General features: G+C 34.7%; 3 protein-coding genes and 1 long non-coding RNA gene across 4 annotated transcripts; 2 read left to right on the top strand and 2 right to left on the bottom strand.

The window, feature by feature from the left end:
- The first annotated feature begins 14,622 nt into the window (after window positions 1-14,622).
- Window positions 14,623-15,604, top strand: LOC110730674 (protein CHLORORESPIRATORY REDUCTION 7, chloroplastic-like). Its single transcript, XM_021910494.1, has 3 exons — window positions 14,623-14,828; window positions 14,936-15,057; window positions 15,169-15,604. The coding sequence occupies exons 1-3, from the start codon at window positions 14,756-14,758 to the stop codon at window positions 15,442-15,444; spliced, it is 471 nt and encodes a 156-aa protein (XP_021766186.1). The 5' UTR covers window positions 14,623-14,755; the 3' UTR covers window positions 15,445-15,604.
- Window positions 15,605-15,718: 114 nt separating this feature from the next.
- LOC110730675 lies at window positions 15,719-17,313 on the bottom strand. The gene is made up of 3 exons (XM_021910496.1): window positions 16,932-17,313; window positions 16,608-16,716; window positions 15,719-15,936 (listed from the first exon to the last, which is right to left on the bottom strand). The coding sequence occupies exons 1-3, from the start codon at window positions 17,201-17,203 to the stop codon at window positions 15,880-15,882; spliced, it is 438 nt and encodes a 145-aa protein (XP_021766188.1). The 5' UTR covers window positions 17,204-17,313; the 3' UTR covers window positions 15,719-15,879.
- Window positions 17,314-38,522: 21,209 nt separating this feature from the next.
- Window positions 38,523-57,401, top strand: LOC110730672 (serine carboxypeptidase-like 25). The gene is made up of 8 exons (XM_021910493.1): window positions 38,523-39,027; window positions 44,670-44,873; window positions 55,536-55,711; window positions 55,802-56,089; window positions 56,178-56,308; window positions 56,401-56,496; window positions 56,622-56,727; window positions 56,852-57,401. The coding sequence occupies exons 1-8, from the start codon at window positions 38,754-38,756 to the stop codon at window positions 56,993-56,995; spliced, it is 1,419 nt and encodes a 472-aa protein (XP_021766185.1). The 5' UTR covers window positions 38,523-38,753; the 3' UTR covers window positions 56,996-57,401.
- On the bottom strand, window positions 48,872-50,119 carry LOC110730673. The gene is made up of 2 exons (XR_002513122.1): window positions 49,475-50,119; window positions 48,872-49,160 (listed from the first exon to the last, which is right to left on the bottom strand). It is a non-coding gene; the product is annotated as an uncharacterized LOC110730673 (long non-coding RNA).
- Window positions 57,402-72,089: the final 14,688 nt, after the last annotated feature.

Genomic DNA, 72,089 nt, shown 5'->3' with positions numbered 1-72,089 from the left:
TCTTTTAAATCCTAATGGAGTTAGGATTGAAAATTATGTTTCAAAGAGTTTGAAATTGAATAAAACTACTCCTTTTTAGGATCCTTGTTTTGTACGAAGTGGAAAATATTCAGATTTTATTTTCTGCCTCATAATATTTATCCAAATTTTATATGGTTGGATAGATCTTGAAATTATCTTTCCAATGATATATTATATATAATATATCTGAGTTATAACAAAAAACATATGAATGGAATATGAAACTCTATCCAAAACTGACACTCTTCAACTATTTCGGCCATATATTTTTATTTACAAAATATTTTAATCTAATTTTAATTGGGTTGGAAATAAGACTTCAAGAGCTTTCCAACGACATATTTTATGACTTATTTGGACTTCTAGATCAAAAGATATGATAAAAACAAAATCCGTAAAAACTGTTTCTAGCGCCTGACGAAAGGATTAGGGCCTGTCACTAAGGCTTGGCGTCTGGCGCCACTCCTGGTGTCTGCGCGCTAATGCTTAGCGCCTGGCGCTAATGTCTGGCTTTTGAGGCCACGCGCGTGTTTGACGCTGCAATCGTGTTTTATTCTTTTCGAAACTCTGATTCGTTTTTTATCACATCCGGCTGATTTTCTCTATAAATAGCCTCCTAAAACCTCTATTTTCAATCATCAATTCTTCTCATCAACTCTCATCAAGAATTTCTTGATTCTCTCTCTCTTCCTAGCCAACCCTTTTACAAACACAATTCCTCATACATTAGCACTAGACACACTTAGCATTGTTCGAAGTTGCCTTCACCCTAGACGTGAAAGGTTTTAATTTCTAAGGGTTTGGTCTCAAATCTCTATTTCAATTATTATTTAATTTAATTATTTTATATTTTCCTTGAAGTTACTAACGTGTGTATTTTGTTATTAGAATGAGATATGAGGCATCCAAGTAAGTGATTTAATTGTTTGCATTGTTATTATGATATAGAAATCAGGTTTAGGTTCCTATTTTGATTCCTAATATCATGTTAGGATGCTTGATGTTTTGAATGACAACAATGATTCCTATTATCATGTTTAGGGTAACAACTATAATTTCTAATATCAAATATGACAATTATGATTCCCGCGATGCTTCCATTTTTCTTCCTAATATATTCATGTTAGTATCATGTTAGGGATAAAACTTTGATTTTTATTGTTTAGTGACATACTAGGTTTGTTATATATTAGCGAATTATTTCATGTAATTTTTTAATTAGCGAATTGTTTCACATAATTTGTTAATTAGCAAAAAATATCACGTAATTTGGTAATTACCGAATTGTTTCACGTAATTTGTTAATTTACGAATTGTTTTACATAATTTGTTAAAGTACGAATTATTTCTTGTTATTTGTTAATTTACGAATTATTTCATACAATTTGTTAACATCATGCTGCTTGATACTTATTATTATTTATTGTTTGATCACACATTTTATGCATGTTTAAAGGTAATTTGTACTTGTAATCACGCTTAATAAAATATTTAATAATCTTGTTAAGGTTAATATGATTATAATTCAAGTGATCGCCAATAATAGATTTATGTGTGCATTAATATTCAACCTACATAGATAAACAGGTTTAAGGTAAACCTAATGATTGTATGGTAGTCAGAAAGCGCACATGAGTACGATCAAAATAAAGTAGATGTTTATTATTAGGGCAGGTTCAATCTCTTTTAGGTTGGATTTGTACCTTCATCTCCAAACTACCAGTCATGGTTCCAGACCTATTGGAGTTGACGATCTCCTGGATCGTTAAGGGGTGTAACCTTTACCATGTGAGCGGATTACAAGTTCCTAAAACTTGTTGGCAACTCTTTTGCTCTATCTTCCTTCCCTTTGGACGCCACCGTACTTTAGTGTATGATCACAATGGGGTTCAAGCTAGGGATAATGCTTAAAATATTCCCTACACCTGCAAACTAGCGTTAGTTAAATAGATAAAAGAGTTCAGAAACGCGTATCTTGCACCATCGAGCACACGTCTTTGGAGGTAACCGATTTGTTGCTTCGTTGTTGTGACAACCTTCCACAAGCTAGGGGAACGCCATCCTGCTATTTGTTTTGACAATCTTCTGCAAGCTAGAGAATACCGCCTGAAGACTGTTATGCCTGTAACTGCCTCCGATTCCGTTGTGAAAGTCTTCGAAAAGACCACTGCTTGTTGATCCTTTATGCTGCTTGAATTTTGCTGTTGATGAACTAGTATGTCGGTGCTTTTACTGTGATGACAATCCTCTTTACTTTGGGAATAGTTGCCAACACAACTCCTAGTATGATGTATGATAATCCGATTTAGGGAAAGTTGTCAATGCTTCGTAACAATCCATCCTTGGAAATGTTGCCACGATGAAGCGACAATCCGTATCTCGGAAATTTGCCAAAATCAAATTTTGGGAAAAGTTGCCAATGCTTCGTAACAATCTATCATTCTATCATAATAACTTTGCTGCGATTGACAATCCACATCTTGGAATATAACTCTTGAAAGCAATCCATCTTGGAAATTTGCCAATGCCTGCAACAATCCTTTTAGGAAAATATTGCCACTATTGACAATCTGCGTCTTGGAACATTTGCCAAAAAAGAGTCGATCGATAATCCACTTCAGAAAATTTGCCACTTATGGAAATGAATGACAATCCACGTTGAGGAACCTTTGTCGAAATTTATGATGAGTAGAGACCTAGAACAATCTTTTGGGAAATTTTGCCATAGGGAACTGCGTGTATGACAATCCAATCTCGGAAAACTTGCCAAAGATCAATGAATGTATGACAATCCAAACTTGGAAAGACTTGCCAAACAAAGAAGGAGCACGACAATCCACGCTTGGAAACTTTGCTAGATATGACAATCCAAACTCGGAAAAATTGTCGTTGAAGAATATGCGCGACAATCCAGATTTTGGAAATATTGTCAATTGGAGATGACAATCCAATCTTGGAAAAATTTTCATATAAGAAGAATGTGCGACAATCCATATTTTGGAAATATTGTCAGTTGGGGATGACAATCCAATTTTGAAAATATTGTCGTTTAAGAAGGATGCGCGACAATCCATATTTGGAAATATTGAAGGATGCACAACAATCCATATTTGGAAATATTGTCGTTTAAAAAGAATGTGCGACAATCCATATTTGGAAATATTGCCATTTAAGTGCTTGATTTTAAACCGATACGTTGGTGCTTGTAATGAGCCAGTGTTTTAGGCGCTTAAGCTAAGTGAGACGATCGTCGTCAGGTCAATCACTTATTGCGATTGTAATCGAGCCAACTACTAATCTTGTCAATTTGCTTATAGGGGCTAACTGGCGTACCAAGGAACCCGAAATCGTTGTATAAGGTAGAAATAACCGTTCTGAGAGACTTCGGGCTCTGTCGCTGCTGAAATATCGTTGGCGCCAAGAATTGGCTTTGTCGCCAGACGCTAGGATCTAGCGCCAGGCGCTGAACTTTGTCGCCAGACGTCAGATGTTGTTGTCAGGCGATAGCCTTGTCGTTTGGAGCATGAGTCGGGTCTTCCCTATTCTGCTCTTGTTGCCACTGTTGTTTGGTTTTGCTCCTAACTTTGAGCTTAGTCGTTTCCTTTCAACCAAATCCGCTCAATTATTTTGTAAATTAAAGCTCTTCATCTCTAATTTACTGATCTATGTAACTTCTCTTATCTTGGAGGAATCTCCTGTGTCATTTTCACTGTTTTTTTCGAAAAAAATTCGGGAATGTCCTCGATTGCTGGGATGCACCTGTATTTATATCTTTGACTATAGGACTTTGCTTATCTTTCTTTAGGGTTGACCTAAGACTTAGTGTTGACTCAATGTGATAACACGACATGACTCAATGTGTACATGACTCGTGTGTGCATTGTAATGTGATCGTGCGACTCAAAAATGAAAAAAAGCAAAAAATTTCCGTCATTTTTGTGGAGGGTACCGACTTTCTCCCGGATAAGAAAGACGCAAAAAAGAATTGAAGTGAAGTTTCTTGAAGATGCATGTTGAATGAGCTTAGTCAAATGTTGTTTGATACCATTTCTCAAGGTGCAAGTATTAATTCATCCTAGGCTATCTTAGTTGTTGACTCCATGATGAAATTATTTGGGTAACTTAGGCCCAGAGGCTAAGCACTTCATACTTTGTGATGCAATGATGATTATGAGTGATGTTGACAAGGCATGCTTCAGCGTTGTGTTAAGATTTCATGACAAAGAGTTCCTAAGGGAAGTATATTTGGTCATGTATCTGTGCAGTATGTGAAAGTGACACTAAAGTTAGGCCGCAAAGGCTAAGTGTATGGAAAAATATATTGAAAAGAGTCAAATGGTGGTGACTCTTAGGCTGGGTAGGCTAATGATGTAGGGATCAAGCCCCCCAAGTCTAACTTTAAATGAAAAGGGATGAGCATTGGAGATCTCTTGATATGATCATGATGTGTGAATGTGAATACATTTTTATTACGGCCGCACCTCGATGTGAGGTTGCCTACGTATCCGTTAGGAATCACGCCCAACGTAGCTCTAGCCGAACCTCGCACAAGTATGTGTATACCTCAAAAAGGTCTTTTTAAGGGTTGTAACGTGGTTAGGCTAAAGGTTTGAAGAAGGAGGGGATAAAGGCTCAAGACCCTCGATAAGCCCCCAAGGTGTGCAACCTTGCTTTTGAATCTTTGTATTTTTATGCTTGAGGTTTTCTACTCTTTTTTAACTCTTTCTTTTGCTTTAGCATTTATTTTATTTTTATAAGTGTGGGCAATCCCGATCATGCGGTCTATCACTCACTTGACATTCATGTTTCTCAGGCACGGTACCGAGCACTCGATAAGAGACGTAATATGAGACGTGTTCATATCAAAGATATTTTCATATCAAAGACATTGGAACTTGCCCTTTTGTACACTTTTATTTATTTATTTATTTATTTATTTTTGCTTATTTTTTTGCTATTTTAATCTTTTGAATCACTCAAGCTTTTGTTCTTTGAAAAATTGCATAAGTTGCACAGCATCCCATCCCAAGGTTAGGTAGATGTAGGTTGAAAAATGAAAGGTCTATTGTTAGACGAGGCTCAAAGTGGTTTATGAAGAAATGATTGTGAATTAGAAAGGCGAAAGGTGATATGATGTGGCTACAAGGGGTGCCTCAAATCATTGGTATACCTTGTGCTTGGTTTGACATGTTTTTTTTAATGCAATGCAATGCAATGATCATATGCAGGGAAATAAATGCTCATTTTATTTAAAAAATGAAGGGTAAAAATTACTCTAAGAAATAAATTCAAGGAGGATAAAGGGTGCCTATGCTAGACTTATTGGGAAAAGGGTTTGAAGAAAAGAAGAAGAAAGCATGAAATCTTGGTGAGAAGCTTGTCTTGTGTATTTGTTTCATCATTACCCTCATTTTTTTGTTTGTTTGTCAATCACATGACTCAAACTCAATTCAACATGCATGGATGGAAGAAGGTAGGAAGAATGAAGGTCGTGATATGGAGAAATCATGTAGAGAATGGAAAGATGATGTAGATGGAGAGATATGAAAAAAATTAGGAATAGAATGTACCCCCAACTCAAATGACGGAAAAAACCGACTCATGCATGAACCTAAGACATGGTCATGATGACATATACAAATTGTATGCTAAGACTAGTGAGTGTAGGTGACATGTTAAGACTCTTGTCATGACCATGTGTCTAGACTATGTGACTAGACTCAAGCAAAGACTAAGTTAAGACTTCACGTATATGCATTAAACTGGACAGGATGTGGTATTTTAGTCATAACTTTTGATATGTGACTCTGATTGGGATGAAACCAACGCCAAATTAAAGATAAAACTTGGGGCTACAGATCCATTGGTTTTACGACTTGTAGTTCTTCCAAGAACTCCGTCTATGACCAAAACAAGTTGATGTTTGTGCATTATACAGGAATAAAAAAACCGGGTTGACTTAAAGGAACTATGACTCGATTTTAGGTATATATTTATAAGCTCAAATTAATTAATTAATTAATTAAGCAAAGTCCTTTAGTCATTAATTAGTTTATTAAGACTTATTTACAAACACAAGTCAAACCAAACAATTAGTTTAGTCACATAATAAGTATGCACAAGTAAGAGATGCACAAGTAGTCAAGTAGTCACAACATGGTGCAATGAGTTTTCAATTTAACCATGGCTCTAGTTCTCTAAAATTTGGGATATGGGTTAGTCAAAGAGGGTCCATGGTTAATTGTCCGGATGCACCACGCGGAAGCCTAACCTTGAAGGGTTGGCGCGTGTGGATGGGACACCGCGAGTTAAAACTCGCTTCCATGGTTTGGTGAATTCAACATTTTCGGATGTACCCTTTGTTGCACAGAGCGTTCAATCAGGTAGATGGAGCATGAATTCCCAGAGGGTTATGTCCATATGTAGAACTCATATGAGTTTCAGAAAAGTGAGAAAAACTCAATCAGGAAGTAGGATCGAGCAAACAGTGCTAAAAACTGGTCAAAATTAGAACGCAGATTTCTGGCTCGGTATTGGAAGAACTTGGCGCCAGTAACCAGAGGTCGGCGCCGCGATTTGGCTCTGGCGCCTGGCGACAGGAGTGTCACTTGGCGCCAGAGTCAAATCTTCGGCGCTATACTCTGTTTTCTGACGCTAGTTCCTACATGCCTCAGCAGCTTTCTGTGCTCGATAAATTTTTCCAGTTTCGTGTAGCATTTTTTTGATCCTAGTTGTGAAAGATATTCCTCAAATTTCCTACGTGTAAAAATCCTATGTTTTTAACTCATTACGGATGGTCCTTCCAATGAAATCTTTTTTATGCATATGACAATAATGTTAATCAAAATTACACACATGAAATACTTAGAACTTTTCGAGTCTCATCCACTCATTCTAAATCATTGCTGAAATAAATTTCAGGAATTAAAATAGAAATTCTCCCCAGTGAAGTCGCCAAAAACTGTAGGGAATATTTCAAGCATTACCCCAAACTTGAACCCCACTGTGATCATACACTAAAGTACGGTGGCGTCCAAATGGAAGGAAGCTAGAGCAAAAGAGTCGCCAACAAGTTTTAGGATCTTGTAAACCGTTCACGAGATGAAGGTTACACCCCTTAACAATCCAGGAGATCGTCAACTCCAATAGGTTTGGAACCATGACTGGTAGTTCGGGGATGAAGGTACAAATCCAACCTAAAAGAGATTGAACCTGCCCTAATAATAAACCTCTACTTTATTCTGATCGTATTCATGTGCGCTTTCTGAATAACATGCAATCAATAGGATTATCCCTAAACCTGTTTATCTATGTTGGTTGAATATTAATGCACAAACAAAACTGTTATTGACGATCGCTTGAATTATAATCATATTAACCTAAACACATTACTACATTTTTTATCAAATGCCACGGTGAGAAAAGATCTAATGCAACGACAATTTCAATCACGTCGCTTTAGATAAGACTATTGCAACGACTTATACTGATATCCAGCTAATGCAATGGCTATATAATGATATAATCTGGCGCTTAAAGTTTTAGGGTTTTTCCGCCTCACCATTTTCCTGAAAATTTTGAAAGCCCGCCCAATCTAAGAAAAAACAAAACTAACAAAAAAAAAAAGTAAAAAACAAAACCAATTCCTGCTCATTACACTGATAGATGAGAATGATAAATACGAAGGAATGGCAGCTAAAGCTTTTTTATATTATTATTCCCAATTGCTTCATATAATTACTTAATCTTCTCCATTTTCATAATTATTTCCAATTGTTCTTGAATCTCTACTTAATAGCTTCAAAAATTAACCTTAAGTTGTTTGATTTTTTGCAGTTAATTTTTAACAGCGACGATAAGGCGATGAGGTGATGAAGAACGACCCCTTCAATCTTCTGGTGCTCTGAATTCCATGTTGCTGGATAAAAGTCCTTTCTCGTTGTATACATTTCTATGTTGCGGAATTTACATTGTCGTCTCGCCAACCCACAATTTGTAAGTTGAGAAATCGTCTAATTTACAAAATGTGCGTATATAATCTCAATTTCGTATTTTAACTCTTCTCATCGTTTGTTGTTATTGTTCTTTGTTGTTTTTATGTTACTGTTTTGTGGAGGTTTAATTTCTAAGTTCCAGTTTAATTTTCTGGGTTTTTTTTTCAGTTTAGTATGAATTATTAGAGTTGCCATAAACGGAAATTGTTAATTTGTAGCTGGTGATGACGATTTTGAGAATTTTTGGCTATAATTGATTGTATTTATGCAGATATTAGACAATATGGGGGTTTTGGGTAACCCTAGAAAAAGAAAAATAGAATGGGTACATCCTATTTAATTTTATGGATATTAAAATATAATGGGTTTTATATTGTATAATTTTGATTATTTGAGTTTAATTAGTGTTTAGGAAAACATAATCAACATGGGATTTTTCAATTCCCAATTTTTGGGATTGCTAAATTTTAGTTTTGTGCTTTTGTTTGATGATGGAGTTAAAGCCATTTGAGTCAATGCAATTAGCTAAATAACAAAGATTATTCCAGTATTTAATGCTTAATTTAAGTAGTAGCAATGGGCTAAATAACAGTATTGAATTTCTTTTGGAAATTATTGCTTATGTTCTGTATGTGAAAGTTAACTTCCCTGTCGGCAAGGTTGTATCCCCTTCTTTCCTCTATATTCTTTTTGTTAATGTTGTTTTGAGGATCTTTATCTTATTTTCTTAATTTTTTTTTATTAATTAGTTTAATCACTATAGTTCTAAATACAATAGTTTTCATTAGTTCTGACTGTATGTCCAGTCAAGTGTTTGTGCAAAGTATGTAAAAATAGAGGTACATACTTGTGTTCATTGCCATTGTTGTGGCAAATGTACGAGTTTCTCAATCGTAGGTCTAGTATATTTGGAACTTCTGTGTGCTTATGTAAATTTTCTACTGTTTTGAGCTCCTTAGTAAAGTATTAGAGTTTGCCTTGTTGTGCATACATTGAGTAATGGTGGAAACATGCTGTGGATGTTTGCTCTTAATCCATGTCACCGTACTTGGCTGCTGAAACACCCCTATTAGAATTGTATAAACTTATTTGTGCTAAACTAGTAGAATTGTAGTTCCCACTATAGAATGATAGCTTGGTTTATTTTTATTATAAAAATGAATGCTAGAGAATACAAGTTTTATTAAGTTCAACTTTTTGCTCAATTAGCTCGGTTCTCCACAGATATCCATCTACCTTAAATTTAAAGCTGGAGCAAATTTACACGAAATTCACGTTGTACAAGTGTGACTGTATGATGCTTGATAATAAATGAAATTGTCATATATTAACCAAATTATATGCATAGACTATACCTCATTACCACCATTTTTGAATGAGATGCCCTTCGTATTTTATGCTTTGTCACCTCGTTTGGGCCATTGATGTTAGTAGTTTTCTAAATATTCTAGCAGATTTTGTCATGGTTAATTCTAAATTTTAATCTTTGCAAACTCCTCTTTTTCTAAATACATAACTTAATTTTACATGTATATTCTTGTGAGCTACAAATTTTAATCTTAATGTAGGTATATAGTACTAGAACTAGAACTCTAGAACAAGGTCAGTATAACATTTTGTACTACAAAACAACAAGGTTTGTGAATTTTTTCATAATTATCCATAACTTTATTGAAAGTTGACAAGCCAGACATGTATTTATGAAATTTTAAGAACTATTAGTCATATTTTTCCTTTCTTTCTCCCTAATCCTCTATTTATACATACTAAATGGTCAAGACAATTGCTTGGTGTACGTGGAGTTTTTCCTCTCATATCAAAGCTATAAAAATTTCAACTTAAACTTAGTAACTCTTGCCACATATGCTTCGTATATATGTTATTTTTTATCTAGCCCAACGTAGGGGTTGTCATTGCAGAGCCAATGTTAAAGCTCGTTTTTCATCACATCAAAACCATGGGACTGCTGATATTTAAGATAGACCTTAACCATTTCTATTTTGCAGGTTCTCTGTACCCCTATAACCCCAAAATCTTTGTGATTTCTCTCTGAAAAATTATCATTCTAGAATCCAATTGATTTTTTTCCTTTTTTGAATATCTCTAATTAGTTCAATTATTTAATTTAACTTTGCTAAAGTTCATAATATTGAATTGAGTTAAAATTTCAGTTTGTGAATTTTTCAAAGAAGATTGGGCTTCACTCTGATAAGTCATTATCTCCTTATTCATTGCATTTACTTGGATCAATGAATGAATAGGAAATATTATGCCTTTAGTTTATGCTTATGCTTATGGATTTTGTTTTGCTAATTTGGGTTTTGGTTCCTATTAATTTATGCAAAAAAAGAACAATAACATATGTTTTGGTTTATTGTTAGATAAAAAATTGAGGTGAATTTGGAGTACCAGCACCAAGCATGGGTGATTTCAATTGTTGTTGTTGCTGCTCCTCCTGGCCTGCTCGCTCCTGTACAGTGTTGCGGTTGGATATTGCCACTGCTGCCCCTGTATATTATTGTTGTTGTCTCTAATTGTTGATCGATTCAAGATGATGGCAAATTTTCCCGGCATTAAAACCTTGGTTTTTGCGGTATATGGTAGTCTAAACAGATTGAAAATGTTTTTAGGAAACATTGATTAGCTATGATTTTTTTCTAGGTTAATTAGTGTTATTCGATTTTGTAATTTTCCTTAAAGGACAAGAATGTACAAACTTTATTTTAAGTTATATAAATATAAATTCTAATTTTTTTTTAAATTCAGATTTTAATTGTATTATTATTATAATTATTATTATTACATTATTATTGGCATTAGTTATATGCATTGCGTGGCATTAGATATAGAGAACCGTGGTATTAGGTATTGAAAACTGTGGCATTAGGTGTTATAGCTAATGCCACGGCAATAATGTTGTCGTTGCATCATATATTGATCTAACGCAACGGATCATCGATACAGTGGAATTAGGTGTCATACGCCGTTGCATTAGACCTACTGCAACGCCAACAGATGCCACGGTACATGGCCGTTGCATTAGGCCTAATGTCACGGATTTTGACGCCTAATGCAACAGATTTGGGGGTTGCAATAGGTAAAAAATGTAGTAGTGACAAGATTATTAATTATCTTATTAAGTGTGATTACAAGTACCAATTCCCTTTAAACATGCATAAAAGGCGTGATCAAGCAATAACAATAAATATAATCAAGCAACATAATAATAAAAAATAATAACAATAATCATAATCATAAAAATAATCATGACAATCATAATCATGTTAAAGCATAATAATAATAGCAAGATCCTAGGCATGATACTAACAAGATTAACAACAAACCCTAGCATGTCACTAAGCAACAAAGATTAAAGCTTTAACCCTAACATGATGCTAACATGAATATTAGGAAAGACAATAGGAAGCATCACAGAAATCATCATTGTCATATTTGATATAAGAAATTATGGTTGTTACCCTAAACATGATACTAGGAATCATTGTTGTCATTCAAAACATCAAGCATCCTAACATGATACTAGGAATCAAAATAACAACCTCGACATGATTTCTATATCATAATATCAATAAATCAATTAAAGCACTTACTTGGATGCCTCGTATCTCTTTCTAATAATAAAATACACGAGTTAGTAACTTCAAGGAAAATAATAAAATCAAATAATTAAATTAAATAATTGAAAGAGAGATTTGGGATCAAACCCTTAGAAATATCAAACCTTTCACGTCTAGGGCGAAGGCAACTTCGAACTTGGCTAGGTGTTTCTAGTGCTAATGTATGAGGAATTGTGTTTGTAAAAGGCTAGGCTAGAAATAGGGAGAGAATCAAGAAATTCTTGATGAGAATTAGATGGAGAATTGATGAGAATTTGATGGAGAATTGATGATTTTTTATGATGGAAAACGGAGGTTTTAGGAGGCTATTTATAGCGAAAATCAGTCGGATGTAATAAAAAACGAATCACAGTTTCAAAAAGAATAAAACACGATTGCAGCGTCAAACACGTGTGGCGCCAAATTCCAGACATTAGCACCAGGCGCTAAGCATTAGCACCAGGCGCTAAACATTAGCGCCAGACGCTAAGGCTAGCGCCAGACGCCAAGCCTTAGCGCCTGGCGCTAATCATGTCGTCAGAAACAGTTTTTGCGAATTTTGTTTTTGTCATATATTTTGATCCACAAGCCCAAATAAGTCATATAATATGTCGTTGGAAAGATCTTAAAGTCTACTTTCCAAACCAATTAGAATCAGCTTAAAGTATTTTGTAGATAAAAATATATGGCCGAAATAGTAGGTCGGTATCAGTTTTGGATAGAGTTTTGTATTCCATTCATATCTTTTTCGTTTTAGCTCGGAATTAATATTATAATATATCATTGGAAAGATAATTTCAATTTCTATCCAACCATATAAAATTTGGATAAAGATTATGAGACACGAAAATAAAATTTGAATATATTCCACTTCGTACAAAACAAGGATTCTAAAAAGGAGTAGTTTTATTCAATCTCAAACTCTTTAAAACATAATTATCAATCCTAACTCCATTAGGATTTAAAAGAACCTTCTAGAGTATTATAGAAGACTATAATCAATCCTAATAGATTTAGGAATGATAATTAATAATAGGCCCTCTTCTAGATCATTGGGCCACATATAAAAAACAAACCGGGCCGAGTTTAGTATTTTGGCCATAACTTCCTCATTATTCATCGGAATTGGGCTTATAATATATCGTTGGAAAGGTCTTTTCAAACCCTATCCAATTACACTATTATTGGACCCATATCATGGACCAAATTAAAATTGAATGCACGTTTTTCATAAATAGGGTAAGAAAAGAAATATTTTCAAAAACAAAAAGAAGATATTTTTTAATAAAAACATCCTCATCACTAGACTTTTAACACTTTTGCTATGTTCGATAATCAAATGACATGAAAGGTATTCATCATTTGGTTTGGTTTTGGGGAGACACATTTGGGTGTCTACACCATGTTTTCATATTCATGGACTTGAGACATGATAGGCTTCTCATCATCCATCTTGAAGTTGATCCATTTTCCCACCACATACTTCTTTTTCCCGGCATCATTCGCTCCATACTTTTTCTCCAAAGAGTCCCTAATAGCCTTGCTTGACCTGAAATTGACAAACAAATCAAACAAAGTATTATTCATATGGTTGAGGAGATGACCACGAACAAGCTTGTTGTTCTTTTCCTTTTTCTTCAAGGCTTCCATGATGGCTGCCGGAATAGGATCTGTTGCAACTTTGGTCGCTTCCTCCGCCTTTTCCAAAATTTTAATGACATCTTCATTCAAGGCATAATCTATTTCCACTTGTTCAAAAAATATTAGTAACTTTTGTGACCACCTCTTATAGTTTTTACCATCAAGAGGTTTCCAACTTAGAGAGGAAGGGAAGAGATTTCACAATACAATTAGTAATAGACATAATTTCGTTTTCAAATTGTTGTACAAATTGAAGAAATCTAAAGCAATAGTATAAAAGATGACAAGTAAGACTGAAAAATTGATCTTACAAACAAAGGAACAAAATGGTGTGTCGTGAAATCACTGACTTGAAAACGAAATTCCGACGCAACCACGGTGCTCAATTGTATTCGCCGACACGTTCCCTAAGGTTAACACACGACTTCCACACAAAGGCACTTTTGGGTGGAAGGTTGGAGCCAAGTATCTTATGCCCAAAAAGAGATGTGTTTAAGCTATTGTGTTTGATTATTTTCAAGTGTATGGAATTAGAAAATTAAGTCTTCCATTTATAGAGAAGGATGGAAGCACATAGAAGACCATATAAGAATCTCTTGCATCAATGAGGGGTGAATAAATTAGAATAAAGATGAAGATTTAATCACCATAATCATCTTCTTAATTGTGGGGGTTATAAGGAATCAAAATAGTGCAAGAAAGGAATCCAAGAAGAAGGCTAAAAGACGCTCAAGAAATCGATATCCCACGTGCCCGGATCGAGCGCCCAACCGGGCGAGATCGCCAAGCAAAAATGCTTCTCGCGCCCGACCGGGCACAAGAGAAATCTTCGTTTTCTTGAAAATTAGTTTCTACCTTCTTTCGCCCTCCAGGACGGAATTGCCCTGGCAGCCAGGGCAAGCAAGAAATAAAAAAAAAAAAGAAAAAAAAAAACTCCTTTAAACTTGATATTTCCTTCCTTTAACACAACAAAAACCACGCCAAATTTCTTTTTCTCATTCTCAATTTCGATTATACGGATATGATTATTGAGATTTGGAGTGGTTTCAGGGATTGGACAAACGAGATGTATAAGGTGGTGTCGATGCATAATTAATTAGGGATAAGGTGGTGTTGATGGAGTGGTTTCAGGGATGAAAGGAGAGATATAAGGTGGTGTTGATGCATAATTAATCAAATTCAACTCATTTTGTTGTCATCAGGAGTATATGCTGAATTTTTGTAACAACTCAAGGATATATGATGAATTTGACAATTTTTGTGAGTATATGGTGAATAAATAAAAAACTAAAGGGCATGTGGTGAAAAAACGGTAGATTTAATCAAGCATATCAATTGCACGGTGCACCTCACAAATGTTCTACACACTAAAAGACGCACCAACTCAATCTTCTTATCCAAACTAAAGCCATTCATCAAGTATACTTCAACACTACACATCCTTCAGCTTAATATCAATACCCAAGATTTGAAGGCTAAAGAATGACACCAATAACCAGATTATTGAACACTCAGTTACAAAACATCTACATTACTAATCATCCTATTCTCTTTTGTAAGATTTCACCAAAACTCGTGATATACACAACTACCATTAACAATTTTTAGTTCTACATATCAATCTTATTCTAACATCAATAGCACTTTGATGTTTCCTTTCAGATGAATCAAGCCCACGATTCTACCACCGTGTCCCGAAAATCTCAACACAGCAGCCTTGTCTTGGTCAGCTGAATACTTCAGCTTATAGCAAACCACTTTCATGCAGGAGTGATGCAGTTAAGGCAAGTTCTCAAAAAAAAAAAAAAAATAAAATTGTTTCTTAATTATCTTTTTTTAGGCCAATTATCATGCTAAAAATTTCTTATTGCAAGAAATGCTTGGGTGTTTTACAGTGTTATGCAGGTAGACGGCGCAGGGCGAATTACATGGACACAGATACTTATGTGTACTTGGAACCAGGGAGAAGTGAGGAGTTTATTTCTGAGGAAGAATTGAAAGAAAAGCTTAAAGGGTGGCTAGAAAATTGGCCAAACGAGACGTTACCACCCGACCTTGCTCGATTCAAAACACTAGATGATGCAGTCACATTTCTAGTGAAATCTGTATGTGAGCTTGAAGTTGATGGAGATGTTGGTTCAATCCAATGGTATGCAGTCCGTCTTGAGTAAAGTTGTCATGTCGCGTTTCATTAGAAGATTCGATAAAATTGGAATGATACAGAGAAGATTAGCAATTTTTCACATTGGATATAATTTAATGGTATGCAGTTCCTCTTGAGTAAAGTTGTCATGACGCGTTTCACTAGAAGATTCGATAAAATTGAATGATACAGAGAAGATTAACAATTTTTCACATTTGATTGTAACTTTCATTACAATGTTCATGACAGTATTTAGTACATTTTGTATGTGATCCAGACCACTTAAGATTTTTCTTTGCTCATTGGTAATTCCATGTAATTTATTGGTAAAATGTTACTACAATATTAAACAACAAATTCTTATGAATAGATTTAATATAAAATTACAATAATGCTTATACAAGTAATGTTGTCGACAGGCCCCAAACTCGAACAGCAGAGTGCTCCTTTGTTACTCGATAAATTATTGTTTCATGTTCAATTGACACTGCTCTACATCTGGAGATCGCAATTCTTGAATCTGCCAACAAGAAAATTGATTAAATCATACATTCAAGTACGAAATTTCAAAAATTGGGCAAGTGATTATATAAATTTGACATGTAACACGTACAGTGACGGATCCAGGATTTTCAATCAGGGGTAGCGCAATATGGAGTAACTCCATAGTTGTTTAAAACATTTAAAACTAAAATTAAAACCGAACTTTATTTTAGGGATTTTATATTAAAAAAACCTCCAAAAACGATTAGTAAAATAATAAACCAATTGATTTTTTTGATGCCATGCAATGTGTTCTATCCAATAGAATAAAGTATTAGAAAGATGGGTAAAAAACTTAAAACAATTACAACGAAAAAATAGAATTTGGGGTTCTATCCAAAAAAACGCATAGTTATTTAAAACATTTAAAACTAAAATTAAAACCAAACTTTATTTTAGGGATTTTATATTGAAAAAAAAAACTTAAAATAATTACAAAGCAAAAATAGAAGCTGAGGTTCGAACCCCCTTGGTGCACATCCCAAACTTTATCAACTTCTTTTTTTACCGCTGTAGCAAATGTTGGCAAAATGTAAAAACATGCAGTTTAAAAAATTTTATCCCAAATTTCTGGGTTGTTACTTAATAGATCCGCCAGTACAATAGAGTTACCACTATAGAATAAAATTGAGAATTGATGCAACATACCTTAGACTGAATAATGGAGGGTGGCAAGAGTGCGCCGCCTCTTCGGCTTTTTCGAGCAAGAAGTCCTTTAGATATTGGAGATAATATATTGTCTGTAGGACTCGTATACCTGACATTGAAAACAATTCAAATTAGTCTTCATTAATCTAGTTTTTCTAACATTTCTCTCATAAAAGATGAATTTAGCAATTATATAAATAAGAATATTAGTTTTCAAACTTTTACTTAACTACGATTCTGCAAACCGGTAAGTACTCAAGTTGATGGATCACGTGCATTTACACGGGTACATTCTATAATTCTGTAACACATATTGGTACATACCTTTCAGGATACTTGAATGGTTTCGGGAGTTTAAGGCGATCCGGTGTGCCTAAACCCGTTGAAACTTTGCACTTGCAACTATCATCAGTATAATTTCTTAAGTTTTGTACATCTTCAGCTTTTTGCATTGAGTTCTGGGTGTCTTCATTTTTCTTTGCAGAATTTTGTCTATCCTCAATTTTTTGGTGAAGTTTCGGAGAAGGCGGTGATTCGCAACCGAGTGTAGTTGTGTTTAGTTCTTTAAGAGGCATTGCTTCTGATGATTTTGCCATTTTAGAGAGGGGTTTGAAGACTACCTTAATCTGATGTTTAATTTTGGTGTTGCAAATGATAAAAGAATAATAAAGTTTTTCTTTTTATTAGTGAGTTGAAAATGTTTCAACGGTCGAATTATAATGTTGTCCTTATTTTTGATTTAAAACTGTTTTTCTTTTTCTCTGTCTTGCCTTTTGTGCGCTACTTTTTGTCTCTTACCAATAATCTTATCTTGGTTACCGTTTCTTGCTCCAACATAATAATCCCGTTTGTTTCAACGAGCTTAAGTCAAGTCAAGTCAAGTGTTAATTTATTGTTAGGAATTTAGAACTAATAGAGGAAGTACTGAGGGAGGTTAGTTATGCATTTGCAAATGTATAATAAATACTAAAATATTAAAAAGCACATGGGGGTGAAAGAAAGGAGAAGAGAGATGGGTAAGTGGGGCCATTTTTTAAATGTACCGTTGAAAGCTTAGATAGTACCACTGAGTATGTAGTGATACTATTTCTACACGTAGTGAGTACCACTGAATGAATATATAATACTACTACATACATAAATAGTACCACTGAAATGTTCAATGATATCATTTAATCATCCAGTGATACAATTGATCACCCAGTGGTACTACTCTAAATTCAGAAACGCATTTACGTAAAATGACCCCATGCCCCTCGTTATGCATTTACTCATACATAACTAACCTCCCTTTGAAAGGCCTCGAACTAATAACGTATGGGTTATTGAGCTTTGAGCTGTACATTATTACAACTGCGGATTTTACTATGTGCTCAATCCTTTTGCGATTACCATTATCATGTACTACGTATTCCCACTTCTAATATAGTGTTCGTGCAATGCACATCTTATAAATCAAATTATAAATTTCATAGATAAAAAAAAATAAAATAAAATAAAGTGAGAGTGAGGGATAGCTCAAGTGATTAGAGCTTCCCTCCCGAATTCAGGAGATCCTGGGATCGATTCTCACCCCCGCCCTCGTGGCTCTCTTAACACCAAAAATAATATAAAATATTAATGTAATAATCAATCAAATATTATTTAATATCTTTTTCATTTAATGAGAAAAAATATTACGGAGTATTATTAATGAATTGTCATACTGCATCTACGATAATAATAAAGACTTGTAAATCATAAATTTAGAAAAATTAACTTAACAAAGGTCATTCAATTAGTACTCCGTAATAACTATTCCCTCAAAAAAAAAAAAGGAATGTAATAATTTCACCTTTGTTAATTCTGCTAATAAATCTGAAAATAATCTCACCTTTGACCCCCATCTACTCAAAACAAGCTCATTTACCTACAACTTGTTAACCATAGTAAAATGGACTACGAGTATAGCATGGACTACTACTAATTTAAATTATAACCACTTATTACTAGTATAGCAAAGGTAGAATTATTAGTTTTCAATTTTCCAAAAAATAAAATAGTAAAAACTAGGTTAGGATCACACAATGCACGATTTTAACAATAATTTTCTTGAGGAAAATATAGTAAATTGTGAAAACCCCAAATTCATACTCCATACTCAGATTACCACCCATTTCAAAATTCTGGTGGATTTCTCTTATTTGGGCCCCACCTAACGACTCTTAGTGGTAACAAGAAGAAGATGATCAGTAGTAGTGGCAATTCAGATAACAAGCTCTTGGTTTTTTTAGCTGTTTTCTTTTGGTTTTAGGTTGTCTTGTACTTAATAAACTGGTTTAAAGGGGAGGTGGAGTGAAGGCATGGTTGATTGTAATGCTTAGATATAGTCGTTATTAGCCATTGGGTAGGTCCACATACCGAAAATCCACTAGAATTTTGCAATGGGTGGTAATCTGAGTAGTTTTTTTAATTTAAGAGGTGGTAAAATAAAATATAAATTTAAACGGGTGGTTATTTTAAAGGAAAATTTGATTCTAATAATCCAACCTTTGCACTGTCTTATTTTATTAATCCGACCTTTTAATTATTCCACAATAATCCAAGCTTTAGGGGGTGTTCTATTCTATTAGGTCAAGCAGGTCACTTAACCTACAACTATAGGTCACCTGCCATGTGTTGCTGCTTCATTTGTCCAAAAATATTTTTAATTTAAAATTTTTAAAAAAAAAACTTTTTTTTTTTTCCTTTTTTTCATTTGGTCTCCGTGTTCTTCCTCCCTATCCATACCTTAGCTCCATGAATGGCTTCCATTTTCTCCAGACATCCACCCACCATCCCTCCACCTCCGGCAGCAAGGAATCCCACCTAACTAGCCACCACCTCCACCTTCGTTAAAACTCAACCCTCGAACCCAAAATCCCCCACCCACCATCTCTGTTGAATTCGGCCCTCGAACCAGAGAAACCTCAATTCACCATCGCACAAAACCTCATATGATTTTCCTTGTATTGCATATGAGTGTTCACAAGTATATATATACAACATATAAAACAAATATGGCCTTAACACATTGGCCCATTAACTAATATATACTAAATGGCTTAACACCCCCCCCTCAAGTTGGAGCATGCAAATCACAAATGCCCAACTTGGCTAATAAATATGTAAATTGTTGAGTCCCCAAAGCCTTGGTAAAAATATCTGCAAGTTGTTCCGTCGTCCTTACATGAGACGGCCGAATCGTACCATCATGGATCGCGTCGCGCACATAATGACAATCAACCTCAATGTGCTTAGTGCGCTCATGAAAAATCGGGTTTTGAGCAATATACAAAGCGGATTGGCTATCACAGAACAAATGCATCGCACGGGGATGTGTCACTCCCATACTCTTGAGTAGAGCCTTCAACCATTTTAACTCATCGGTTGCCTTAGACATGGAACGATACTCGGCCTCTGCTGACGACTTAGAAACAGTGTCTTGCTTCTTAGTCTTCCAAGAAATAGGGGAACCACCAAGAAACACCAACCAACCAGTAATCGATCTTCTCGTCAATGGACAACTTGCTCAATCCGAGTCACACCAACCAGATAACTGCAAATCACAATCAGAGCGAAGAAGAATACCTTGCCCCGGACAACCTTTCAAGTACCGTACAACACGCAATGCGGCATCCCAATGTTGTTGTCGCGGTTGGTGCATAAACTGAGATAGGATATGAACCGTATATGCCAAATTTGGTCGGGTGAATGACAAGTAAATCAGTCGCCCCACTAAGCGTCGATATACCTCGGGATCATCAATAACGGGTCCATCCGATTTTGCCAAATTGTGATTTTGCTCAATCGGTATACCGGATGGTTTAGCCCCTAATAAACCTGCTTCTGCAATAATGTCAAGAGTATATTTCCGTTGGCACAAAAATATGCCTTCGGGACTCCGAGCAACCTCAATACCAAGAAAATATTTCAAAACACCCAGATCTTTCATATGAAAGCATGAACTTAAATATTTCTTGAACTCAGAAATTGCAGAAGAAGAATTACCAGAAATGATCAAATTGCCAACATAGACAAGGACACTTAGTTGCATATCACCATGTTGCAGAGTAAAGAGTGAATAATCAGAGTACGACTGTGAAAAACCGTACCGCTTGAGGGAGGTTGCCAACTTCGCAAACCAACAACGCGGAGCTTGTCGAAGACCATAAAGAGACTTCTTAAGACGACACACCAAGCCCGGTTTGCCACCATGAAATCTGGGAGGGAGTTTCATGTACACCTCTTCATCAAGATCACCATGAAGAAACGCATTATGAACATCCATTTGATGCAGTTCCCAATTCTTTGCAGCTGCAACGGCTAAGAAAGCACGAACAGTGACCATTTTTGCCATGGGAGCAAATGTCTCAGTATAGTCAATACCTTCAACCTGATGATTACCAAATATAACAAGACGCGCCTTTAACTGTTCAACAGTGCCATCAGAATTATACTTGATTTTATAGACCCATCTGCACCCAAGAGCCTTCTTCCCCTTAGGTAACTCTGCCATTTCCCAAGTGTGATTTTCTTCCAAAGCCGATATTTCTTGTTGCATAGTCGCTCTCCACCCTACATCTGTCATTGCTTCTTTGAAATTACGGGGTTCAGTGCCTGCAACCACAGCTGCAAGAAATATACGGTGTCTAACAGAAAATTTGTCGCAATTCACAAAATGTGCTATAGGGTAAGGGTTACCTGAGGAGCATGTAGGAGGTGAACTAGAAGGACTCGACGCTTGAACAGTATGTGCAACATAATCTCGATGCCAATTAGGTGGACGACGCTCACGGTTGCCTCGATGAGGCTCGACAACCTCCGGGGATGAAGAAGGACCCCCTGGTGCCACGTCCCTAGCCATACCAGGGCTGCCAGCAGCAGCAGAGTCACTGTCTAGCGCGGCAGAGCTGCTGGCAGGGGCTGCCGCAGTCTGGTTGCGGGCAGGGATGTCCACCGCAGGGGAGCTGCGGACTGCACTGTGCCCAGCAGCCGCAGCAGTCCCTTAGGTGTCCGTAGCAGCTGTGGCAGCCTCGGTGACTTCCAAAACAGCTTCTAAGTCTTCCAAAAAATCCAAATCAACCCCAACATTATCCCCATATGCTGCCATATTATGCTTAGAGACTTCATTCACATTCTCAACATTAGCATAAGGAAATTCATTATCATGAAATTGAAAGTCACGTGACACAAATATTTCCCCCGTTTCAAGATCATATAATTTCCACCCCTTTTTGCCATGTGGGTAACCCAAAAACACACATTTCCGACTTCTAGGTGCAAATTTATCCCTCTTTGATTTTTGGTTATGAGCAAAACAAAGGGAACCAAAAACCCGTAATTCATCAAAACAAGGTTCATAACCAAACAACATTTCATATGGTGTCTTGTTTTGCAATAAACGAGTTGGCGTACGATTAATCAAATAAACCGCCCCAAGAACACACTCACCCCAAAATCCAATAGGTAAATTCCCTTGAAACATCAAAGCACGGGCTACATTCAAAATATGTTGATGTTTTCGCTCAACGCGACCATTTTGTTGGGGAGTCCCAACACAAGAGGTTTGGAAAATAATGCCACATTCATTAAAATACGGAAGCATGCAATTAAATTCAGTACCATTGTCACTCCTAACCAATTTAACTGACACCTCAAACCGACGATCAATCATGGAAAAGAAAGAGCGAAACGCAGAATAAACCTCAGTTTTAGAATTTAACAAATAAACCCAAACACCTCGTGAATAATCATCAACCAATGTCAGAAAATAGTGTGCACCACAAGTAGAAGGAGTTTTGTAAGACCCTCACAAGTCACAATGAATTAATTCAAAAATATGTCTAGCTTTACTATCACTATTCGGAAAAACATCTCTTGATTGTTTTGCTTGAGGACACACGGTACAAGCTTTATTTAATGATTTCCTAGTAGTACTATTACGAATATTAGGAACTAACTTGACTACTCTATCTGACGGATTCCCAAGTCTTCGATGCCATAGCTCAAAATCAGAAATCGGAGAAGCTTCCACCGCACATACTGTAGGAATACGTCGGAAGTAGTAGAGTCCTTCTTGTCGTTCACCTGCTCCAATTAGGCTCCCCGAACGTTGGTCCTGTATAGCACATAAAGAGTTAGTGAATCGGACAAAACAATGGGAATCATCAATCAACTTAGACACCGATATTAAATTGCATTTTAATTTAGGAACAAATAAAACATGTTCCAAGATTAGATCGTTGGTCAAGATGACTCGACCCTCCTTCAAAGCCACGGCTTGATCACCATTGGGAAGACCCACGGGGCAAGACGATATCGAACACACATCCACTAAACAAGACTCATTACCGGTCACATGGTGGGATGCCCCCGTATCAATTATCCAAGATGAAGACGAAGGCTCACCTTGCAACCTCTCTTATTGATGGTGATTAGCCATATTAAGCAATACTCGAATGTCTTCAGGCTTAAGGTCAGCAATAGATATATTCTCACCCCCCCTTGCCGAAGGCACTGCCGAAGAAGAAGACCACTCACCATTCACAACATTGGCCCGAACACCAGTAGTAGGCGCCTGTCCCGAGCCCAAAACAGAGGCAGTAGCAGGCTTAGTGGACTTAGAAGAAGTAGCAGCCTCCTTTTTGCGCTTAAGGTCGAACCACCGATCAGGAAATCCATGAAGAGCAAAGCACCCCTCGTTGTCATGACCTGATTTCTTGCAGTGAGAACAAAACAACTTCGATTTATCCCGACGGTCTTGGATACCCTTCAATCGTGCAGCAGAGATAGCAAACGCATGAGCATCCTTCACTACCTCTTTCTCGGCCTTCCCCTTAGCAATGTTACGCGACCCCTCCTCTAGAAGCAAAGCCTGGTAGGCACGATTTAAGTCAGCAGGGGGCTGTTGGGATAGCAGATTAGTACGGACAGCAGCATACAAACCATCATCGACACCAATTAAGAACTGGTGCAGCACCTCCTCGTCTCTATCCGCGACAAATTTCTCCGCGACATTACACTTGCACAGCCCACATTCACAGCCATGAAGAGGTTTAAGCCGCGTGAGTTCATCAAACAATCCCATAAGTGTGGAATAATATTCTTCAATTGACATACCCTAGGCTTGCTTGCAATCGGTAATTTTCGATCGAAGTTGCTGTAGCCGTGGGCCATTAGATACACAAAAACGCTGCTCTAGATAATCCCAGAGACGTTTTGCTTCATCAAAGTAAGGCATTGACGCCGCAAGTTTAGAGTCCATAGACCGCAATATCCATGAGACGAGCATGGAATTCACCGTCTCCTAGTCTAATAATTTCTTTTTCTCAGTCGGTTTTGTGATCGTGCCATCGACGAACACAAATTTTCTACGGGATCGCAAAGACAAAGTAATTGCTCTTGACCACGCCAAGTAATTATCATCTTTCAAGACCACGTGAGTGATCAAATTCTCGGGCTGATCACCAGCACCAAGGTAGAACGGAGACGAAGGATCAAGCTTTCCATCTTCTGCCATGATAGATGATGAAGCTTCGAAATTTTTAGATGATGATACCATGTTAGGAATATGATTTTCCTTGTATTGCATATGAGTGTTCACAAGTATATATATACAGCATATAAAACAATATGGCCTTAACACATTGGCCCATTAACTAATATATACTAAATGGCTTAACACTCCCTCAACACCTTGCTCGAAACCATCAGAAAACCCCACCCCACCGCCAATTTTTGGGTTTCAAGAGTGTTTGGAGTGGTTATGGTAGCGATTTTGCGGGTGTTGGGAATTTGGGTTGGGTTACGGTGGTGACTAGTTAATTAAGGGGTAGGGTGGTTGTGGCTGGCTTGGGGAGAAGGACGGAAAGGAGGTGGTTGGGGGAGGGCAGCAAGAAGGTGGTTGGGGAGTGGGCTGGCCGGAATGGTGGTAAAAGAGGGGAAGGAGGAGAGGTTGGCCGGAATCCATGGGGAAGGTAGTTTAATTTTTTTTAAGTTAAAAAAAAAACTAAAAATGAAAAAAAATTTACCTGAATAACAAGTTGCAGGTTACCTTGGCCTAATAGAATAGAATACCCCCTAAAGCTTGTATTATTGTGCAATAATCAAAAGGTCGGATTAATAAAATAGGACAACGCAAAGGTTGGATTATTGAAATCAAATTTTCCTATTTTAAAAATGGATACATTTTTGGGTGGTAATTTAAAAAATTTCCAATCAATTATTAAATTCCTAGTAACTCCTAATAATGGCCAATAAAAATGAATGTGATCTTGAGTAGTATTTAATGTCATTTGCATTCCTTTTATTTTATTTATTTTTTATAGGAAGATTTTTAAATTGCCACCCTAAAATATATCCATTTTTCTAAATAACCACCCGTTTAATTTTTTTATTTTATTTTATCACCCCTTAAATTAAAAAACTACTCAGATTACAACCCATTTCAAAATTCAAGTGGATTTTTCTTATGTGGGCCCCACCCAACGACTCTTAGTGGTGAAAGGAAGAAGTTGATCAGTAGTAGTGGCAATTCAGACAGCATGTTCTTGGTTTTTTTAGTTGTTTTCTTTTGGTTTTAGGTTGTCTTGTACTCAATAATTTGGTTTAAGGGGGAGGTGAAGTGAAGACATGGCTGATTATAATGCTTAGACATAGCCGTTATTAGCCATTGGGTGGGTCCTCATAACAGAATTCCATCGGAATTTTGTAATGGGTGGTAATCTAAGTAGTTTTTTAATTTAAGGGGTGGTAAAATAAAATAAAAAATTAAATGGGCGGTTATTTTGAAAATGAATACACTTTTGGGTGGTAATTTAAAAATTTTCCTTTTTTATATTCTTATTTTCTTACTTGAAAAGTGAATAAATAATGCCCCATATAAGAAAAGTGGACTAAGGGCATGTTCTCTTACGACTATTTTCAGTTCAGCTAATCAGTTTAGTTCAGCTCCCAATTTCCTTCTCTTATAAAATATTTAGTTCAGTTTAGTTCAGTTCTACTCAGCTCTAATAAGTTCAATTCAGTCAATGAGAACAGACCTTAACTCATCTATCTCCCGTAGAGGGAATAAAAACTACTCCCTCTGTATTTTTTTTTTTTGCTCCAATTCTCCGGACACAAAATTTTAGTAAGAGTAGTAGAAACGCTAGAAAGTATTGATTTATAATAGAAGTGGGGTTAGTTTAAAAATTAACAAAAATCTGAAAAAGTAAAAGTGACTAAAAAAATATTGTGTCATGCACGGTGATTTTCAATAACCATTATTAAACCATCATTATTATAATTAGTTTTTATAAACATAAAAAACTAATAATATAATTGACAAATTTTGATCAAATTACTGAATTACAAAAGATATGTTAAGTATAAAATGTTGTTAAAAATAATCAAATTTATGTTAAGAAAGTTTTTTTTTTATAGTTATATAAAAATTTATGTTAAAGATATGTCGAATCTTTTTATTTTTAGTAGTTATATTGTATAATATTAGGGAATTATTTTTGTATAAATTTGTTTCTTTAATATAATTTAAAAAAAAAACACTAAGGACACACCAGGAGATGACATGTGTCATTGTTGGTGTGTCTTTTAGTATATAGTTATTGATAACAACTAGAAAAGACAAGTTGGTGGCGTGGATTTGGTGGTTTTTAGTGGTGTTTGATGGTGGTGTCGGTGGGTCTAGATTTGGTGGTTTCGAAGGGGTAGAGGAGGGGTTTTGGTGATTTCATGGGTTTGGTGGTGTGGGTCTGGGTGGTGGTTGTGGGTGGCGTGGGTTCTAGATCTGGGTGGTTTCGAGTAGAAGTAGTGGTTTCGGGTGAATCTGGGTTGTTTCGTGGGTGGTTTTGAGTGGTTTCTGGGTGGTTTTGTTGGGTGGTTTCTTTGGGTTGTTTTGGGTGGTAACTGTTCGTTGCTAGTGGTTCTAGGTGGCGTTCGAGTTCACCGGTGTGGTGCCAGACTTTTACTTGTTTAATTAATTATTCACCCTCTCTCCTTAATTACATTATTTACATGCCCTTACTTTTAAATAATTATGCCTAAAAGCTTTTTGCTTGGGAACTGTGCACCCTCCCTTTGTTGCAAGAAATAAGAAATGGAGGGAGTAAATTTTAATAAAAATTAGTAAATATAAGTTTTAATCGAAATAATAATTTTAGTTTGATAAAAATACATTATGTTAATTGGATTTAATTTAAGTGCAATAAAAAAAAATCAAGTTAGTAATAATAACATAGATATCTATTTAGCAGGGTTGTACACAGTTTGGTCTGAACTGTAACTAAACCAGACCGAACCGTATTTTAGCGGTTTGGTTTGGTTTACGGTTGCTAAAAATACAGTTGGTTTCAAAGTTTTTGTAAATACGGTTTACAATTTGGTTTGGTTTTTCAAAATTATAAACCAAACCAAACGGTAAACCAATAAACCATATATATATATATATATAGGTAATTATAATATATTAAAAAAATAATAATAATTGCTATTTTTATTGAAAAATTTATAATATAATTTAATCCGTTGGGCTAATTATATAAACTTTATTATAAGTTAATGAAGTATTATTTGGAAATTTTAAGAAAAAAAAATATCGTTTCAGTATAAACCGCAAACCAAACTGCACCAAACCGTATTATTATAGTTTGGTTTGTGTAGACACCTAAAAATGTCTCCCCAAAACCAAACCCGATGATGAACAACCTTTCACCGCCATTATTGGTCGGGGTTGAGTATTTAATCTTATAGTGCTTAAATCCATATTTCCATTTCATAAACCAACCCAATTCCTAGCCCATTTCCCCAAACCATAACTTATTTTCCTCTTTTCGTGCCTTCAAACCCAAAATAATTCATTTCGTGTCCTTTAAAATCATTCATTTCGTGTCCTTTTTATAAAAATGTTTAATCCAGTTTATTTTGGTCCATAATCTTGGTCCAATGATTGAATAGTTGGATGGGGCTTTTAAAAGAGCTTTCCAACGATATATTATAAGCCCAAATCCGAGTTATAACGAATAAGTTATGGCCAAAATATTAAGCCGAGCCCAAACCGAACCTAAGCCCACCTTACCTACGACCCAATGATCATGTGGAGGGTCCAAATTATTGAATACCATTCCTAAACCAATTAGTATTAATTGGAAGCTTCGATAAGTTTCTAAAAGATCTTAATTATCCGTTTTGAAAAGATAAGATTAAAGAGTTTGAAATTGAATAAAACTTTTCTTTTTGAAAATCCTATTTCTATCCAAATTGAAAGACATTCAAAGATAGACAAATATTATTTTCTTAACTTATAGTTTTTATCCAAATTTTATATGGTTGGATAGCCCTTGAAATATCTTTCCAATGATATATTATAATATCAATTCCAAGCTATAATGGAAAAGATATGAATAAAATGTCAAACTCTATCCAAAACTGACACCGTCTCACTATTTCGGCCATATCTTTTATTATATAAAATATTTTAATCTGATTCTAATGGGTTAACAAGTAGACTTCAAGATCTTTCCAACGATATCTTATTCATCTTATTCCGATTTTTGGATCAAAAGATATGATAAAAACAAAAACCGCAAAAACTGCTGTCTATCGCAAGAGTTTTAATCCGATTCGAACTCGGTCTTTTCTTGATTCTTCGAACCCTATTTTTTCTCTATAAATAGAGTTCATATCTTCCCTTTTTCAATGATCAACAAGATTGATCATAAAATAATTCTCTTCTCCCTCTTTAGCCTAAATACTAGCCATCCTATTTTCTCAAAATACTTTTCCTAATTAAGCACTCCAAGGAGTTCATACAATACCCAAAGTTCTATACTTAAACCAAGGCGTGAAAGGTATAATTGACTGAGGGTTTGGACAAATCAACTCTACTTTAATTTAATTTTCATTTGATTTATATTTTTATTGAAGTTACTAACAGTTTATTCATGATGTAGCAATTTAAAGGAACGCGCAGAATGTGAGTAATTAATTAATTTAATTACTCTTATTTTATTTTAATATTGCAAGTATCATGATTAGGGTTACTTCATATTTGATTTTACTAACGATATTATTGTTAAATTGCTTCCAATATTAATGTTTATTCTATTGTTATTATGATCACCATATTGCATGTTTAAAGGGAATATGTAATTGAAAATCACGCCTAATAAGATAATTTGGACAACCGGTTTAGGTTCCTTTTTAATCTTGTTGTTAATTGAATTGATCACAAATATTTTAGAATTATATGTTGCATTAATATTCAACCAATTTAGCTTAATAATAGTTTAGAGCAAATTGAATATTTTGTTTGTATGCCTTTGAGATCGCAGGAATCACTTTTCACTATAAGAATCGAGTAGAGCCCAATACGGGCGAATGTGACTCCATGACTCACTTCGTACCATCATCCCCGATCCTCCTTTCGTGGTTCCGAACCATATGGAGTTAGTAATCTCATGAATTATGAATGGGGTGTAACCTTCACGGGTCAATCGTTGTTGCCTATCGTTGTCCCTTTATCGTGGTTGCCTTTTATGATCCGTGAACGGTTTATGTAGGGAATAATTTCAAGCCTTTAAAATCCCACTAGCTTGAACCCCACTGTGATCATACACTAAAGTACGGTGGCGTCCAAAGGGAAAGAAGATAGAGCAAAAGAGTCGCCAACAAGTTTTTAAGGAACTTGTAAACCGTTCACGAGGTGAAGGTTACACCCCTTAACGATCCAAGAGATCGTCAACTCCATAAGGTCTTGAACCAAATAAGGGTTCGAGGATGAAGGTACAAATCCAACCTAAAAGAGATTGAACCTGCCCTAATAATAGACCTCTACTTTATTCTGATCGTATTCATGTGCGCTTTTTGATTAACATACAATCAATAGGATTAACCCTAAACCTGTTTATCTATGTTGGTTGAATTTAATGCACAAATAAATCTATTATTGGCGATCACTTGAAATTATAATCAAATTAACCCTAACAAGATTATTAAATATCTTATTAAGCGTGATTACAAGTACAAATTCCCTTTAAACATGCATAAAAGTTGTGATCAAGCAATAAAAATATAAATAAGCATCAAGCAACATAATAAATAATTAACGATGATAATAATAATAATCACAATAATAATAATATCATCATAAATTATAACAATTATCATAAATTATAACAATTATAATAGTTATCATGTTCATGTTAATATTAAAGCATAGCAAGATCCTAGGCATGATACTAACAAGATTAATAACAAATCCTAGCATGTCACTAAGCAATAAAAATCAAATCTTTAACCCTAACATGATACTAACAATCATAAATATTAGGAAGAACATAGGAAGCATCATAACAATCATATTTAATATTAAAATTACCCTAGACATGATACTAGGAATATCATAATAACAATATAAACATGATTTCTACATCATAACATCAATAAAAACCATTAAAGTACTTACTTTGATGCCTCGTACCTCTTTCTAATAACAAAATACACACGTTAGTAACTTCAAGGAAAATAATAAACAAAACAATTAAATTAAATAATTGAAATAGAGATTTGGGACCAAACCCTCAGAAATTAAACCTTTCACGTCTAGGGCGAAGGCAACTTCGAATATGGCTAGGTGTTTCTAGATCTTGTGAATGCGGAATTTTGTATGAAAAAGCAAAGGTTTAAAAGAATTGAATGTTTTAAGAGAGATGAATGATTTAGAGAATGCTAAAGAATTAATGATTGTTGATGATTGAAAACAATTGGTGAGAATTGGTGATGAATGGTGAATGATAGATGTGGATGATTGATGAAAACAGAGTTTTTAATACGATATTTATAGAGAAAATCAGCCAATAAAGATAAATTAACAAAACAGAGTCTGACGCTCAGAAAACAGGGCTAGCGCCAACCCTGGCTAGCTGGCGCCAGGCACCACCACTAGCGCTAGGTGCCAATGGCTAGCGCCACGCCTGGTTCCAGGGGCCAAGGCCTGGGGTTAGGCGCCAAGCCTGATACCAACGCGTTTTCGAAAATCCGATAAGTTTACCGTACTGGAGGATAAAATAATATAATTTTCTCAAAAATGCTATTTGATTTTGATTAAAACTCTGAAAAGTCAACAAAAGTCAATTTATCAATGCTAATTGAATTAGGAATGAAAAGAACCTTCTAGAAGATTCTAGAAGACTAAAACCGTTCCTAATTACATTAGGAATGATAAATCATATTAGGCCCTCCCCTAGATCATTGGGCCGCACATAAGGCTCAAAACGGGCCTAGTTTAGTAAATTGGCCATAACTTCCTCAATATTCATCGGAATCGGGCTTATAATATATCGTTGGAAAGCTCTTGTCAAGCCCTATCCAACTACACTACTATTGGACCCATATCATGGACCAAACAAACTGGATTGGCTGTTTTCTTAAAATAAGTTTTCAAAAACAGAGAGAAGAGAAAAGAAAATAAAACTTTCCGCAACACTAGACTTTCCACACTTTCGCTTCATTCGATTATGATTCGACGTGAAAGGTACTCATCATTGGGTTTTGTTTTGGGGAGACACAAATGGGAGTCTACAGTTTACAAGTTCCTTAAAAACTTGTTGGCGGCTCCCTACTTTCCTTGTCCCTAATCGTATATGTCAATTCCCACTTCCTATGAGTGCCAAGCATATTCATCACATGCTTTTACGTAGGCGCACTTCGAGCGACGCCTATAGTTTGGTTCGGTTTCAATACTATTATGGTTTGGTTTGGTTTGAAAAATTGACCAAACAGTATATTGCGGTTTGATTTGGTTTGGACTCAAACTACACCAAAATAGACCAATTTCACCCCTACTATTTACGAATAAAACTATAGAAAGTACACTATTATATAAGTAATCACTAAATTTCCATCATAAAATTCATTTCAAAAGTTTCTTTAAAACGAGATCCATTTATAATATATTTAATTTAGTTAAAAAAAAATAATAGACCTATAGTAAAATAATAATAATAAATAAATAAATAAAATAAAAAAATTAGTTTGGTGAAAATAATTTCACTTCATTAAAAATAATTTAAGTTCAATAACAATAATTTCAAGTTAATAATAATGTTAATATCTATTTACAAACAAAACTACAAAAGTACACTATTGTATAACTAAAATAAAATAAAATCGGGTGTACAATAAAATATTGTACATCCGCTATAAAGTTATCTTAAAATGATCAAAATTTACCCTTAATTGAATGTAATTTAGCCAGTATATATAAGTTACCCTGATATAAATATAAGTTATTTATGCTTTATTAATACACATTAATTAGTTAAAAAAAAGTCTAAAGTTATCCTAAATTCAATAAAGTTACCTCGATGTACACTAAATTGTCCATCGGATGTATATTAAAATTTTTGTTCTATAAATAAGTATAGGATATCGTATGTCTAAATATCCTACATTATCAAAAGCCAAAAAGTTTATTCTAAAATTTTGTCAACAATTCGCGAAACCAGTCACTAATATATAAAGTCGGTCTCACAGCTAGGCCATAAGACAACGACACTTAGCATTTCAGTTTTTTGCTAAGCGTTGAGCCATGTAGGTGGCAAATAGATATTATTGTGATTAGATTGGGAGCCACATTAGATTAGATTGGATAGATTTGTTTAGGATAAAAAAAGATATGTACATAAAATAATTTATAGTTCTTTTGATAAAAATTATCTTTTTATTGACAATATAATTTTACTTATAGAAACACATCACCTATTATAATTAACTAGCCTTTTGACCCATTCGATGCACGGGTTTTTACTTAGGTTATTTTTCTTGTAATGTGTTGGTGTTGTTGAGGAATTTAGTTAGGTATATATACATGGATATTGTAGAACATGAAATGACACATTGGTTGAAGTTATATTTAAGTTTAGGAGATGAAAAAACTATTTTATTGTTAATGTAATGAGCACTAATTAGTTTAACTTTAATTTATTATATTGTATATGAAACACTTAATTTTCTTACTTAAATTTGTAAGTTTTAGAATGCATAAAGATTAAAGACTCAAACATTATTTATATTTTTTTGTTTTTATATTAAAATGGGAATTTAAAAAGAAAGGATTAAGTTAGGTGACATGTGGCATATGAGTGATTGTGGTGACATGTGGCTTAGTATAAATTTGTGGTTTGTGTTTTTAAATACTAAGTATAGATATAGATAGATATAGATATGTGTAGACACCTAAAGATGTCTCTCAAAACCAAACCCGTTGATGAACAACCTTTCACCACGATTATTGGTTGAGTTGAGTATTTAATCTTTGGAGTGCTTAAATCCATGTTCAATCCAATACATTTCATAAACCAACCTAATTCTTAGCCCATTTCCCTAACATAACTTATTCTCCTCTTTTTGTGTCCACATCGCAAAACTGAGCAAAATTAATTTCGTGGCTTTATAATTTTGATCCAAATAATTATTTGTTTAGATAAGCCTTAAAATAAAATTTCCAACGGTATATCATAAGTCCAATTCCAGTTTAAAACAGAGAAGATATATATGAGCAAAACACTAAACTCGCCCCAAAATCGGCACCTTTCACTAAAACGCCCATATCTTAAAATCTAGAAAAGATTTTGATCTGATTTGAATTCAATTGGAAAGTAGACTTGATAAGATTTCCAACAACATATATATATGCCTTATTCCGAGTTATGGATAAAAAGTTATCACAGTTTTAAAAATGCGTGAAAACTCGAAAATACAACGCCATGGTAGAAATACCGTGACACGGTAAATCACGCTGTGTCGCGGCACACATGCCGTGACATAATTTTTTTTAGGGTTTTGCTTCGCGGCGCCTTCAATTTTAGGGTTCCGTGCTTCACCCCTTATACTTTCTCTATATATACGAACCTGATTTACTCAGTTTCGGGGCACCAAATCATTCTCTCTTCCTCTCTTATACACCAAAATCATTCTCTCTTTCTCTCTTATGCTTTAGCCTAATACTAGCCTTCCATATTCTCTCTTCATACGTCCCTTAAGCACTCCAAGGTGTCCATACAGCACTCGAAGTTCTGTACTTAAACCAAGGCGTGAAAGGTAGATTGACTGAGTTTTGGACCAAATCAACTCTACTTTTAATTTACTTAATTGTTTCAATTTAATTTATTTTTATTGAAGTTATTAACAATTTATTCATGATGTAGCAATTAAAGGAATGCGCGGAATGTGAGTACGTAATTAATTAATTTAATTAATAAATTTATTTTATATTGCTAGGATCATGATTAGGTTATTATTATGATTTAATTTGACTAACGATATTATGGTTAAATTGCTTCTAATATTATTTTTTATTGTTGATCACCATATTACATGTTTCAAAAGAAAATATAATTGAAAAATCACGACTAATAAGATAATTTGGACAATCGGTTTGGATTCCTTTTTAATCTTGTTGTTTAATAAAGTGATCACTAATATTCTAATTTAGCCTAACAATAGTTTAGAGCGAATCGAATATTTGTTTGCATGCCTTTGAGATCGTAAGAAATACTTTTCATAATAACAATCGAGTAGATAGAGGTCAATACGGGTGAATATGACTCCATGACTCACTTCATATCATCGTCCCCGATTCACTTTTCGTGGTTCCAAACCATATAGAGTTAGTAATCTCATGGATTATGAATGGGGTATAACTTTCACGGGTCAATTGGTCGTTGTTGCCTATCGTTGTCCCTTAATCGTGGTTGCCTTAAATGGTTCAATAACAGTTTACAAGTTCCATAAAAACTTGTTGGCGGCTCCCTACTTTCCTTGTCCCTAATCGTATAATGTCAATTCCCACTTCCTACGAGTGCCAAGCATATTCACAACATGCTTAACATAAGTGTGGTTCGAACGACGCCTATAATTTGGAGAATCCACTGGGGAGGATTCTTTGTTAGTTATCGATTTGAGTGATCAATATTTAATTGAGATGAGTGGATGAGACTTGAAAGATTCTTGAATTATATTCCTGCGATTTAATAGGAATTGTCACATATGCATATGCATTTTAGCTTACCTACTTTGCCACAATAGTATGTGTTTTACGTATGTGGCTAGCCCGGAGGATTTAAGCTCTATCAACCTGAAAACGCTCATGACAATAATAAGGGTTCATCCGAGTTTTTAAATCCACCCATACCCTGGATTCAAATTCGATTTCATCACAAACTCGCGGAGCCGTGCGTTGGCATATACTATCAAGGGAGGATGCCTTATTAACACATCCAAACTCTTAACCATGGTATTTTTTGACACCCAAATAAGTTTGATCATATAGTTCAGTTCGGTTCAGTTTAGCTCCAATAAGTTCAGTTTAGTTCAATTCAATTCAATCAATCAGAACAAACCTTTACTTATATCACTTTGACCAATATTTATGTTTTAAATATATGCTTATATTAAACATCCTTTTACTTATATAGTTATATACTTATTAATATATGTGTATGAGTTGAAATCATTTCAAAATTACATTTTAGCAAATATATAGACCAAACTAGAATTCTTATAAATAATGAATTGATGGAGTACAAAAATGTGATTACCTCGTTACTTGATGACTTGGGTGTCCTACAACATGGGCAAACGGTTTTTTAGCATGTTGTTGTGCAATCTCTTATGAAGACCTTTAAAACTGGTTACATTCCTCCTTATGATAAGGAAATTGATACCGTTCTGCGGGAGTTAGATCTTCCTCGGTTCAACTCCTCTCAAATCGCTAATTTAAAATGTCCTTTCACTGCTTCTGAAATTCGACTTGCCATGTTTTCTTTAGGGAAGTGTAAGTCTCCGGGTCCAGACGGAATTACAGCTGAATTTTTAAAACACATTGGGACGTTGTAGGAGCTTCAGTGGTTTCGGGTATTCAAAGTTTCTTTCAAACGGGGTTTCTTTTGAAAGAATGGAATCAGTCGCTTCTTGTTATGATTCCTAAGCTTAGTAACCCGACTGATGGGGCATTTACGTCATATTAGCCTGTGTAACACAATGTACAAGTGCGCGTCTAAATGCTTGGTGGCCAGATTGCGCCAGTTTCTCCCTCTTATAATCTCAGATTCTCAGCACGCCTTTGTTCAAGGCCACGTTCTGACAAATAATATTTTACTGAGTCATGAGTTAATGGAAAAAATCAAATGTTCCAAAACTGGCACTAATTGGCTTGCTTCAATCAAAATTTATATGAGTAAATCTTATGATAGAGTTCACTGGAGTTTTCTTCTACAGGTCCTTAAAGCCTATGGCTTCCCGGACCGTGGTTTCAGATGATCCAACAATGCCTAGCTACGGTTACTTACTAATCTCTAATCAATGGTACTACCTCGGATACATTTAGACCTCAATGTGGTTTTCTTCAAGGTGATCCTATCTCTCCATATCTTTTCCTATCCTGTATGGATATCTTCTCTCGTATGTTGCATTTGGGACAGGATTTAAAACTTTTTCAAGGAATCAAGCTGTCCCGAGCCAGCCCCTCTATCTCGCATTTGTTCTTTGCGGATGACGCTTTTATCTTCTTCCGAGCAACGTCTGCTTCTTGTTCAAATATCATGCAGATCATTCAACGGTTTACTAAGATTTTGGGAGAAGATCTAAACCTGTCAAAGTCCTAGATAAAGTTTAGCCCCAATATTTGGGCCTCCTCTCAAGCAGAGTTCAAACCGATATTCCAAATGAAGCATGTTCAGGTTTTTGATCATCACCTCGGGGCCCCGATTGATTTCGTCGGGAAGAAAAAAGACCACATCCAATTCATCGTCGACAAAATCAGTGGAAGAATTAATAGTTTGAATGCAGTTAGGCTTTCACAATCGCAAAAGTTGATTTTCATTAACTCTATCCTTGTTGCAATGGCGTCCCATGTTCTCTCTTACTATGAGTTACCAGTCTCTGTTATTGGGAAAATTGATTCCTTAATTATGCGCTTCTTCTGGGCGCATTCTGACACTAAAGGTATGCGTTGGGTTAACAAGGACACCATGCATCTTCCTCGTGGCATTGGTGGGTTGGGCATTCGCTGTTTGTCATCCTTAAATAAGGCGTTACTCATGAAACAAGTTTGGAGACTCTTTTCCAACCCGCAGCTTCTAGTTTCTATAGCTTTCGGTGCTCGTACGACTTTTTTTTCCAACAATCCGCACAGTGTGTCTACTTTTACTGGGCGTCATTCGTACGGTCTACGGGGGTTACTTATGGCGGACACCCTATTAAAACAGGGCTGTAACTGGAAAATCGGTAATGGTCGGTCTACTATAGTTGGGTCGGCTAAGTGGGTCAACGGTCGCATTCTTGAGTTTAAACCTGGAATTACAGTGACTGCTGCAGCAGCTCATTCAGTCAGTTTTTTCATCCACCCTCTATCAATGGGGTGGGATTCTGCGAAAGTGAACGAATGGTTTCAGCATGCGGATGCCTCTACAATCCTTGCATCAGAGGCCCCTGATTCGACTTAGGAAGATTTTCGTTATTGGGCGTCTACCCCGTCGGGCACGTACTCGGTGAAAACTGGCTATGCAATGCTTCAACAACAACTTTCTCTGGCTTCCACACTGTCTTCTTCAGAGTTTTTCTGGAAAGTTCTTTGGTCTTTCAGTTATAACCTAAATGGAAATTGTTCCTATGGAAACTGTTGCATCGGGCTCTAGCGGTTAAGGCGGAACTCCATCACAGAGGTGTTCCGGTTCAAGATGTGTCTTGTGACATCTGTTAGTCAGAACCAGAGGATTTACAGCATCTATTTCGAATGTGCTTTAATGCACGCTCAGTTTGGAGGTGTGGATGCCTCGGTATCCGCTCAGAATTTAATGGAGACCTTTCTCTTTCAGATTGGATCCAAGATTATATCCGACTTTTTATTAGTCAGGATGGACCTTCCAGTGCTTGCTTAAGTACCTTTGTCGGTACGCTTTGGAGTTTGTGGTTATGTAAGAATTCTAGGATCTTTAGGGAGTCTTCTGCTTCCAGGCCCTTTAATTCACAGTTTGCGGAGGTCATGGATACTCATTCAGTCTTTGTTTTTTCGGCTGACGCTGCTTCTTCCCCTAATGTTGCGGGAGGTGACACAGGAGCCACTATTCCGCCTGGGTTTTACTAAGCTCATCTCGGTCGGAGTACCCAGGGGGGATCGTTAGTTTCACTACAAACTGATGGTGCTTGGTTCCAAGACTCTCAACATGCTGGGATGGGTTGGTGCTTGGATAATGATGATCCGTTGGATGATCGAATCATTGGAGGAAGTAACTTCGGGGTTTGTACGTCACCTTTACATGCGGAGGCTTTGGCTTGCTTGTACGGGCTACAATGGGCTTTCGACCGACTATATCATTCTGTCACAATTTTTACTGACTCATATAATTTTGTCACCCTTCTTCGGGGGGATGGACGAGGTAATGTGGCTTACCTTTAGCTTATCCGCAAGATTCAACAACTTGGCTCAACCTTTCAGTATTGTTGTATTCATAAGGCGGATCGTCGGCTCGTTCATCGAGCTCATCAAATTGCGGGGAAACGGCGATTAATTTTATTTGCTTTAGTATTTCTATGTAATCTGTTTGTATCCTTTCTAAAAAAAAAAAAAATAAACTTCAAAAGCTACAAGATGAAAGATAACTTTGACGTACAACAAGTTGAGAATTCGAAAGGTCAAATCTACATTTGAGTAAAAGCTGCTAAACTTTTCACTACAATATTAAATAATAGGATATTGCTAACGAACGCCCCGGGGCTTTAGATAAGGATAAATTATATTGGTTGAAATGATATTAAGTAAGGAATTCATGACAAAATCGCGCGTCGTTCGGTGTAATTAATGTTAATTTTACTCTAATATTTGCACTTTAATTCTCTTATCTAACGCCCCGGGGGCGCTCATTAGCTTTTGCCTAAATAATTTAATAAAAACAAGATATTGTTTTGGAACCAAATAAATGATAGACCCTTTTATGCCCCTATTTATTGGCACACGCTTCACTTCCCCTCCTAAATTACAAAAAACAAGGAAAAAAAAACTGACCAACTTCCTTCTTTCTTCTTCAAATTCCCCTATATTTTTCCACTAAATTAATTTCATTCTTTTTTATGAAGAAAAAAACCTTGATAATAATGGAAAAAAAGAGACAAGTAATGCTAGTGTTATTCATACTATATTTTGGTATAGGAATTAGCCATAAACTAAGAGATGAAGAAGAAGCAGATCGTATAATATCACTTCCTGGTCAACCTAAAGTAACATTTCAGCAATTTTCAGGTTATGTAACGGTTAATCATGTTGCTGGAAGATCCCTCTTTTATTGGCTCACTGAAGCTGTTTCCAACCCTCTTTCTAAGCCCTTAGTCATTTGGCTCAACGGAGGTAATCTTCTTGATCGATCTCTTTACTCGGATACTCCTATTACCTTTGAATTAAGTGCACGGGGTTTAATTACTTTGTGAATGTGACCATTAATCTTGGAGGAGGGACTAGGGAGTATGTATGATTGTATGAATATACAAATGCACCTGAAGTCATGATAATTTTTTATTTTTGATTTTTTATGAGAGTAATAAATTAAATTTGGTTAAGTGAAAATAGAACTGTTTTATTAAATTTTGAGGAAAAGGAAATATGATTTCACATCTCATTTAATATTGACTATTGAGGAGTTATTGTATAGTGTAAACTTGTATATAAAATTATTGGATTTTAAGGGCATAAAGTCATAAATTAGGGATTTTATATTTAGTTGAATTTCTGCATGCTAATCTCATATTTTAGAAGTAGCTTAAGTTTTGTTTGAGTAACTTCTTAGAGTTAATTAAGCTATCGTTTTACATATTTTCCGACAGTCTTTTTCACACGTGTCAAACATAAACTATATACATGTAGCAATAAATTGGTAAAAAAAAATTGTGTAAAACATTGAGCCTTTTACAATTAGTATGGAAGAACTTTTTCTCCTAGTAGGTATACCTTTCGAGAGAAAGGTATATTTAAGTGTTTATTTACTTGAATTGTTAAAAAAAATGGATATATTTTCACTTAAAGGTGTCAATTACTAACTCGAACATAGTAAACTACTTGAACTGTTGAACAATCCAACTAAAATTGTTACATAATTGGACCTGTATGAACACATTTATTTAACATAATTTAAACCCAAACTAAAACTAACCCAACTAGACCCGACCCAACCCGAATTTAAACCCCTCCATATTCACCCTTGGTAATTTGGTATAACTCCTCTGCAGTATTGCACTGTAGTACAGTATAGTGGTATCCACTATTAAGTGAAAATGAAAGGGGAAATAATGCAAAATTGTCCCCACGTAACTCTCACTCTATTCACATCTACCACTTGAAAAATACCCAACAAATTTGAAATCTCAGCCCGCTCCAATTATAAATGCTGGTTTCAAAATTTTAGTTTTTAACATCAATTTAAAATTTTCTGCATTAGGAGTTTAATTTTTGTTTAGTGCACTGCTGGAGGATTTTATTTATTTATTTTTTTTTCTCTCTCTCTCTCTCTCTTTCAATCCAACGTATAATTACCAATTACTACGGAGTATATTTTTAAGTTAGTCAAAATCGTAACTGTTTATGTAAAACGTTTTTTATTAAATAAAAATTTATGCTCTTGATGGAACTTTCAAAATGCAGAGTACAAGCTTTGAAAAACTCTAAAAACGAATAGGGTCAAAATTTATGCTCTTGAACAATCCAACGTATAATCTGTATTTTCAAAAATGTTTCTCCTTAATTAAGGGCCTATTATGATTAATTGAACTTTGAACTGAACTGAATTTATTGGACATGAAGTGAAGTGAACTAAATATTTTATAAGAGAAGAAAATTAAGAACTGAAATGAAATGAACTGAATATTTTATGAGAGAAGGAAATTAAGAACTGAACTGAAATGAACTATACTTATTGAAGATGAACTGAAATGAAAATAAGCTGAAGAGAACATGCCCTAATTGGATCGATTGATGCGATATTAAAGATTTTGATGATGGTCAATGGTATTTAATAATAAAAGAAAATAATGTGTTTTATATATGCAACTTTTTATTGCTACTAGAAGAAAAAAAATACTACTCCCTCCCTTTATTAGATGCCTATTTCTAGCATTTATTACTTACATAATATAGAGAAGTGATATCTAAATTTTGGCAGAAGGCCAACCAATTTGCTGAACTTGTTTTGTTTGAACACAAACTTTAAAAATAAAGCCAATTTACCATAAATTCATTGTAAATCGAACCGTATAAAGCAAGTGTGGGTTTGTGAGTAACTCATTTTTTTACTCTATATTCCATTTTCTCTCATCCCCTCACAGTACTTCTTTTACCTCATTTCCCTACTTTCAAAGATTCTTTCAATTCTCCTGGATTTTTCCTCTCTCAATCCTCTCCATTGATGAACTATTGTACTTCTTTCTTCCATTTTCTTTGGTGGTTCAAGCAAACTTTTTCTTCCATCAAATTTGAGTATTCTTTTTTACTTCTTCAGTTTTAGATTAAAATGGTAAATTTTAAGCTTATGAAGAAGAAGACAATTCTACTAATCTAAACGGCGAAATTGAACTTGTTTAATTTATTTCTGATTTGTTTTTTTTTTTTTAATCTTTTTATTCGTATATTTTTAATTAAATTCATTAATTTTTCAGTGTTTTACTCAAAAAAAAATTACAAGTAATTTTTGTAGGGTAACTTATGTGATTTTATGGGGTTGGTCACTTTTGTGCATTAAAGAGTTACTTCGAATTTTATGCATGAAAATGATAACTTTTGTGGGTAAAAAAGGGTAACGTTTATGTATGAAAGGGTAACGTTTGTGGATAGATTGGGTAACGTTTACGTATGAAAAGGGTCACTTTTGTGAAAATAAAGGGTTACTTTTGTGAAAAAAATGGATCACTTTTATGAAAATATGGGTTAGTTTTGTAAAAAAAAAAAAAAGTTCACTTTTATAAGAAAAATGGTCACTTTTAGCAAAATATTCGATGTACAATAAAATTATTGTAAACCGGGAGCATGCAAAAGTTTTTGTTGTTTGAAAGAAAGTTATTTTTTTTAAGGACTATTTAGATTTATTGAAATGAATTGAAGTGAGTTGAACTGAATTAAATTGAATTGAATTAATTAGAACTGAAATGAATATTTTATGAGAGAAGGAAATTAGAATTGGAACGAAACTGAATTGAAATGAAAATAAGCTGAAGATAACAGGTTCATGATTTATTTGTTTATTTAAGTTAAAGGGTTAAATTCCAATTCCCTGACTACATAATCCGTGAGAAGCATCTTTCCTTATATATAGGTAAAATGGTGAAAAAGTTATTATAGTCTTATATTTCCAACTTTTCAAATAGATGTCGTACAACACAAATTTTTTCTTCCCACTCTTCTATGAATCTATGATAATTGTACGCAGAGAGGGACCTTATTTATTGGGGTCAATTGGGACCTGACCCTAATTATATTAATAAATTAATTATTGAATTTTAAAAAAAAAAACCTTATTTTTACGTATAAAATAGCGTGGCATAAATATAGGGCGTTACATAAGAGAATTAAAGTGCAAATATTAGAGTAAAATTAACATTAATTACACCGAACGATCCGTGATTTTGTCATGAATTCCTAACTTAATACCATTTCAACCAATATAATTTATCTTTATCTAACGCCCCGGGACGCTCGTTAGCAAGATCGAAATATAAATACAGTGATTAATTTTGAGTTAGAGGGGATTGTACGGACTATTTGGCAATTATATATGGCGGCATCGTAATTGGCCGATAATTGTTGTTAACATTTATTCCAATTCCCACATCACCGCAAAATGTACAAGTAGAAAATAAATAAGTAATGACCTAACCACTTGATGAGAGAAATGGGTGTGTCCAGAAAACAATGACTGAATATAATGCATTAAACATGATGCATGTTGTTATAATCAGACAAATTCAATGCTTTGCTGAGCAACCAAATATAAATCACGATCTCATTTATTGTAATGTTCATAATCTGACTTGCTTGCTGATGAGATTGAGAGGTGCACCCTTAGCTTTTTAGGTGCATATGATCAATGCATTAGCTTTTAGCTAACTATTACATTGATATAACGTTACTTTATCTGGTGCAGGCTATGAGTAACTACCTCTATTTATTATCCAATCTTATCTTTAGTATTTCCAAACTCATATCGTCAGGCTAGGCTACATCATACTCCGTATTCAGATGGTTTAAATTATACTTTGTTCTTTCCACAAATATTGTAACAATTACTAATTTGAAAAGTTTTTCAACTTTTTTTTTTCCCTTTCATTATTCTCTTTATCACACGACTACATGAGTTTCTATCTTTATTCCTCTTTATCTCTCTTGTGTTTATAAAATCTATATGTCATTCTCATGTTACAATATTTAGGGAACAGAGTATGTACAATTCGCTTGTTAGGGTGTTTTATTGGTAAATGTTTTATTGACCCATAGGTAGGTAGAGTTACTACTTACTAGGTTGTTATTGTTGGCCTATTATAATATTGAATCCATCAAATTCACCACTAGGGTTATAAATTATACAATGTACAAAGTGATTTTTTTTCATGAATTAACTATGCACTCATATTGAAGAATGATAGTATGCGAAATTTAGTGTTATCCTAATTTAAATTAGTTTAAATCATTATTTTTCAAATATATATTACTATCATGCTCTTGCATGAAATAAATTATGATATTAAATGTAACACCTTTTAATTTCCTCGTGTATAAAGAAATTGTTATAACTTATAATATACGAAGTATATGCATGTGAACATCTAAATCATTTTTTTGATTAAAAATTAGTTAAATTGATCAAAATTAAGGTGGAAACTTATTATGCATCCAACAGTCTTATACGTAGTATGTTTCACTATGTTCATAGTATAAATTCTCGGGCAAAAAGGAATAGTTGGTTTCTTGGACCAATCAAATGTTGGTTGTGACTTGTGAGGACCGAAGATTCATAATTGTTCTGTCTAACTTATTAAACACGTCTTACTTGACAAAAACATGTGTGATACAGAGTACATTTACTATATCTGAAAACTACAATACAGTAAACTTTTCTATTTGGTAACCTTAAACAATTTTTTTTATATTCCCATTCACTTTATATCTTTTGCATGCATAACACATTAACATACACTAGAACGTGTTTTACTCCTTGTAGTGAATATTTCTCGCATATTGTAAGCATATGGTTTTAGGAAAAATACTGATAGTGAGATTTTGTTGAGCAAAATTTTTTGACTAGATTATTGTTACAATCACCATTATTCCATTAACCTAACCTTCTTGTGTAAGTTGCAAACTATTCTTTAGACTATGTAGTTCGGAAATAATGATTAATGAATAATATTGCAACAAAGGTATATTCTCTCTTTAACGATACCTACAAAATCTAGCAAACAAAGAGCAATCAATTTTTTCTTAATAATTCCACATCTATTTAAAAAGATATGCATGTGCTCCTTGTATGTCAAATTGTCAATTTTTTCTTGAACTGTTTTTGTCCATCTAAGCGTGCTTATCTTTTCCTATTGATATAAAGATGTATTTTAGCTTTAAATTCGGCATGTACATAAAGGAAGTCTTGCCTCTCTAATTTTTTGATCAAAATATGTTTTTTTTTTGTTTAATACAATGGAGTAAAAACTCAACTAAAAGTTAAAGCTAATTATCGAAACTCATAAGTGTGATGATGTTTAATTTGTATCGACTAGAATTATGGTGCCCTCACACATAATACTTGTTGAACATGGCTACTTGCACGCGAGTGTACCTGGCAGCCACGTAAGCTTATCTAGCTGTATCATTTTCTAATTACTACTAATCGATAATTAGTTATCCTATGATTGATGTAATTAAAAGTAGTGCATTGTATGCAAGTACGTAACTTCTACGTAGTATCTAATGCTAATGCAGATGTATAAAAGTTTAATTAACATTGGGTGCAACAGGGCCAGGATGTTCGTCAGTGGCGTACGGTGCATCGGAAGAGATAGGGCCATTTAAGATAAATAAGACATCATCAGGATTGTACATGAACAAATTCTCTTGGAATTTGGATGCAAACCTTCTATTCCTTGAAACTCCTGCTGGTGTTGGCTTCTCTTACTCCAATACGTCGTCTGATCTCTATGATACTGGTGACCGTCGCACTGGTAAGACATCTTATCCCTATCGTATTCTCTCAATTATTAAGTTCCCCTCCGTTTTTTTTTTTTTTTTTTTTTTTTTTATTTTTATTTTTATGTGCATCACTTTTATATAGAAGTATATTAATTAACTTTATACCATATTTTATTATTTTTCTTTCTTACTTTAAACCCTACTCAAATTAATTTATCATTTCTCTCTTTTATGTCCCCACTAGTCCATCTCACATACTTTCAGTTTCGGTCTTCACATTACTTTTATCAAGATAAATTATTCATCTACTCACATTATTATTATATTATACCAAATTCATTCTCCTAAAACTCCACGCATTTTCAAGTGATGCAAATAAAAAAAGTATTACCTCCGTTTCATAATATTTGCAACGATCTGACATAAAATAAAGAAGATTAATGTCTAATTGTTGTAAATAATATGAAACAGAAAAAAAAAATCTTAATTGTCAGAAATTAGATAATAGTGGTCAGATAATAAGTTATAAATATCAAATATTAGATGGGAAAAAAAGGGAACAGATGGAGTCGCCGGCGTAGGGGAATGGATGGGGGAGGGTCGCCGGCGCCGGGGGATGGTGGTTGCCGGCCGCCGACAAGTGGCTAGGTAGTGGCAGTGGTGGGGGATGGGTGTGCAATATAAAACGGACTCACGTGAAACAATCTTACGCAAAACCTTCTCTAAAAAAACAGATGGAGTACAATTTTTTTTTTTTCTTTTCAAATGAGTCACAAAGACAATAAAAAGGATTTTGAACTGCTCGATCTTAGTCTTAAATTCTTTTTTTTTTTTGGTTGTTCTAATTTGGCTCAACCTTTGGGTTTGGGTTAATCTAGGTTCAGGTTCCAGTTTTGTGTAGTTTTGTTCTAGTCCTTTTCTAATTATTGTTGGGGGGATCGAATACGCAATTTTTCCAACAAAGTGCAACCTCAATCAACACTATACCAACAACCAATCGAGTTAGTATTAAATTCTTAATCACTACACCATTAGTGTGTTACTATCATATGTCATGTTGATATCGTTGATATTGTTGACAGTAACATGTTAAAAGTCTAAAAACTGTTAAAAGTGGTTACACTAGCATCCAAAAAAAGAGTATTAAAAAAGAAAAAACTTTTGAAAGATATTTCTAAACGATAGAGTTACAAATTCTACGCATGCTACCAAAGATTCAAGAACGACGCATTTGCTGAGCGTGGATCAGCCCCACCAAGCCAAAATAGCCCATACCATTATCACGTTTAAGTTGCTCCACTTACATTTTCTTTGGGACCGATGTATCATGCCCTCTTGGCATATACTGAGTATATACCTTGTAATATGAAATACTACCTCAGTTCTATATTATTATGACTAAACATAAAATGTGAGTATAACATGTCTTATCCTTGCAAATACTACCTCCGCTTCATATTACCTAAAACGATTTGATATAAAGTAGAGAAACAAAATGTCTAATCGTTACAAATAATATGAAACGGAGGTAGTTATATAAAACGGAGGTAGTTTTCAACTCACTTCACTAATTTCTAATTAATCATCAAGCAATAATTTGAAAGCGTAATGTGTCTACTAAAAATTGATAGGAATATAACAAAAGCCTCACGAACTTCTTAACAAGGGAAGTAACACAACATCGTATAAGCATTTTTTATTGTAGTCGGTAATATGTAAATGCACTTAATGTGTTCACATTAAGAGAAATTGTTACAATGCAAAAAATTATTAAGATGTTAGTTTGAATAAAAGTCACCATATTAGCATTTATAATGTTAGGTTTTAGTGTTTCATTCTCATGAAAATTATCAATCATAAGTAATCACCATACATTTTCCCACGTGACATGACTAACAGAAGTGATTTTTATTTTTTGACGAAGAAATGAATGTTAAGTAGTAATGAGATAAAGATTGGGCTTGAATATGGGTCCTACTGATTTTCTCAATAGTGGGCTCATGTAATCAAATCTCATGATCTAGAATCAAAGATGACACATGAATATCATATACACCTAGAGCTGTTAGTTTCTGACCCGAACCGTTAGACCTGACTGTTTCGAACCAATCCGAAAAGGAACTGAACTGTTTAAAACTCGTTTTTTGGAAACCGAAAACTGACCTGACCCAATTTTTTCCAACCCGAAACTGAATTGAACCGAATTTGTGCAAACCGTTACTAACCCGACCCGTAATCAAGCCAAACCGTTACAACCGGAACTGAAAGCAACCCAAACCGATTACGTTAAAACCCGATAGAAACCCGACCTATTTATAAACCGAAAACTGTTAAAACCCGATAAAAATCCAATAAACCTAAATCGTTCCAACCTGTAAGCTGTTGTGACCGAACCGGTTATAATCCGTAACCCGTTGTGACTGAACCGTTTATCAACCGTAACCCGTTGTGACCAAACCGTTTAAAACCCGTAACCCGTTATGACTGAGTCATTTACAACGTGTTACCCAATATGTTTATGATCTAATCTGTTTCAACCCACTACTCGATAAACCCAACTCATTCATGACTTGACTTGATTATAACATGTCTCGTTCCTACTCGTTATATGACTAATTCGACCCGATAATCTGACTCAATTTAAACCGATATGATTTGATTAGAAACCCGCTTCAAATTGGGTAAATTCGTTTTCAAACCAACCAAGTTCAATCTAAATCGATTATAACCTGAAACGATAATGATTGGACCCGATTTCACCCAATCTGTTTTGAACCGAAACCCATTTTCGAACTGACCCAGTTAAACCCAAACTGATTATGACCCGAACCTACTACGACCCGTCCCGATTAAGACCTGAACTGTTTTCAAACCGACCCGGTTCAACCCAAATTGATTATGACTCGAACCGACTAGAACCCGACCCGATAAGGACCCGATCCGAATAGAAACTGCAATTAAAAAAACCAAACCGAACTGACCCGATAATTTTCAAAACCGACCCAAACTGACCCGCTTATTATTTCAACCCGTTATAACCCGAAACTGATAAACCCAACCCAAACCCGAATTGTTTAACCGAATTAACACCCCTATATACACCCAACTACCTAATTTATTGTTCAAACATGTAGAAAAATGATTAATTTGTCCTTTGGAAATGTCACATTCTTAACATTATATTTTATTTGTCTCATTTTGGAGAGTTTCTGGGTTTGTGTGGTACGGTGTGACTAAAAATTGACGGACGAAATATTACGTATGTATCCCACATGATAACTATATTAAGACATTTTCCTTGTTTACTAATCAATTCGTTTTAATCGAATCATTTTAGAAAGAGTTTTTTATGTTAAATAAGGAAAATAAAATACTTGTTTAGTATGGTTTTCTCTATTTTTTCCTAGACATTGTTTCTCAAAATTTTAAACATAACTTGTTCCTATAAGCCCGTTGTTGGTTTAATTTATTACCTCCGTTTCATGTTTTTTGCAACTTTGGCCATTATTTAAGATAGATAAAATATTCCAAAGTTGCAAAAAACATGAAACGGAGGTAGTATATGAAAGTTGTGGGGGAAAAAAATAATATGTACTTAATCACGAGAACTTGTGAATGATTGAATTTGTCATTTTTTTCGGTTTCAATTTGATGTGAACAGTGGCGGATCCTTGTTACCCCCAGAATTTCAGTATAACATTTTTAATACTAAATATTTAGACTAGATGCTTATCAATGCTGCAGTGGTAAGAGAAAATTTCCCAAGTTTTGTGTTTTGCGGCAAGGGTTCGAGCCCCACTTCCTCTTATTTTTTCTAGGGCTGGCAAACAGGTCGGGTTGAGTTGGGTTCGGGTCAACCTGTTTAATAAACAGGTCAGGACCCCCCAACCTGAACCCGACCTGTTTACTTAAACAGGTTAGAATGGAGAACCTGAACCCGACTTGGTTTAAACGGGTTGACCTGATTTCAACCCGTTTGACCTGTTTTTTTTTTTTAAATAAAAACCCGATTATTCTTACAATATAATGATAAAAAAAAAAGTCGTATATTTAACTTGTTATTTTGCATAAAACTTTGCTGTACAAACCTATCAATTTAAGCATAATAAAAATACATTCAAGTAAAACTAACCATAGTTTACATATAATAATTTACAGTACAGTCCAAAATCAAAATCAATGTCTTAAGGAGGCAATATTCCCAACAAAATAAAAATTAGATCTTGGAAAACTTCATCAGGTTTGACTAGTTGCTAGTCTTGCTACTGACTTTGAGGTGCGCTCTCAAATGGGCTTGGTGTATTGGCTTCATCATTCACCTTCATTATAAACAAAGAGCATAACACAAAATCCTGATCAACTTGTAAAATGCAAAAAATAATCTCATAAAAATGAAAAAACAAAGTAACAAATGCATGCATAGAAATATAAATGAAGAAAAAAAGCAACATAATCAGATTATTCACCAATTTATCCAAAACAAAGCATCATAAATCGAAAAAAAAAACCCCAAACACAGCCGAAACTTCTTTATTTTTCATATTATTCACCAAATTAGAAAGTCTCAATCAACATTTCTTAACAACACTACAACAGATAATTGTAAATAAAATGAAATGCATGACTATATTACCTTAGTAGGTGAAAAATTTGAAGATAAACAAGTTTGAAGTTGCAATTTTGATAAACAAGCTAGATAGAGAAAAAAGAGAGAGGTGAGAGAATAAGATGGGAAAATAGAGATGAAAACGGCTGAACAAGTGGGAAAATGACTAGAAAAAAAAATAGGGTTTTCACTTTTTGGGTTTTTTGTACTCTATAGGATTTGACATAGGTTGGGCTTTGTCCAAATAAAAATACTAAGGCCTAATATCATTTTACTAATATAGGGTTATATGGGTGGGGTTCGGGTTGACCCGACCTGAAACCAACCCAATTAGTTAAACGGGTTTAGGCGGGTTATTTTCGGGTCGGAATTGTCAACCTGAACCTGACCCATTTAGTTTCGGGTTGGGTTCAGGTCGACCCAATTACATAAATGGGTTGAAAACTTTGCTCATAACCCATTTATTTCGGGTTGGGTTCGGGTCGGGTTGTCGGGTCGGGTCAGCTTTTGCCAGCTCTAATTTTTTCATTTTTTTCCCTTTCTAAGCACTTTAACATTTAACTTATTCTTACTCTTTGTTCCAAATCAATTCCCCCCTAGACTTTATTTCTTATACCATAATAATGTACATGTATAAGTAAAGCATTAATAAGATTAATAGTAATTTAAAATTCTCCATTACTCTTATTAATAAAGATTTTATTTCATTTTCACAAATTATCTATGATTTATGGAGTATTTTATGAACTATAATGATAATTAGATACGAATTGTTTGTTAAAATAAAAGTACGAGTAAAAACACTAGTATCAATTTCTAAAAATAATTAACATGATACCTCATACCATTATGTAGTTTTTTTATCGTAATTATTTTTAATAAGTATAATATTCTTAGTAATTGTTTTAAGTTCTCGGTCATATGTATGCATGTCCAAAATTACATTGTCAATTAATAAGTAGCACAACAATTTACTAACACATTGCATTGCATCAATAAAACCACCCAGTTTGTTATTTTGCTAATTGTTTTTGTGGGAATTTTTCAATATGAATTGCTAAAATAAAGTCTGTTTTTAATTTTAGTTTTAAATTTTCTTAAACAACTACACGCTCGCTACCCCTATTTGAAAATCCTGGATCCGCCACTGGATGTGAATGTGATTGAAATTTTGAACACATTGTGGTTAGTTACAAATTTAATGATGTTACTTGAGTTTAAATCTGAAGTTCCAAACTAATTATGTAAAACTTCGCTAGTGCTTCATTATAAAACAATTTGGACCTTATTATTGCATTAAGGGCCTGTTCCGATTGACTGAACTCAGCTGAACTGAACTGAATTGAGCTGAACTGAACTGAGCTGAACTGAACTGAACTGAACTGAACTTATTAATTAGTGATTTCTAACTACGGATTATTGATCTTTGATTATTTATTGATTATTTATTACTATACATATGTGTATATACAAATGTACATATTATTATTAATAATATTATTATTATTATTAATTTTGATTATTATTATTATTTATTGATGATTATTATTATTATTATTTATTGATTATTATTATTAGTATTATTATTTCAATTATTATTGTTATTATTATTATTATTATTATTATTTATTGATGATTATTAATATTATTACTTATTACTTATTGATTATTATTATTGTTATTATTATTATTATTGTTGTTGTTGTTGTTGTTGTTGTTGTTGTTGTTGTTGTTGTTGTTGTAATAAGAGCTTAAAAGAATGAAATTTGGCTTTATATCATTAGAAATATCATTAGACATAAATTAAGAGCAGAGTTGAAGTGAACTAAACTGAATTGAATTTCAACGGAAGAGAACAAGCCCTAAGATTATATGAATAAATGAAGTATGAATCTGCTAATTTTTTCTAGTATAGAACTTCTAATGGTCTAGTTTCAGATATTATACAATTTTAAGTATAAAATTTGAAAAGCACAAGTACTTGTGACATTTGTATGGTTATAAAGTTCTACTTCTTTAGCATTTTGAACTAACAAATTGCGCACTAGTACAAAACTAACCATAAGTAACACCCAAAAAATATTACATAAAGTGGTAAAAGTGTTATTATAGACAATAGGTAACACTTTAATGGGTGATACATCCGCCCATGTTACCTAAGGTTTTATGTAACACTTTGGGTAACGTATGGTAACACTTTTAAAGGTGATACTATAAACCCTCTTAGGAAACACTTTTTTATATTATTAGTATCATTTTTAAAGTGTTACTTTTTATTTCTTATGTAACACTTACTTATCTTTAGTAACATTTTTCAATCATATAGTAACACTTCATCGGACATTATGTATCACCTTTGTGAACTAATGTGACACTTTATGTATTAATAGGTAACATTTTTCAATCATCTTTTGATATATAGTATCAATATATTTGACATTATGTATCACTTTCTGCAAATCAATGTAACACCTTGTTAATTTATAGGTAACATATTATTATTATTATTATTATTATTATTATTATTATTATTATTAAAGAATGTAATGAACTGACTTAGGGCTCCGGTTTTGAACCGGTGCCTTTTTGGGGGTTGCCGATGGGGCCAAACTGGCACCCTTAACGTCAATAAAGGACACCGGTTTTTTCCTAGGTTGAACAAGTGCCCTTTATGCCTAAAAAACAGTATAATTAATAAACACACCATAATACATATAAAAACTTAGATATTTTTTATTAATAAATACTTGTAATATTACAATTTCATATAAAAAAAAGTTACGTGCAAATTAGTAGTAGCTTGAAAGCATAACAACAGCAGTTCAGTAGCAGAACATCAGCAACATGCAACAACAGCAGCAGCTCGGAAATAGAACAACAAAAACTCAGAAACAGAACAACAGCAGCTCTGTCAGTCGGAAGGATCAGCTTCTGTGCATATAAACCCATTGGACTACTAATATAAGCAACAAGATCACCCACCTTTTTGCCACCTCTCCAACTGCTTCCATTCCTAGTAACCTCCCAAACAGAAAAAAAAAAAAAAAAGGGCTACAAGGAAATTCAGTCGCAATGAATGCAATCATAAAAACATATTGTGGACAATTGTCATATTTTAGCAATATAAAACATTTGAGAACACCACGTAACCTCCCTAACTACTGATGTACTTCTGTTAATTAACAACATTATAAGAATCGAATGCAATAGCACAAATTGATTAATAAGAGCATAAATTCTTCCCTTATCAAAACTCTCATTAATTAATCGGAGCATAAATTGATACATAAATAGAAGACAAGAAAGATCAAGTATGAAAATATACCTTTTTGGGTTTAGCAATCATCAGATAACTTTGGCAGCTTTTAGCCTTTGTTTCACATCCAAATAACTTGAAGGTTCATCAAACATATATATAACACCACTCCACAATAGCAAACCTTTAGATTATTTTCCAATATGCACATGTCATACTTTTGCAGTTCTGATACATGGAAATAAGCTAAGACTTCCTGCCAGTTATTCTAGAGAAAAACATACAGTATAAGTGTATTAAGTAGTAAACTCTAATAAGTTTCTCTTCCTATTAAAAAAAAAAATTGATTTACATGGTTGAAGGTCATCAGCTCATCACCATGGCATATGGCTACAGATTTTAACTGCTCATGACAATACATAGTTTAATTGCAAAAAAATTGCTTTCTACATTCCTAGACAGTAGCATATATATCAGATGAATTGAAACAAGTTTAAAGCCAATAGCAACCCACTCAATGTGCACAATCTCACAATCCAAACGATGATGATCATCTCACTATCTCAGGTATGAATTCCATGTTCAAGTAGAAACCAATACTGGCGAGATATGAGCTATTCACCAAAAACAAGAGAATTGAAGTAAAAGCAAAAACAAAAAAACAAGGGAAACTATATTAAGCTATCATGGAGCAAAATGAATCAGTAAGGAAATGAGAAGATCACCTCGAGTAATTAAAATGGAAGCTAACCTATTTCTTGGCAAAATATGAGTTATTCACCAAAAACAACAAGAAAACTGAAGTAAAAGCAAAAACAAGAATGCAAGGGTAACAATAGTACACTAATCATCAAGGCCTTATTATTCTCTATATTTATTTTTATAGATTAAAACTAATTTCACACACTAAAATCAGATATAGATTTTTGCTCATAACTGCATTTTACAAAGTACAACTGATTTTAGCTGATATTATGATCCCCCCACCCAAACAGACTCAAACTCATTCAATAAGCATTTATCGTAAACCAAGCCCAGTCAAACTCTGCATCGATTCAGCTACCAACATACAACTCATAGCCGAATGAAATTCAACAATTATTTATCCTTAATCAGTTTCTGAATAGAATCAATACAAGCTAAGACATTCATCAATTAAATTACATAAATCATCAATTCTAAAACAAATTTATTAATTCTACAAAATCTGAAATTTCACAATTGATTTTGGTGGAGAGTCATGTACTGCTAACTCATCGAATTTTCGGAGCTTTGATCAGTTGGAGCCTAAATACTCTCAACAGGAGGGTGATTCACTACTCACTTCTATAGTACTTCAAAAGAATACAAACAAATATGTGACTAGTACGTGCTTCTAAGAACATTTATGTACAAGCAAGCAAATTTGATGACCAATACAGTACACACTCAAAAGAATACACAAATTATCCATAATACATAATGCATAAATAAAAAAAATTCACAAATTATCCATAATACATAATGCATAAAAAATTCTTGAACTAGTAAAAATAAAAATAAGCAAATATAGAAATAATAGGGGAAAAACAAAAGCACCTTAATGATTGGTACTTGGCTGGAAGAAAAATTGTCCATTAAACGGACAAAAAGAGCAATGAGGTGCTTCAGATACTCTCAAAAGACAAGCAAATGATACTAAAGAACTTCTTCTCATCTTTCCTCGAACCCCATAGTAGTAGGCATGTAGTATTAGCAGTAGTAATAGTGCTTCTCAATTTAACTACACATACACAACAATATCCAAACAACAACAAACATATTAAAAAGTAATCCACCTTTTAGCATTTCCCAAACCCAATTCAATCAAAATTTCATAGCCTCGTCATATTATTTAATAGTAGTATTATGATAATATAGAGAATGCATCCACTCAAATGCTCAAATATTCAACTTTCTTAAACAATTTCCTCTACAAAACTCATAATTCTACAAAAAGGAAAAAAAAAAAAAAACAATTTCAAGCTCGATTGAGCTAGGCAATATCAAAATATAGAGAACAAAGAACGACATTACTGATGAAAAAATCAAACACATTACAAATCAGGTTTAATTCAAAAAAGTGAATCACAGAAAAATTAATCAAAAAGTTCAAAAATTATCGAATTCAAAACATAATTAGAACAAGAAAAGACATCTAACCGATAAAATTCGTCGTATTTCCGGAAGGAAGGAAGGATTTCCGGCAGCAGCAACACCATCTCAAACGAATGAAGACGGCATTTTGTACTACTCGTCATATCTTCTTCGCCGCCGAATTGATCACCGTCAGCCGTAGGGGTTGTCTTCTACTCGTGGTTTGATGGTTAGATTGAGTTGGAGCTAGGGTTAGGGTTTGGCCGTTGAGTTCTTATTAAGAAATTTAGTGATGATGTTAGGAGGAGTAAGGATCTAAAGATTGGGGTAAAAATTTCAGAGAGTTTTTGAGGTTCTCCATCGAAGAAGATGGAAAGTGTGAATCGCAGAGGTATATGGAGAAAAGAGGGAAAAGTGAAGAAAGAGGAGAGAGAGAGCTAGCAGAAAGTGAAAGGAGAATTTTTGTGTGTGTGTGTGTGTGTTCCATATAAGTGCTATGACTGCTACCCATAATCAAAGTGTTACTCTATGTAAAATGTTACTTTGAAGTGTTACAAATTATATATGTGTTACATACAAGTGCTACCTATTATCTAAGTGTTACAAAAGTGTTACTTAAATATCTATTTATATCTTGACTTATAAAGTGTTACCATAAGGTGTTATATTAGGCCAACTTTGTAGTAGTGTTGGTCTCAAACTCTTAATGCTCTTCAGCCAGGGACTCCTTGGTATTCTTGGTCCATTGGATGAACCGGTTCCCACGCTACAAGCATCGAGAAATATACATAACCGGTGAGAGCTATGCTGGACATTACGTCCCTCAGTTGGCCAGGGAAATTTTAAGCTACAATTCAATTTCCAAGCATCCCCTAAATCTCAAAGGAATAATGGTAAATATGCTTGCATCAATTTTTGCCCCTTGACATGTTCATTTCAGTTCTGAGTTCAAGTTTTTATACATGTACATTCTTGAACTGCAGGTTGGAAATGCTGTTACAGACAACTACTACGACAACTTAGGGACTGTGACATATTGGTGGAGTCACGCCATGATCTCTGATAAAACGTTTCATCAATTAGTTAACACTTGTGATTTTCACTGGGCAAAGAACTCTGACGAATGTGAAACACTGTATTCTTATGCCATGGATAAAGAATTTGGCAATATCGATCAGTACAACATTTATGCACCACCTTGCAATAACTCTGATGGCTCTGCTGCTGTTTCAACCCACAGGAGCATGAAGTTGCCTCACCGTCCTCATCATGTAAGTTCGAGTCTTAGATTGATTATTATACCAGTATATGTCTGAAAATTGTGTTACATCAGTGAGTTTTTTCTTTGATACCTGTCAGATTTTGAGAAAGTTATCTGGGTATGATCCATGTACCGAAAAGTATGCTGAAAAATACTACAACAGGCCAGACGTGCAGAAGGCTCTGCACGCTAATACCACTAAAATTCCGTATAAGTGGACTGCCTGCAGGTGAGGTTAATTCAATTGTTTAGCTGTAAATACACACATTAATCTGTAATATATCAAGCAGAGTTGTGAATTTTGAGTTTCTTTCTATACAGCGAAACTTTGAATAGGAACTGGAATGACAGTGAGGCCTCGATTCTTCCTGTTTATCGCCAGCTGATGGCAGCTGGTATACGAATCTGGGTATTCAGGTATACAAATTTGTTTTGATATAACTATGATAAGTAATGCATTGCTTCAGAATTATGCTGTTAAATTCATTACAGGAGAATGCGCGGTTTTTACTATCATTTATTCAAATCTTTATGAATTGCAGTGGAGATGTGGATTCAGTGGTGCCAGTAACAGCTACTAGGTATTCTCTTGCACAATTGAAGATGAAAGTTAAAATTCCATGGTATCCTTGGTATGTTAAGAAACAGGTTAGTAAAAAAACGCGCTCCAACTTATTGCATAATTTATATAACGGCCATTTATATAACAGTACTCCAAGTAACAAAATATCATATGATATGCCTAATTGTTCTGTAATGTATTTTTTTCAAGGTTGGAGGATGGACAGAGGTATACGAGGGGCTAACATTTGCGACAGTAAGAGGAGCAGGGCACGAAGTGCCGTTGTTCAAGCCAAGAGTGGCCCTTGAGCTATTTAGAGCATTTTTGAGAGACAAGCCTCTCAGTAAGTCTTGATCTTAACATGGTTTAGCATCAGCAATATATTAGAAATTCATTGTCACCAAAAGTGGTGGTATGATTTCGTGACACAATCCTTTATAACAAACAAGAAGAAAATTATTTGGATAATAACATGTTGATTTACAAAAATTAAATAGGGTGCAATTAGAAAAGGCTTTAGCTCTTTTAAAGACTTCAAAATTTCAATTGGTTAAGTGTATCATTTAAATTGGGGATTTTTTCTTTGTTCTTGTGATTGTGATAGTGATAGTGATAGTGATAGTGATAGGTGGATGATGTATGAAATATTTGGCTTGAGAATTAGAAGCCTAAAAAACATTTATTTTTCCAAATTATAGCCCGTGTGCAGCTTAACACGAAGTAAATTATATGAAGTGCTCCGTAATGAAGTCTCGAGACAGTTGTTGTCCTAAAGTTTCTTCCTATAGTAAAGGAATAAAGGGGTGATAAATATTTTATGATACATTTGTTATCAATGGATAGTTATCAATTGGTTGTAGAATTTCGTTTTATTAACAGTAAAAAAGAAGCGTGCATTGACCAGGCATTACCTAGTTATGACACTACAATTTCAAGTCTTGTACAATTGTTTTTCCAGTCAAAAGACTCGAACAATCAATTGTTCTAGTAAAAAGACTCAAAACACACTTTGTATACATCTTAAATTCAGTCTTCAAAGAATTCAAATACTGCACCTAACGAACTTCAATTTGAATACTGTATGAGTATTCCAATTTTTGCTTGACTCTTGGTTGTATATTGGACTGGCATTACACTTAAATACACCCAATCTATTCAAAGGTCAACTTTATTGAAAAACTTCAAGCTAAGTCATGTTTATTATTTTTAAATAATTAATACTCGTATAATGTTTTATATATTGAATCATCAATGCTTTTCGTATCAAATTTCCGTTTTACGATACATTGAATCATTTTTTTTTTTTGAAAAAGTACTACAAGTATACATTGGATCATTGATAGTCATGATGATAAATTTTAGGGTCTGTTATGATATGATTATTTTCAATTCAGTTCAGTTCAGCTCTAATAAGTTCAGTTCAACTCAACTCTAATAAGTTTAGTTATGTTCATTTCAGCTCCTAATTTCCTTCCCTTATAAAATATTCAATTCAGTTCAATTCAACTCTAATCAGTTCAGTTCAGTTTAACTCTAATCATTTCAGTTCAATTCAATCAATGGGAACATACCCTTATTTTCACATGTACAGTCTTTATGAGATAAGATTGCAATTGTTTAATTGTTTTGATTATTAATTTATGTACGTAAATATTTACTAAATTACCCATTCTACTCCGTAAATGCTTTAAAAAAAGGTAGTTTTTCTAAATTATAATTATTACATTATTGGGTAATCATTGGGATTTGATAAACCTCTTACAAGTAATTAACTAGTTTGAGTCTCAAACAATACCCCGAGTTTTATTTAAGAACAAATGAAAAATTATCTCAAGTTTGTAAACATTTTTTTGAATGAATGTTAAATTATAAAATGACATTATTATAGAATAAAAGCAACAAATACAAAAAAGTTAAAAGAAACTTTTATTCATGGTGAATCAATGTGGAATAATTGTCCACTTTATTGGACAATATATATATATATATATATATATATATATATATATATATATATATATATATATATATGTTTACAAAGGATACAATTGCATATATAGAAAGGTTTATAGGCCAATTAAGAACTTTACAAAGCTATGAGCAACACTTGCTCTTATGAACAAAAGAAAACAATCAAAGCTAAAAGAAACCGCCATCTTAGTCCTCCCATGAGTATTGAAATCACTTTGTAGATAGCACCGCCTTGATTCTAGCGAGTTGTAGCCTACATTACAAGTTAATCCTGGTGTCCTTTTTCCACCAAGGGTGAAGCTTGGGTAATTGACCATGGTTTCAAATAACCTATGGAGCTTGAACGACAACATCAAAGCAAGAAACGAAAGGAAGGTAAAATCACGGTAACAAGTAACTTGATTTCTCCTTCAAAGGAAAGAAATTCTTGAAAGGTAGCTAACTATGAACCCCAAATAACATGGGAACAGCGCACAGATTTAAAATTTTGAATGTTATGAGTACAAAACCCATCACAGACCTGAAATAACTAAAACTAAAAGAACTCCAATTAACAAAATTAGAGCGGACTGACAACGAAACAAAACACCAAACCTTCTCGTCATTCACTCGCAAACTTAAAAAGACAAAGAGCCACCCACAAATGACTTTTGGCCAAATTGTTCTTCAAGACAAAACCACTGCCAAGGACTACAACGAGGAGATCAAATTCTCCAAATCCCAGACATGAAACATAGGTAAAGACCAAGGCAAACCTTCCTTCGACTACCCAAGACCTAGAGTCAAACCCAAAAACACTTCTCCTTACCTCTTCCAGATTGGACAAGCCCACCATGGCCATCCATCCAGAATTCCAACATGAACACAAAACAAGGGAAAAAACAAACCAACTAACCCAAAAAGGGGGACATCCAAACACAAGGCAGAAACTTAAACACAAAACTAACATACTTGCTTCAAAGAAAGAAGAACTAAGGAAACAAGGACTTACAGAGCCAAATTAAAGCACCCAACCTTCAAAAGGCAAAAGAAACTAGCCAAACCAAAGAAGACAACCAGAACAGAGAATTTTGAAACCGAGCGCAAGAAATCTACGAAACCCTACCCTAACTTCACCTTTACCGTCGCGAAGTCCTTTTCCAGCAACCGTCTGACAGCGGCGTTAGAGTTAGCCCAAGACCCTAAAAACGTCGATTACGTCCCCTGAACACACGGACAATAATGGTAACAAAAGAAGAGCTTAAATATGGTCCAAATACTTGTATGAGTTGTCATGTCATATCTATGTGGCGCCATGTCACAATCAGCATTATGACATACGAGTGACACATGTCGTCACCAGGTCATATTGTCCCTCTTCATTTTAATAATATTATAGATTATTTATGTGGAGACTTAGATGAAGAAATTAATATGAAACAACTTGATAGTTTTGTTCAAACCAGGATTGGAAGATAAAGTGTGTAAACTAACTAGATCACTTTAGGGGTTTAAACAAACACCTAAACAATGATATAAGAAATTGGATAATTATGTGATAACTAATAGTTTGGCCCATGAAAGTGATTACTGTGTTTATTATAAGAATAAAAGCAATAATAGTGTTATTACTTGTTTATATGTAGTGGATTATCTCTTTATTTTGGTATTAACCTACACATTATTTCAATTACTAAGACCATTGTCAACAATGAGGAAAACCAAATTTCCTCATAGCATGAGGAAATAAATTGATGAACAATAGCAAGTGGGCTTGCTACTCATTTATTTATTTCTTGGCTTACTGCACTTCTAAACGGCATGTTTTGTGTGTCGTTGTTAATTACAACAGCTTAAAACTCGCCGTTTTAAAAGTGTTATCAACAAATATTACCATCAAATAATAATAATAACTGTCAAATAATTAATTAAACTAATAATTACTGTCAAATAAGTAAACTAATATCAGCAAAAACTTGCCGTGTAAATTCTTAATTAAACTAATAGTTACTGTCAAATGATTAATTAAAAATTAATTATTATAATTTTTTACAACAAATTAATTATAATTAGATTTAATTGTTTCATAATCGTTATTTTATAAAAGCAAGTATAATTATAATAAAAACATAATTTAATAAAATGGTGATTTGTAGGAGAGAGGAAATGTAAGTGGGGTATTGAATAAAGTAAGAGTATTAACACCAATGGATTCTCCTCATTCTCTCTCTACCCACTTTTTCACCCTAGCCACCCATTTCTCCTCAAGAGTAATTTTTTTTTACTACATCTATGCTTAAAAAAAAAAAAAATTCCTCACCACTATCTCTCCTTCTATTTCTTATACCCCACCACAATACACATCACCTTTTTTATCTTCACTATTATTTTTGTAATAATTATTTATACTAAAAATTGAATATCAATTTTATTGTGGAGCCCACCATAGCGCACTGTTCACCTAAAAAACTCCTCAACCTATGCGTTAAATTAATTCTTCCCATGAAGAGAATAATTTCTTCTCACTAGTGTAGGCTATTTGTTTTTTTACACCCTTATTTCTTCTCATGTACACTTTTCTCATTGGTGTGAATGCTCTAAGAGAGGGAGTGGTGAGTTTTTTTTTATTTTATTTTTTATTTTTATCATTGGTGGGATAAAATTTCCTCACCAAATCTCCTCGTGAGGAAAATGAGGATTTTAGAGAAAGAAAATGGGTAGAAAGAGAATGAGGAAAACATTTTTTTTCCTCATTGTTGAGAATGCTCTTAAAATTCTTTGCAAGTACTTTCATATGAAGGACATAGGTGAAGCAAATGCGTTTTGGGGTATTGTAGACACCTAAATGTGTCACCACGTCCAAAACCCGGTAATGAATAATCCTTTCACTACCATTTGATCTGGGTTGCGTGTTGAATAAAAGGAATACTCGAATTTTAGTTAGAAACTCTACTCATTTTCATATCCTAGCCTATTTCCTATTTCATCCTAGGCCCAAACCTTTAATTCAAACCCTTTTCTATTTTCTTTCAAGCTTAACCCATTAATTTCATAACCCACAAGTTAACCTAAGCCAACTATAATATTCTGTAATGCTACATACGCATTAAATCGTCGCGTAACAGAAACATTTCTATAAACATTATAAATATAAACATTCCAAATTTTTAAGAAGCTGCATCATGGCAAATGTTTCGTGTCGCGGTAATTGTCCAAGTGGCTTATCAATTTGTAGCGTGATGAGGCGCGCTTCTACAATAAGAGTAATTTTCCATTGTTTTCCGTTCAAATCATGTAGACGTCGCTCAAAGTGAGCCTATGTGGAGCATACGTGAATATTTTTGGCAATCATAAAAAGTTGGATTCGACATATAATGATAAGGACAAAAAAGTAGGGCGTTGTCAACAAGTTTTTAAGGAACTTGTAAACCGTTCATGGATCATTAAATGCAACCACAAAAAAGGGAAAAAATCGAAGGCAACAACTATTTGATCTATGAAAGTTGCACCCAATTCATAATCCACGAGATTACTAACTCCATAGTAATCCTGAACCATAACTAGAAATTCTGGTATGATTTTACGAATTGAATCATGAACCCAAATACCGCCTATATTGGTTTCTATTTGATTCTTATAGCGACTTGTATTAATTGCAACCCAAAACACATACAAACAAAATTCAATTCGCTTCACACTAATTAATCTAAGTTGGTTAAATACTAAATGCACACATAAATCTAATTATTGTGATCACTTGAAAAGTAACAAGATTACTAGGAACCTAAATCGGTAGTCCATATTATCTTATTAGGCGTGATTTTTAAATACATATTCCCAATTAAACATGCAATATTGGTGATCAAAACAACAACTAGAATAAATCAAATATTATTAAATAAACATGCATAAAAATATTGGAAGCAACTTGATAATTATAGAACTAATTAAAATGAGAAGGATGAGAAGGAATCTCATACGTTCATATAAAATGATCTAATGGCTCTAATCACAAGTATCATTAATGGCAAAAATGTAAATATTGTAAAAAAATTCCATTTCTTTCTTTGACTCCTCGTGTTCCTCTTCCCCCTTTTTCGTCAATGTACATCATTTCCCCCAATTTTCTATCTCTTTCCTCCCTCTCTCTGTTACATGTTCATCTTTTTTCCATTTCCATCTTTCTCCTCCCGTGTTTATTTTCCTCTCCGATCATTAAGCTAAAGATGCATTATTCTGATAAAAGAGGTGCATTATTCTTGTTAAAAAAATGTGGAGATTTTAAAATTGATATGTGCATATTTACTCATATAAATGTGCAAATCTTCTGTACAAATATGCATTTTCTTTTTATTAAACGTGCATAATACATGAATATTCTATATGATGTCTATTAAGCTATGTTCAATCGATTGATGATTTCACAGTCCATCTTTGTTTAGTTATAGGATGATTCTAGGCTTAAAAATCTTAACGTTGTGAATGATATTCCCACAATGTTTAACGCTATTATGAGTCCAAAGAATGTGATTCGACGAATTAAAAGAACTCATCTAGTTAAAAGGGTCCGAAAATACTTATTATTGAGTTTATAAGATGCTCATAACTACAATTGCCTTTTCATCTCTAAGATTAAAATAAAAAACTTGAACTTTATATAAGTTTGAATGGAGAGAGCAGAGAAAGTTCATTACTGTGAAGAGATATTGAAAGTTAAATTTGTGCATATATTTTGAATTAAACGTGCATAATTTTTGTACTAAATGTGCATAGTGTTTTTTTCATAGATGTGCATTTCGCGTAGGTGGAATGTGAATCGTGAGGTGTATTTGTACAATCAAGATTTCTTCTCATTTTAAGATCCTTCTCATTGGATCCCAACCCTAATGTGAATCGTGGGGTTTATATAGTCCAATGAGAAGAACCTTAAAATGAGAAGGATGAGAAGAAATCTCAACGTTTCATACTAAACAATCTAGCAGGTGATAATAATAATAATAATAATAATAATAATAATAATAATAATAATAATAATAATAATAATAAATAAATAAATAAATAAATAAATAAATAAATAAAATAAAATAACCTACATTCTTCATCTACCTCACCAACCCTCTAACAAATATCACCAACAAATTATATAACTTTAGATTGATCTCTTTAGCTCCTAGCCTCCCATTAATTCACACTCTTCCATTAATCAAGCTCGACCAATTTCATCCTTAATTTTTCACTTTTCGTTCACTTTAAATTGACACTACTCTTCTTCTTTTCTCTCTCTCTCCTTTCACAAGTTCTCTTTCTCTTCAAATTATGGTGTGTCTATGTTTTTTTTTATCATTGAACTTCACTTTAATTAGTTAATTTCCCTTAAAAAAAAAATTTGAAGATTACAACAATTTGCACAAAATTAGTGAGTTATAATGTTATAAGAAGATACGTGAGTTGATCTGTGTGTGTAATAGGTAGTGGTAGACAATTTTTATGAAACTATTATATTATGCTTGTTCATGTATCTAATTTGAAGGTTTTGCACAAGATTAGTTCTCATTGGTTATCGTGCTTTGTTGGCCAAACATAATACTTGCACACACATATTGTTCGAATATTATGCAAATTCTATATACAGATTACGCACATTCAACTATGAAATTATGCAGATGTGGTTGGAAAAAAAAAGAGAACACATACTAGTACTTCATTTATAGGTGTTGGATTAAGAACGACATGGTTAATATACTACCTCCGTTAATGGTTATTTGCAATAAAAGGAGTCTGCGCAAACTTCTAGGCAAAAGTTTCAAAGCATAATTATTGAAAATTAAGGGCATGTGGTTAAGTATTAGTCCTACCAAAATAAAAAATCAATTAAACAAAAACCCAAATCACCGAAACCCAGACACCACCAAAACCACCGACAACCACTGAACCACCAAACCCACCAAAACCCAGAACTCAAAACCACCACCAAAACCACCAAAATCCAACCACGAACCCAACAAATCTACCGACTAATCACCTTAACCGTTCGACAAACCACCAAAACCCGATTAGATGAACCACCAAAACCACCCCCACAAACCACCAGAATCTCTGACGAACCACTGAAACCCTTCTACTACTACCAAAACCACCCCCATGAACTACCAGCAGCACTAACAAACCTCCAAATCCCACACACCACCAATACCCTTGAACCACCCGATAAACAAACCCACCCACGAATTACCCCCACAAACCTGCAAATCCACCAAATCCAACCAAGAATCGAGCAAACCACCCACAAATAACTAGATCTAAAACCCACTAGTAAGATGGATTGGAGAGATAAGAGATGAAAAAGATGAATTGCGAGAAGAAGGAGGAGAGAGAAAGCTGAAATGAGAGATGGAGGAGAGAGAAAGATAATTAATTTAGATTAAGATATAATGTTGTGTAATTATGTGTAATATTATGTGCTAATAATTTTAAACGAGGGTATTTTAGTCATTTTGGTGATAGAAAAAGTTACTAAAACAGAAAAGAAATAAGTTTATTGCAAATAATAGTAAACACCCTTTTTTTGGTAAATGTTGCAAATAAGTGTTAACGGAGGTAGTATATGATAATCTGGAAAAAAAATATGCACATTAAATTCAATATTTATGCACAATATATTTCTGTTAAATTAATTTTGCACATTTAGTTTAAAAAAAATGCACATTTGTTACGTCGTTCGAAGTGCGCCTACGTTAAATCATGTGTGAATATCATAACTTTTAGCTAATCTGCGGTAATTCCAGGTTTTTACGCGTTTTTAAAATTATCAAAACTTTTGATCCGTAACTCAGAATAAGGCATATAATATATCATTGGAAATCTTATCAAGTCTACTTTCCAATACAATCATAATCAGGTAAAAATCATTCGTAGATTTTACTATATTGACGTTTTAATAGAAGGGTGTCGATTTTGGGCTGAGTTTAGTATTTTGCTTATATCTTCTTTGTTTTAAATCGGAATTGGGATTATGATATATTGTTGGAAATCTTATTTCAAGGCCTATCCAATAAAATAATAATTGGATCAAAATTTTTAGGCTGAAAAATTAGTTTCTCTCGGTTTTGTGATGTGGAAACGAAAAGAGGAAAACAAGTTATGGTTTAGGGAAATGAGCAAGGAAATAGATTGGTATATGAAATGTATTGAATGGAAACATGGATTTAAGCACTCCAAAGGTTAAATAATCAACCCGACCAATAATGGCGGTGAAAGGTTGTTCATTATCGGGTTTGGTTTTGGGGAGACATTTTTAGGTGTCTACAAAAGCCCCCTACTTTGACTGAGTTGGTAGAAACGACAATTTCGAAAACGATAGTCAAAGTAGTCGATAGGGACGGAGAATGGTTTAAGACGTTCTGCGATTTTAAATCACTCTGTATACGCCGATACCTGTAAAAAAGTGTTAGTTCTACAGATAAAAGAGTAAAGGGATAGAATGCTTATCTGACACCAGTGTATCGGTGACAAATGAGTTATGTAGCTTCCTATTCTTGAAGGAATCCACCGGATGACGTTTGTTGAAATGCTTTCCATGCCTGAGAAAATTAAAGTCGACTGACGAGTTTGGTAGCTTTCTATGCTTGAAGAAATCTACTGGATGATACTTCCCACGCTGGAGGAAAGTCGACATATGAATTTGGCGGTTTTCTAAGCTTGAAGAAATCCAGCGGATAATACTTTCCATGCTTCAGGAAAGTCGACAGATGATTTTGGCAGCTTTCTATGCTTAAAGAAATCCATCGGATGACACTTTTCATCCTTGAGGAAAGACTTGTCTGATGATGAGATTGCAAGTCTCTATGTATCGAGAACCTTGCGCCGTGAATTGTCTTCGCTTGGGAGATGATCACTAAATTATAATGGTTTGCTTGTCCCCAAACGTGGGCTGTAGATGGTTTGCTTGTCCCCAAACGTGGGCTGTAGATGGTTCACTTGTCCCTGAACGTGGGCTGTATATGGTCCGCTTGTCCCCGGACGTGGACTGTAAATGGTTCGTTTTTCCATAAACGTGGGTTGTAGATGGTCCACTTTTCCTCGGACGTGGGATGTATATGGTCCGCTTGTCCCCGAACGTGGGCTATAGATGGTTCGCTTGTCCTCGGACGTGGGCTATAGTTGAGACCTGCAAAATAAAATTTGCCAAGGGACTCATATAGACTATGATTGACTTGACCAACTGACTTGACCAAGTTTGACTTGACACGATATGACATGTTTATAGCTTGTGGTTGTGTATGTATATGGTGTGTGTGTGCAGACACAAGCAACTGAAAATGCAAAAAGCAAAAATTTTCCATCATTTTTGTCATGAGACGAGTGGAGGGTACCGACTTTTTCCCGAAAAAGAAAGATGTGAAAACTGAACTTTATTTTCGAACTTCCCTCGATGAGAAAATTTTGAAAAAGTTTTTGAACTTCCCCAAAAGAAAAGATAAAAAAATTGAAGAACCGAAGAAGTTTTGAACTTCCTCGTTGAGCAAGACGAAATGAATAGCATGGATTGAATTGCTTTTCTTGAAGATAATGTATGCATGATGCATGTTCTTAGGCCAGGAGGATAAGGACGATTACATCATGTGACACGATAGATTAATGAACTTAGGTCATGGAGCTAAGCATCATATATGGTGTAAAGAAGCGATCTTGAATGTCACTTAGGTCTAAAAGCTAAGCACGTATATAGATGGAGTAATTATTGCATATTGAACGTTGCTTAAGTTAAGGAGCTAAGCACAATATGCTTTGTATGATTACAAATCATTGATATATAAATGTTGCTCAGCACATTATGCGATGTGTGAAACAATGAACATTGCTCAGGTCAAGAAGCTAAGCAAGTATACAATGTTTCTTTTAATGAATGTTGTCTTGAAAGACGATGAAGCATGCGCGGTAGGGAAACAAGATTTCCTGATAAAGGGTTCCCTAGGGAAAGATGATATGGATATGTATGTTTGCAAGAAGTATGTGAAAGTGATACTAAGGTGAGGCTGTAAAGGCTATGGTGAGGGAAATAGATATGAGAAGAGTCGAGATGGTGACTCTTTAAGTTAGGTACGCTAAATGACGTGGGTTCAAGCCCCCAAGTCTAGCTCTAGATGGATAGGGTCATAGGGATAATCTTTGACTCGATCATGCATGGATATGAATATAAATGTAAATATGAATGTGACCGCACCTCGATGTGAGGTTGCCTATGTATCCTTTAAGAATCAGACCGAACGTAGCTCTAGCCGAACTTTGCACAAGTGTATGTACACCTCAAAGAGGTCTTTCAAGGGTTATAATTAATATGGTTAAATTGATGGTTTAAATAAGAAAAGGGTACAAGGCTCAAGACCCGAGAGAATCCCCAAGATGTGTAATTATGAATTTGAAAATTTTAAATTTTGCAAGTTTATTTTCAACATTTTTTTTCTTTTTTTGCTTTGAATTTTCTTTTTAATTCTTTTGAATCAATGTGGGAAATATCAGATCATGCAGTCCATCACTCACTTATCATTCATGTTTCTCAGGCATGGTACCAAGCACTCGATGAGAGATGCAATTTGAGACGTGTTCATATCAAAGACATAGGAACACTTGCCCTTAGACATTGTTTTATTGTTTTTTTTACTTGCTTTTTTAATGTTGCGCAAATTACACATCTTCCAATCCTAGGGTCGAGTGAATATGGGTTGAAGAAATGAAGGCCAAACGTTAGACGAGGCTCAAAGTGGTTGATGAAGAAATGGAATGTGTGCTTGAATGGTTAATGGGGAATGACAGGGTTGGAAAGGTGCCTCAAATCATTGGTGTACCTTGTGTTTAGTTCGGCAATTGATTTTTTTTTTTGGCGAATGACAAGATCGAATGCAAAGGAAAGAAATGCTCATTGATGGAACATGGCACATAGACATAAGGATAAGGAGAACCTATTCTAGACTTATTAAGGGAAAAGGGTTGAAACGAAAGAAAAAAAAAGCATGAATCTTGTATGGAAACTTGTCTTGTGCTTTGTCTTCATGGTTGCCTATTAATTACTTGTTACAGCCAAGAGGGACAAGAAGTTTGTTATTGCTGATGCTTTGATTGGAAGAAAATAAGGAAGGAATGACGTTCCCCTTATTCTTCCAACTCTTGCCTAGTGATTCTTGAACTCGAGTACTATGGAACAAAATGATCTCACTTAATGTATTCAATCAATACTCGAATTAGAAAGGAAGATTGTATGAAACAATTTTGAAATCTGATGGGAAATACTCCACTCATTCCTATTACGACGGAAAACGACGCATGCATGGTCCTAGTATACGATCATAAACAATATAGTGCATTACTAGAAGACAAAGTGTGTGCAATGACTCAACATGTGTGATTAGGTGAGTTTATTAAGACTCATGGTATGATCGCATGGCTAGACATGAGGACGTTGTGAAAAACAAAGGACCCAATGACCAAATAGCACGGAAGACTAAAAGACAAACTAACTTGATTAATTTTGCCCAATTTTAATGTTTATGCTATTTACTAGGTGAAAATAGTCCATTGGAAACCATTAGTCATAAATAAGATCAACCACAATCAAAGACAAAGAACACATGTTAAGGTTAGCACAAAAATCGATCACAAGAAACTAGGAAGACGATTAGAATTCTAGAAGAGTTAGGACTCATGGGTATGAAAATAAATAAATAAATAAATAAATAAAAACAAAAATCTATAATCCTATGTTATACGAGTTGACACGGATTAAAGGAATTGGATAAGACTAGTTTGACACGAAAAGATATTAAAAAAAACAGTTGACATTAAAAAGACACCTAAACTGGACAAGTTGTAGTATATCGGTTATAACTTTTGATTTGTGACTCTTATTGGGACGAAACCAACTTCAAATGAAAGATCATGGCCAATCCAAGGGTCTTATTAGCCCTAAGGGGCGTGAGACACATCATGACCTATCCAAGGGTCTTATTAGCCTTAAGGGGTGTCAGACACATCATCGCCCATCAAGGGGCTCATTAGCCCTAGGGGGCATCAGACACATCATCGCCAATTCAAGGGGCTCATTAGCCCTAAGGGGCGTGAGATATATCATCGCCCATCCAAGGGGCTCAATTTCCCTAAGGGGCGTTAGACACATAATCGCCTATCAAGGGGCTCATTAGCCATAAGAGGTGTCAAACACTTCATGGCCAATCCAAGGGGCTCATTAGCCCTAAGGGGCGTGAGACACATCATTACCTATCCAAGGGTCTTATTAGCCTTAAGGGGTGTCAGACACATTATCGCCCATCTAAGGGGCTCATTAGCCCTAAGGGGCATCAGATACATCATCGCCCATTCAAGGGGCTCATTTTCCCTACGGAGCGTCAGTCACATGATCACCCATCCAAGGCGCTCATTAGCACTGAGAGGCGTGAGACACATCATCGCCCATCCAAGGGGCCCATTAGCCCTGAGGGGTGTCAGACATATCATCGCCCATCCAAGGGGCTCATTAGCCCTAAGGGGAGTCAGACACATCATCGCCCATCTAAGGGGCTCATTGGCCCTAAGGGGCATCAGACATATCATCGCCCATCCAAGGGGCTCATTAGCCCTAAGGGGCGTGAGACACATCATCGCCCATCTAAGGGGCTCATTAGGTCTAAGGGGCGTCAGACACATCATCGCCCCTCTAAGGGGCACATTAGCCCAAAGGGGGCTCAGACACATCATTACCCATCCAAGGGGCTCATTAGCCATGAGGGGTGTCAGACACATCATCACCAATCCAAGAGGCCCACTAGCCCTCAGGGGCGTGAGATACATCATCGCCAATCCAAGGGGATCATTAGCCCTAAGGGGCATCAGACACATCATCGCCCATCCAAGGCGTTCATTAGCACTAAGGGTCGTGAGACACATCATCGCCCATCCAAGGGGCTCAATTGCCCTAAGGGGCGTTAGACACATAATCGCCCATCCAAGGGGCTCATTAGCCCTGAGGGGTGTAAGACACATCATCACCCATCCATGGGGCTCATTAGCCCCAGGGGCGTCAGACACATCATCGCCCATTTAAGGGGCTCATTAGCCATAAGGGGTGTCAGACACATCATGGCCAATCCAAGGGGCTCATTAGCCCTAAGGGGCGTAAGACACATCATTACCTATCCAAGGGCCTTATTAGCCTTAAGGGGTGTCAGACACATCATCGCCCATCTAAGGGGCTCGTTAGCCCTAAGGGGCATCAGACACATCATCGCCCTACCAAGGGGCTCATTAGCCCTAAGGGGCGTGAGATATATCATCGCCCATCCAAGGGGCTCAATTGCCTTAAGAGGCGTCAGACACGTTATCGCCCATCAAAGGGGATCATTAGCCCTAAGGGGCGTGAGATACATCATTGCCCATCGAAGGGGCTCATTAGCCCTAAGGGGCGTCAAACACATCATCGCCCATCCAAGGGGCTCATTAGCCTTGAGTGGCGTCAGACACGTCATTACCCATACAAGAGGGTCATTAGCCCTAAGGGGTTTCATACACATCATCGCCAATCGAAGGTGCCCATTAGCCGTAAGGGGCGTGAAACACATCATCGCCAATCCAAGGGGCTCAATAGCCCTAATGGGCATCAGACACATCATCGCCCATCCAAGGGGCTCATTAGAACTAAGGGGCTCAATTGCTCTAAGGAGCGTCAGACACTTCATCGTCCATCGAAGGGGCTAATTAGCCTTAAGGGGCGTCAGGCACATCATCGCCCATCCAAGGGGCTCATTAGCATTAGGGGCATCAGACACATCATCGCCCATCAAAGGGGATCATTAGCCCTAAGGGTTGTGAGATACATCATTGCCCATCTGTAGACACCCATTTGTGTTTCCCCAAAACCAAACCAAGTGATGAGTACCTTTCACGTCGAATCGTAATCGAATGAAGTGAAAGTGTGGAAAGTTTAGTGTTGCGGATAGTTTTAATTTCTTTTCTCTTCTCTATCTTTTTGAAAACTTATTTTAAGAAAACAGCCAATCCAGTTTGGTTATTGCTGATGCTTTGATTGGAAGAAAAGAAGGAAGGAATGACGTTCCCCTTATTCTTCCAACTCTTGCCTAGTGATTCTTGAACTCGATTACTGTAGACACCTAAAAATGTCTCCTCAAAACCAAACCCGATGATGAACAACCTTTCACCGCCACTATTGGTCGGGTTTAGTATTTAATCCCGAGAGTGCTTAAAAAATCGTATTTGATTAAATTCATATTTTTGAACAGTCCATGGATTAGTCTTGATGTTTGGTAAAAGCATAGTTTTAATTTCAGCCCAAACTTATTATTTAATTTTAGCCCAAACCTTTTTTATTTTATTGTTTTATTTTTGGCCCAAACCTTTTATTTATTTTATTATTTCCTTATTTCAGCCCAAAAAATAATTAATCAGAAAATGGCCCGAAATTATCAATCGGCACTTAAAATGCTGAACGAAA

The sequence above is a fragment of the Chenopodium quinoa genome, unplaced genomic scaffold, assembly GCF_001683475.1.
Source record: "Chenopodium quinoa cultivar QQ74 unplaced genomic scaffold, ASM168347v1, whole genome shotgun sequence".
NCBI classification, from domain to species: Eukaryota; Viridiplantae; Streptophyta; class Magnoliopsida; order Caryophyllales; family Amaranthaceae; genus Chenopodium; species Chenopodium quinoa.
This window is presented reverse-complemented; position numbering and strand designations above follow the sequence as displayed.

What these genes read in the sequence shown, in the direction of transcription:
- LOC110730672 (XM_021910493.1), top strand. Translation starts at nt 38,754, where the DNA reads ATGAAGAAAAAAACCTTGATAATAATGGAAAAAAAGAGACAAGTAATG. An exon ending in TACTGGTGACCGTCGCACTG is followed by an intron (nt 44,874 to 55,535) that starts GTAAGACATCTT and finishes AATGCTCTTCAG; the next exon opens with CCAGGGACTCCTTGGTATTC. An exon ending in TAAATCTCAAAGGAATAATG is followed by an intron (nt 55,712 to 55,801) that starts GTAAATATGCTT and finishes CTTGAACTGCAG; the next exon opens with GTTGGAAATGCTGTTACAGA.
- LOC110730675 (XM_021910496.1), bottom strand. Translation starts at nt 17,203, where the DNA reads ATGGCAAAATCATCAGAAGCAATGCCTCTTAAAGAACTAAACACAACT. An exon ending in CCATTCAAGTATCCTGAAAG is followed by an intron (nt 16,717 to 16,931) that starts GTATGTACCAAT and finishes TTTCAATGTCAG; the next exon opens with GTATACGAGTCCTACAGACA. An exon ending in CCTCCATTATTCAGTCTAAG is followed by an intron (nt 15,937 to 16,607) that starts GTATGTTGCATC and finishes TCTTGTTGGCAG; the next exon opens with ATTCAAGAATTGCGATCTCC.
- LOC110730674 (XM_021910494.1), top strand. Translation starts at nt 14,756, where the DNA reads ATGACACCAATAACCAGATTATTGAACACTCAGTTACAAAACATCTAC. An exon ending in TAATCATCCTATTCTCTTTT is followed by an intron (nt 14,829 to 14,935) that starts GTAAGATTTCAC and finishes GTTTCCTTTCAG; the next exon opens with ATGAATCAAGCCCACGATTC. An exon ending in GCAGGAGTGATGCAGTTAAG is followed by an intron (nt 15,058 to 15,168) that starts GCAAGTTCTCAA and finishes GGTGTTTTACAG; the next exon opens with TGTTATGCAGGTAGACGGCG.